Raw genomic sequence first — 51909 nt, 5'->3', positions numbered from 1 at the left:
CGTGAATAGCGATAGAATATTAAATATATAAAACTATGGTAAAAACAATTATCTTCGTGTGAAATTAATAGTCGATAATAGTTAGATAATTTGATAGTTTTGACTTTATTAACTATCAATTTCACATATAACTGCATGTGAGTTTCTCCTAAAAGTATCCACGTTTGTATGATCGGATAAATAGTTCATAATATGGATCAAATTACTTAGCATTTATGTTGTTACTTTGCTGGGTGGGAAGGTGAGGTGTACGGAGAGTGGTTATTGCTCAGATAACGGTGTGACAGTGGTTATAACAGACGAAGGGTCAAGTGATAACACTGATTTCATTCTCACCGAACATGCCTTTGATCGTATGGCTCAGACCACTGATGCAGCAGCTTATCTCTTAGCCCTTGGCGTTCTTGATATTCAGTATACACGGTAACATAACAATTAAGATACAAGTTTAATTTCATGATGATGATATTCTAGCCCTTAATAATTAACATTTTTGCTTAATTAGATCCTTATATATGCACACACGCAAGATTGAAGTATTTATAGTTTTCTGTATCTGTGTGTGCAGGGTTGCATGCAATTATCCACATGAGAACATAACATTCAAGATAGATGAGAGTAGCAGTAACCCTAATTACTTGGCATTTGTGATTTGGTATCAACAGGGAATTAGAGACATAACTGCTGTCCAGCTTTGTGAGGTATACTATATATATACACATACATTCTCCTGCTTCCAAATTATTCTGCTGAATCAAGTAATTAACGTCAAGAGTAGTTGAAATTTGAGTCTTCAACATCTTACACTAATGCTACTATCCTATGTAATGAAACAGTGGTTATTGTTGTGACTAAAAAAATTATTTTTCATCATATTGCGTTGGAAATTCTTTATTGTGTTACATATATGTAAGTAAGAATTAAGTTCCTAGTATATAGCTAATATGTATAAAACTTTATTGAGCAATTAGTCAGTAATATTTAAAAGTGTTGGTTAAAAATATAGTATTAAAACTGTTAACTAAAAGTGTTAGCTAATATAAATTAAAATTGCTGAGTCCTAAACTTTTTTCATTGTGGATGGTACTAGCAGCTAGTATTATTGATCATACATATAACTAACTATTATGCAGAGTGAGAACTTTGAGTGCAAGCTGCTAGATCGGAGCCATGGTGCAGTGTGGACTAGCACCTCTCCTCCAAGTGGACCATTGTCTATAAGGATGTTGTTTAGTGATGAAGATGAACAAAATGAAGAATGGATTGTTCCTCCTAATAACTTACCCGCAGATTGGAAGCCTGGTCAAATATATGACTCTGGGATACAAGTTAGCTTTTAAGGAACAAAAACAATATAACGATTCATTAAGTAGTTAAAGTTGTTTTTCTTTTTTTCTCTCTTTGTAATAATTGGTGAGGCATGTTGTGGAGTGTGGACAATCATACCAAGCATGTCACCAAACTCGATTTGTTAATTAATTCGTTTTTATTTCTAATAATGATAGTGTTGAAAGTTGAAACATCTTCATAATTGGGGCCACTTATTCTTTTCCATCTTCAACTGATTATGAGACTGGAATCATATCATAAATATAAATAACGAATTAACGATCGCAATATAACTAAGACTAAACAGATTAGTATTAATAGTAGCTTCAGATCAGAATTAAACTCCACAGCCATTGACCTTGACAGGTTGCGAAGTTTCCTGATTAAGGGTAAAAATATATATGCATCAGGTACTAAGGAGGTCTACTCTCTAGTATGTGTATAATAAATATATCAGACACGAAATCATTTAATTCAGATGGTTTTTTTTCCTTATTAGTTTGTGAATTTGTCATATCACTAAATGCTATAAAAAATTGCATAGGCTTTCAACAAACTATGATCAAGAATATGAGTTTCTCAATGTTTATGTTTCAGTTTTCAAACAAAATGAATAATATAATAATGAATACTAATTAATTAAACAACCAACCGCATTAGTACTAGCTCCGCCACTGGCTTTGACTAATTTTTTCTCATATAATGCTGCTATTCAAATTCTAAAAAACTAAAGAAACTTTACAGATCTGAGGGAAGTACATCACAAAACAAATAGCATGAAGCAGAAAGATACAAAACTTCAAGGCCAGGCACATTCAGCAAGCACATCCACCCTCCTGGGTTTGAGAATCAGCTCCACCACCAGATTTAAGGTTCACATCAACCATATCTTCTTGTTTTGAAGAAGATAGTGTTTCCATTCCAGGTAATGCAGCGGCAATTTTCCGAAAGAGGGCCTAAATTCAGGTTTCACAAAGCAACACACTAAAGTCAGAACCAGTAGTTAACAAAAGTGTTGAGTTATATGCAAGCAGATGAAGCAATTTTTTAAAACAACCAAAATAGTTCATATGGATGAGATATGAAATCCCATATTTGAAAAACATTTCCAATATTTTGCCCAACAGAATGATATAAGAAAATTTTATTTGCATACTCTTGCAAGTTTGATTCTGAAAGGATAATAAGTTCACCAGGTAACAAAAGTATAGATTTGTCCAGGTTATTGCATATTTATTGCAAAACTAGTTGGAGGCTTACCTTAATATTAAAGCCAGCTTTGGCACTAGCTTCAATAAACATGACATTTAGCTCGCGAGACTTAGCTTCCCCTTCCTCTGTCGAGACTTGCCTGTAGACTCACATGAAAGATATTGCTTGTAAGGAAAATAACACCAAAATGAGCAACTGAATGGAAATTTAAACAAAGATTCATACAAGGCATAAACAATGGTGCAAAATGCACATGGTACATCTCAAGGGCCAAGATAATTCAAGCATCTATTGAGTAGGAGCAGAAATATATATCTCAGTCGATAATCACATGATATAGCCTATAGGGCTCTAATGCTCTGCTAATTCTATATTACCAAAACTTCGTGCTGTATTGGAAATTTTTAAAGGTCAGCAACATTATCAGTGCAATAGTTTGGACTTTGGAGAATGAAGCATTTTCCTACTTCCCCAAGTCAGAAATAAAATTTATCTAAGTTTTTCATCCAATTTTCACAATGATACTTAGAAATCCATTAATGATAGTTTATGAATATCAGCTTTTGCAGTCCCTCGTTCCTTTTTTCTCCATGCCCAATTCTTTCATGTGTGCACGTAGCTGATAAAAAATGTTAAAGCACCATGCAGAGTATAGATACCCCAAAGAAAATGTTTAGTAATTAGCCAAAATTTAAGAGATCACTGGATGATAGAAAACAAAACAGCCATGCCATGAGCAGATATGAGCTGCTATGGAATTGTTCTACCATTGATTAGATTTACCTCTTATCCACAAGGTCAGTTTTGTTCCCAACAAGAACAATAATAACATCACTGCCTCTCTCACTGCGCACCTCTTCAATCCACTTTGATGTATTTAGGAAAGTCTGACGGCCTATATCATAAGAATACTGAATAATTAGAATGCAACCATCATCAAAGTTTGCTCATACAAAATGCCAAAGCAATTCTGTGAGAATTGAAATCATTCAAAGAGATCCAAGAAAGTGACAATCAACAATAGGCAGTGTGACAATGTTTCAGCTTAATCACTCACTCACACACACGTGCAAGAACACATACATATAGGAATTACTAATATAAGGTTAAAATATTAGAAAAGCTATATGCCACATACATATTCCATTCAGAAACTCTTACTATATTTGCAAAGGAAACAAAAACAGAGAAAATAATGAAAGGAAAATGTATTTAAATGGCATACTTGCAACATCGTAAACAATGACAGCAACAGATGAGTCCCTTATGTAGCTCGGAATAAGACTTCTAAATCTTTCCTGTCCAGCTGTATCCCTGTTGGCACGTTTCAAACATTGATGAAAAAGAATTTTTTTTGTGGGGAGAAAAAGGACTGAAAAAAATAATTGTTAAGTGACAAAGAAATTGAGTAATGTTAATATAAAGCGACTAAAAGTTGCCAATAAATAAAAACACATCAAATTTGGAACCTCTCCCGATTAACCAACACACAACATACAAATAGTCAATCAATGTAAGGAAGCTACTACAGCCTTACATTTTCTTCTCTATAACTATTCTTTTCCCTTCCAAATAATATTCCAAAACCGATCACATGAGTATATAACATCTTACCACAATTGCAGCCGAACAGTTCGATCTTCAAGATACATAGTTTTTGATAGAAAATCAATACCAATTGTAGCCTGTTGCAGAAAAACAAGCAGAGTACAACTAACCATTAAAATATATAATCTATTAAAAAAAGGAAAATTCATATGGTGCAGGAACTTGCACACACATAATAGCTGAACGATAACTTTATATACTATATACTGTAGATATGTCAATGCACCAATGAGGAAATAAAGAATGCTGTAACAGGAAAGATGGTGATCATTTAAACAACCAGGTTCATGTATGGAGTATGGACAACAAAGACAATATGTATACTACAATCAAGTTGAATAAATGGATCACTCTGGCAAATAATATGTTCACTGTAAAATGCTAATCGTCGGAAGAGATGATTTTCTTCTACCAAAAATATCACATTTTCGACTGATTTCAACACCCTTAGAACCCATAATGGAAATGCCATCGTTGTCTCCCTAAAACATTCCAACAACTCACCATTCTGCCCTGATCCTCCGTCACACTCTCCCCTGATATTCCCTTTATACAACATGCAATTGCTACATATTTGGCATTGCTGAGAACATTACCCAATTATGTAAAAAACAACGTTTGATCCTGACCTACAATCTAAAAATTAGCAGAATTCATCATAAATAAACACAAGCTGGAAGCTTCACCCATGATCCCGCAGTAAAACCCGTGATCTGTCTAACCAGCTCCTTAAAAAAGCAAAACGCATACATGAATCTAAGAAATCAAACAACACAGATCAATCATAACAAAAAGAATTTACACAATTCAGTGACGTGCAAACATTTATTGTGATCAATTTTTCCTAGATCAAAGGCATTGAAGAAAAAGGGATCTAACGAATGAATGGAATGATTACCTGATAAGTGTTATCGAATTTATCGTACATGAAGCGAGTGATGATGCTGGTTTTGCCAACAGACTGATCACCCAAGAAAACCAGCTTGTACTTTGCAAGAGCTGACACTGGCGCCATTTCTCCACCAATCTCAACTCCAACCCTCCTTCTGATTCAGATTTCCCTTTTTATCTTCGTTACTACTGTTTTCTTTATCAATCCAAAAAAGAAAAAAAAATGTAGCCACTTTTTATTTCATCGGTGAGTTACAAGAATTCCATATTATATAGGTGGAATTTCTTGTCTCCTGAGATATTGTCAGAAAAAAAATATAGGTGGAATTTTTCTTTTTTACCTTTTGGAAATCGTAGGTGGATTTCAATTTTTATTTATAGTGGGACTTTTTTTTAACAAAATAAATAAGGATGAGCTGTCACTGGACCTTTTAGATTCACTATATCAATATTTGATGCGATCATAGCTTGTCGGTCTCAAGTTACAAAATTCATCAATTACCACGCCGTCATTGGTCATTTTAATTGGAGTATATACAATGTTAAGTAAATCAACAATCTTATTCCTATATCAATTACTAAAATCAGACATCAATACATTTGAATATAAATATATCTGTAATTTAATTTATTATCAATATGTATTTATATTTTAATATATATTTTATATTGATGGCTAATTTTAGTGTATACGTAATATAATCGTAAGTAAATAATATAGAGAAAGTATGAGGAGCCAATGAAATATTTATACAATATGTATAATGGAGGTTTATGGAGTATTACATACTATCGGTATCTCCTAATCTGACAAACCAAAAATTAATTTGTCGTAGATCAGAATTTCATTTAACAATCTACCACTGGCCAATGAATTGCGGACGAATGTGGATTGACTTACTGTCTAAACTCCAATTTTTATATTGGAGCTCAACTCAGATGACTGAAAATAAGGAAACGGAGACAGAAAATACTTCACAAAAATTTTTAGAACAATAAAAATTTATTAATCAAAGTATTTGATCTAAAATTTTATGAAAACCGATTTTGAATGATTATTCTTTTATCTTTTTGAGTAATGGCTTGGGCTCTGCCGGCCATTGATTTTTGAAGCCTCAACGTCAAGTATATTTTAAAATATTATGTGGACTATACATGGATGGAAAGTTTTGAATTTGACAGGAGGGAGGGACAGGGATAATCATGGTAGGTAGAGTGTTCTGAATAAATTCATGCATAAACATGGTCAATCCAAACGAACATACAAAATTTTAAATTTATCACACGTTTTATAGGGTACAATACAATGAACAATTCAATATTAAGTTGGCCAACTTTCACTACATTAGTACATTGTTGAAGGCATAACCAGCTAACAACATATTTCTGCTAGATACTAGATGAAACTTCTTTCAACCCTAACCCGCCCGACTTTTATATCCTTACTCTTTTCAAACAATGCTGTAAAAGACTAAAGAACCCTGCATAAAACAAAAAGCATGACACAGAAAAAGTGCAAGCACAAGATAAAGCACATTCAGCAAGCACATCCACTTGACTGGGGTTGGGACTGAGGATTGGCTGTTGAGGATTTCAAGTTAACATCAACCATGTCTTCTTGTTTTGCAGCAGATAGTGTTTCCATCCCAGGTAATGCTGCAGCAATTTTTCGAAATAGGGCCTATACATGTGTCCAATAAATAAAGGTATGGTGAGTGGGAAGCAAGAAATGTATTTGAATGAAATTCAGATATCGAAAGTTGTTTCCAGGAAAGAGATATGTAAGATGATACAGAGGAATTGGTAAAGAAAAATTGATCAATGCCTAGCTATTTGAATGTTTCGAATGGACCATAACCTAAAATGATTCAAACTGTAACGAGTAGATCACAGATACTTAGGCCCAAACTTATGCAAGACACAGCAGTTTAATTAGTTGCAACATATCATAAATGGAGAAACAACATAAACCTCATTACAGCTGTCCTCTAAGATGATGCTACAGAGAATACGATGCATAATGAAGAACTTTAATTCACCCGTTCTTCCAATGTTAATTATAAAACATGCACAAAGCCAGAGTCTCTACATCATAACTTTGTGCAATTCATTTTACTCAGGCAAGATGCATGAGATTTACTTAAGATGTATGGAAAGAAACCAGAGGAGAAGTTAGGCCACCTTTATATTAAACCCAGCTTTTGCACTAGTTTCAATAAACATAACATTGAGTTCGCGTGCTTTTGCTTCTCCTTCCTCTATTGAGACTTGCCTGCAAACTCACATAACAAAGACAGTTAGTACAACAATACAGAATGGATTTTTAAGACAGAAACTAAGCACAAGAAGAGCAAACCCAAGTTGCTAAAGCCTTTATTTGGAAGAAAGTTGTGGTCTATTTTTTGTATAACTGAAGCAGATAAAAAATTTTACTAATAGCCAAGACTTAGATTAACCTGAATGCAGGACATCTTTAACTAGTAAGCAATATCCTGATTCCTTGGCATGCTTTCTATGATAGCCAACTAAGGCATAATTGGTTAAGGATGGAAAGTCTTTATCCAATAAATGAAAAAAACCATGTAAAATGGAATATATGGAAAGATGGAGAACTCTGCACCTTGACTGTCACTAAAGCATTCCAATAGCTAGTAGAAAAAGCAAAGTTAAAAATAAAAAAACACCTCGGCGGTAATCAATTGACTCTATTTGACCAACAACTTCTCTCTCAACAACTTTATGTGCAAAGTTGCAAGTACTTAATCCAAATAATGAGTAATTGGATAATGCAGGAAGAAAATAATGGGGAAGTAATGAGCCAACAAAACATAAGCCAGTATAACGCATTTGTTATAAGAATCCTCAGCCAATACCTAAAAAGTAAACCTTTTTGAATTTTGGACCAACTAGCTAAACAAGTGTTGTTAGATCAGTATATGTGGCTTGGTTAATATTAGTTTGCCTATAGTTTCAAATCTTTTATGTTCCCATAAAATCATTCTCATATTCATTGTCCATTACCTCTTTTCAACAAGATCAGTCTTGTTACCAACAAGAACAATAATGACATCACTGCCTCTCTCTGTTCGCACCTCTTCAATCCACTTTGCTGTGTTTAGGAAAGTCTGCCGGCCTATAAAACAAAGAGCATCAAGTGTATCAGAAAGCAATCATAACAGAGCTCATAGCTTCAACTCCAATACTACCAAGAAGCAGAAACTGCATTCAGTGGCATAAAACAGTGCATAACAACAACAAAAGAATGAGAGAAAATAAATCCCGAAATGACATACTTGCAACATCATATACAATAACAGCAACAGATGAGTCCCTAATGTAGCTTGGAATAAGACTTCTGAATCTCTCCTGTCCGGCTGTATCCCTGTCAAATACACAATGAAATGGATTAAGAGCTTGATTTGTCAATCAAATGGAAGGAAGGAACACCAAAACTGAAAATAAATATCACCAACTAAACACTTTTTAACTTCAGCAAAAGCCAAAAATTCAAAAATCTATATGCTCAATATATTCAATATTCTTTTCGAAAAATAAACACATTTCCCTTCCACTATACAAAATGAGAATGTCGAACCAATATCTTACCATAGCTGCAGTCGTACAGTTCGATCTTCAAGATACATTGTTTTTGATAGAAAATCAATACCAATTGTAGCCTGTTGAAAGAAATGAAATAAAATAAATCAACGAAATCATAATATGATTTTGCTCAGCTAAAAAACAACGAAACTAAGATCAATTTGATGACATGGAACCGAATAAGCTACGTGCCTATTGTGCTCCGAAGCTAATCCTAAATCTCAAGGTACATTTTACTTAGCTGAATTAAAATCACACCATTACCGAGCAAATATGCATGAAATAACTAAATCTAACATATGATTTGATTAATCAGGAAATCAACGCATTGAACAGGAAGAGATCAAATCAAACACTGAAATTGGAGAGTGGAAATGGATCTGAGAGATGGAACCTGATAGGTGTTGTCGAACTTGTCGTACATGAAGCGAGTGATGATGCTGGTTTTGCCGACGGACTGGTCTCCCAAGAAGACGAGCTTGTACTTCGCAAGAGCTGAAACCGGCGCCATTTTTTGAAGTCAACAGAGCAACACAGTGAGATTTGACTGTGAAATCGGAACGAGACCTGATTCAAAGGAGAGAAACCCCACACACACAGACACGGTCGAGATTGATCTCCGGTTCTGGTTGCGACGAAGAAAAGAGGAAGAAGATCCAAAGACCTTCTCAATTGGAATTATTCTGTTATTTAAGTAATTTGCATGAGCCTGCCTGCCCAAAAATTAAAATAAAAAAAAAAACAACATATTTGTCTTTACTCAATCAACTTATAAATTTCCAAGAAAAAGATGCACCAAATGAAAAAAAATTGAAATTGATTTATAGATACATGAGAAAAAGACTATTTAGTAAGTCTCTAAATATTGTAATATTAGATTTATAGGATTCTAGTAAAACATCTCCAATGTGATAATTTGTCAGAAATTTATATATTTAGTCTAATAATTTATTAGAGATTTATTTGATATATTTTTATTTAGAAATTTAAAAATTTATTTAAAATTAAATACGTCAGTAAATCTCTCAAATATTAGAGCATTTTTATAGGTTTTTATTTTTTTTAGTAAAAGGTTTCATTTGGCTAAACAACTTAATTAAACTTTTTTTAAAAAAATAGTTTAAATAATAAATAAATATATTAAAAGTAGATTATAAATAAGTTATTTTATGTTTGGATTTTTAGTTTTAAAAATATTTATTTTATAAAAATATAGTAAAAAATAATAATATTATGAAAAAAATCATTTTTTTTAACTTCTCTATAAACTCCTAAATAACTTCTTAAAAAGTTGCAATTTAATTTTAAAAATTAAACTAAACATTAATATTACTACTTTTTATAAGGCAAAAACTCAAAAAAATTACTTTTAAAATTTTTTAAACGGGCTCTTAATGCGATAACTTTTTAGAAATTTATAAATTTAGTCTTGTAATTTATTAGAGATTTATTTAGATACATTTTTACTTAGAGATCTAGAAGTTTACTGTAAAATTAGACAATTTAGTAAGTCTCTCAAATAACAGTATAGCATTAGATTTATAGGTCTCTACTAAAACATGTCTAAGGTGACAATGTTTCAAATTTTTACATTTGTGTTAGTAATTTTGTAAAGACTTATTTTATACATTTTTACTTAAAGATCTAGAAGTTTATTATCATCCTTTAATAATTTACTCAATATTTTATTATTATTAAAAAATTATACATCTATTTTATAATTCTTAAGAAATCTTTTTGTTTTTTCAAAGATATGTAATTACATTGTTTTATAAAAAAAATACAGTCTATTATAGAGATAAAAAAAATTCACTTTGATAAATATCAAATACTAACAAAAAAAAATTAACAGAAGAGATTAGGATTCATAAAAACTGATATTTTATAATTTGAGTCATTTTTTGTTAGAATTTTTCTTGTTATTTCTATAATTATTGTTGCTGCTAAATTTTCACCTTTAAAAATCTCCAAATTTCTCGCCTTCCACATCGTTCAACACAAAGCTACAAGAAGGGTTATAGAAAATTGTCATCTTCCAATACCTTTACTTGCCGTTTGTCAGAAGACTGCAAATTTTATAGTTCCATTTTACACTATAGTATTTACAAAAGAAGAGGAAGACCAAATCTCAGGAACGGAACCACATTGCACCAAAGTGTGAAGGATTGTTTCGCTGCCATTTCTGCATTTTGGACACATTGTTAAAGTATCTGAAAATATCTGGTTGATCAAATTGAGTACAAGTAATTTTTATAGGCTGCTTTTCACATAAATTTTTTTACTTTGAATGGTAATTTTAACCTCTAAATTGATTTTCAAAGCGTTGAATTCGTCATTACCATTGAAAAGTGCTCAACTGATACCTAAAAAAAATCATAAATTACCCAATATCCCGATGCCACATTGTACTGCTTCCTCTTGTTCCAGACCCATTCAATCTTGTTCTTGTCATCGTCGTTCAAAGAGAGAATTCGTGAGTTGAGCTCAGAAAAAAAAAATGCTTCAACTAGCTCTTTATTCTATCTTCCATCCACTGTAAGTAGATTATGTACTCAATTGATGTCTATTACTGGATTATTGTTGTTACTAACCCTGAGTCCTCTCAGATACGAACTTTTGTGCCCGATCTTATATTCCATCTCAAACCATTTTTTATCATTTTTCTTTTCTCTAGTAAACTTTGTCAATCTTAGGAAGGTTAATTTTCTTTATCTGCCAAAAGTAAATTAGTATATTTATAGTATTTTTCTTTGAGTATATGTGTAAATAGCGATTAGGCTTAGTAGTAATTCTCCAAAATTGTTTACCCAACAAAATTAGGTTCTTGATTCTCAGATTCTTAAATCCCATTTCTCTTTTTTTTTGGGCTTGATCATACAATTCCAATTAACCTAAATCATCTTTTTTTCTATTTTCTTTTAATCCTACCAAAATTATTTTAAAATGATGTGTATTTCTTTTACTAGAGAATTTAAAAATTTAAAATATAAAAGTATATATATTAAAATAATTCTTTTGATAAGTCTAATTAAAATATGTATACTACCTGCTGATAACATTTTTTTTTCAAGTATAAACTCTTTTAAGATTTTTTTTTTATCTCTTCATAACCAAAAAAGTTAATTGGTTGTCTATTTCATCTCTCAACCTAATTCAAACGAATTAAAACTTAAGAGTTCTTTAATAAAGAGGGTTATAATATACAATTTTTTAAATTTTTTATTTAACAAATTATTGAAGATTCTAGTTTATCCTCTTGTTATAAATAAAAAGTTTTAAACTTTTATTTTATGTAATATTTAAAATTATAAATATCTATATTTAAATTTTATTCAATTAAATATTAAAAATATAAAAATATTAATTATGAATTTTATTCGTTACTCAATTGAATTGAAAAATTATAAAATGTTTGTAGTGTTTGTTGAACGAACAGAGTTTTTTTTAAGGATAATTTACTAATTTACATTATTAAAACAAATAGGTTTTATTATTATTCACGTACAACTTTTGCAAAAAAATTATATTTTGGTCCTCTTTTATTTTTATGTAATTTATTGGAGGATTTTACGAATTACACATTTTAATATAATTTAGACTACTAAAAATTATCAAGTGTAGTTGAGGATAAACATAAATTGCATTGCCACAAAATACGTGTATTAAGAAACTACAAATTATATGTAATTGGAGAAAAATTATCCGATGAAGGTTACAATAATATTATACATCTAAATTTATTTGATAACTAAATTAAATTAAGTTCGTATAAATTTAACAAAAAAAAACAATTTTATTATTAAAAATATATTTATACACTAATTTTTTAATCATTTATTTTGTTTTCTTCTTTTTTTTTTCATTCTTAATAAAAATGTGGGTCGTAGTTAAAAAAAACGAAAAAAAAAAGAAAAAAAAATAATAATAATAACGAAAAAGATGATGATGAGATGATAAGAATGAAGGGAAAAAAAATTAAATAGTAAAAAATTTATTAAAAAATAACATTGAAATTTTTGTTTTTTTTTTCTCTTATTTATGTGTTATTGCAGTTATTTATTTTTTTGTTTGATTTTTTTAATTTTATTTCTGTTAAAATAATAAAATAAAAAAATTATAATAAATAAAATAAGAAGAAAAATATGAAAAAGAATAATCAGTAAAAGATGAGGAGTGATAATTTTGAATTATGAAAATTTATCAGAAAAAATAACATTAAAATTTTTTAACAATAATACAAAATTTCTTAATTTTGACACCAAAATTTTGCTACAAAAATACAAAATTATTTTTTTAATGCTACATTTTTTTCTTCTTTTTATTTTTTTTCTTTATTTTTTCTGTTACTCTTACTTTTTTTTAAGAACCTTGCTTCTCATATAAAGATTATTTTTCGGTGTTGTATATTTTGTTGTGATTATTTTAATATATGATTTTGTGGTTGATATTATTGGTTCTTATTCTATATAAACAGGTACACAAATAATATTGAATCATGAACAAAAATACACCCAAATTAATTTTGGATCAGTTAACGTTATCAATATGCTTAAATGACACCAGAACTACTAAATTTACTAAATTTACATTCAATGACCTAATTATACAAAATCTAAGTGAACGATACTAAATGCACTTCAATTAATTCATAAATGCACCGAAAACCAACTCATAAATGTACTGAAATTATTTAATGATTGTAAAACATAAATTCATATCGAAAACAATAAGATTGAATCATGAAAAAAACACATATAAATCAATTTTGGATCAAATAACGTCATATGGTAAAAATTCGACGATAACGATAACAATAACAACAATACGTATTAAAAGATGACGATGACGATAACGATGATGATCATGATGATGATGATAGAAGAGGAGGAGAAGAAATTCAAGTGAAAAAAAAGGTGGAAGAGTTGGTAGTACAATGGTGATATTGATAATGATGATAACGAAATAGAAAGATAACGAAAAAGAAGGAAAATAAAAAGAGAAGAAGAAAGCGCAGTATTAAAGGTGAGAAGAAGAAGAAATAGTTTACGTTAAAAGCGAGAAATTATTTACATTTAAAAATCAATTACGTATAAGTAGCGTACAAATATAGAGAAAGTTATAATGAACATGATTGAATAATTCACTTGTTGTAAAGCATTATTGTAAAAGCTACATTATATTATAAGCAAGTACATTATTAATTAAAGTTAAACAATCCTAAAATTTTAACTCAAATTAACTAAAGTTAATAACTATATTATAAATTTGATTTTAGTTAATAATATATTAAATTTTTTCAGTTAATAATGTATTTTGTTTTATTTAATTTAAATATGGGTAAAGTATATTTTTTGTTTATGAAGTTTGACAAAAATTTTAAAAATATTTTTAAATTTTATTTTGTTTTAATTTTATCCCAAAAATTTTTTATTTGTATCAAATATACCCTCAACGTCTAATTTTTTAAAAAATTTAAGACCAATTTAATAATAATGCATGAAAATTATACTTAATTTGTTTGTGTCAATGGTTATTCTTATGAAATTGTTATTGAATTGGTGCTAAATTTTTTGAAAAATTAGTCGTAAGGGATATATTTCATGCAAATCGAAAATTTTTTTGACAAAATTAAAACAAAATAAAATTTATGGATATTTTTAAAACTTTTGTCAAATTTTGAAGACAAAAAATATATTTTATTTTTTAAATATTTTTTAATTTTATAAGCATTATTTAATTTTTTTAGTTAATAATGTATTTTTTCATAATTTCTATAGTCTCCAACGAATTATCTTTGTCAATTGTACATAATTTACCGTTGTTTTCCACAGTTTAATCCATAGTAGTCTCCTATTATCTATATTCAATTGAATAGATGTGGTAATTCGTGACTGTTTCTACGGATGAAAATAGGTTAGGTCAGGCCAGTCTTTATTCTTAATAGATTTAGTCTGTTATGTATTTTATTGATCTGAGTTTGTTCTACTGCTATAAACTCTTTATAAAGTATTAGGTCTGATTTGTTATTCAGTTTAATCTGGCTTAAAATCTATTAAAAAGTCTGATAATTTTTTTTATAAAAATAAAAATATTATTTAAAAAAATAATTTTTTAATAAAAATATTTATATGTAATATGTCATATTTAATATTTATAAAAATTTTTAATCTTTTAAACTATTTAAGATATACAAAAATATTTATAATAAAAAATAATAAATTTAAAATATTTCATAATTTTATTAATAATAAAAAATTATTTATATATTTAATTATATTTTAACAGGTTCAGGCAGGCCTGACAGGTCAATAAAACTAATTAGTGAGTCTAGTCTTAGCCTATTAATAAATTAAGACTTTTAAAAAAGTTTGTGCCTATTTTATAATAAGCTAAGTTAAATCAGACCAAACACAAATCAGACTGCAGGTCGTTTGACCTTTTTTCACCTCTAACAATCTCTCACAAATTATATTAAAATATAAAATTTATAGAAGCTTCCAATGAATTATATATATATATATATATATATATATATATATATATATATATATATATATATATATATATATCGTTTGACTTTTTTTTTACCTCTAACAATCTTTCACAAATTATATTAAAATATAAAATTTATTGAAGCTTCCAATGAATTATATATATATATATATATATATATATATATATATATATATATATATATATATATATATATATATATATATATATATCGTCTGACTTTTTTTTCACCTCTAACAACCTTTTACAAATTATATTAAAATATAAAATTTATAGAAGCTTCCAATGAATTATATATATATATATATATATATATATATAAGGACCAAAATTTATTTTTTATATAAATTATAATTGGTTAATATTAAAGTCTATTTATTTTAATAATGCAAATTATATTTTTAGGAATAAAATGCTTTTTTTATTATAATTGGTTGAACTTACTATTATCCTGGAGGTTGCTGCATCATTTTCAGTTACAGAGACAGAAGTATGGGTTATTTTTATGGGTCTGAGTTTAGCAGCATAAAAGTATTTTTTGGAAATAAAAGTGAAAGGGAATAATATTAAAGTAATACAAACTCTGAAAGCTACACTAATTTTTACGGGTCTCAGCGGCACTATCATAATAAACTGTAAAATCTTTTTGAATAATTTTAAGTTTTACAACTTTACACGTATAAAAAGAAGTAAAAATTAGTAGCACACATATTTGCTAATTTAGCTCATACCAAGTTAAATTTAATATAGTTGGAAAAAACTCCTATAATTATTTATAATTTGGTCTATTTTGATATTACGGGTCTCCCTTCTTAATATAAATTTTTCTTTAAAAAAAAAATTCATCACATGATTAAGCATTACATGTAGTAAAAAAAAATAAGAAAAAAGCATTACATACAATTATCCTTCATATTAGTATTGATAAGAGTTAAATTTTAAAGTGATCTATAAAATTAGTATCGTGTATTAAAATTGTCTTTAAATTTTTAATCATACAAATTACGTCTTTGATATTAATAAAAGTATATTAAATTAATCTTAACCTATTTTTTTCATTAACGGAGTAATGACGTGATTTGATAATGTGGACTATTAATAATATGTGTTAATAATTTGGCCACATATAAATGATATATTGACTAGTGATACGTGACATACTGACGTAGACGGTTGTACCACATATTACAATGCTATTATTTGATTACATATTAGTTTGTATCATGTGTCGCAATAATATTTGTTTATGTATTATCTACTATGTTATCCTTGTAGATTTGCCAAATTGATATGTAATTTTATATTAAATTATTAATTTTAAAAACTAAAATGAGTCATTTAATATAAAATTAAAGACTAATTTAATACATCTACACTAATAACTTAACAGATAACACATAAAACTGGCATATAACCAGAAAATATTGTAATATATGAAAAAATTATTTATGTTAGCATGCCACGTATTACAGATTAGTATATTATTATATTATTACATGTAACCAATTATTAAGAGATTTATGTCACCAATAATTTACGTTATTAAATTTTGTCATCATACCGTCAATAAAAAATGAGTTAACAACTAATATATATAATGCATTTTTATTTATTTTAGAAGCCTAATTAATACAATTAAAATTTTATAAATAATTTTAATACACGACCCTAATCTCATAAACCATCTAACTCGTCCTTTATGACTACCATGATACTATACTATTTAGTATTTCTTCTTAACTATCATTTTAGGTGCGTATAAAAAGAGAAAGTTTAGAAAATTAATAGTTTTATTAAAATTTGGTCCGTATTTAATTAATAAAAAAGATTAATTTTATACTATTAAAAATATGAGTAAAATATATTTTTTGTTCTTGAAATTTGATAAAAATTTTAAAAATATCTCTAAGTTTTATTTTGTTTCAATTTTATCCCAAAAGTTTTGGATTTGCATTAAATATATCCTTGACGGCTAATTTTTCAAAAAATTTAAGACCAATTCAACAACAATTTCATAAGAAGAACCTTCAACACAAACAAATCAAGCATAATTTTTATGCATTATTGTTAGATTGGTCTTAAATATTTTGAAAATTTAGCCGTCGAAAATATATTTGATGCAAATAAAAAAATTTTAGAACAAAATTAAAACAAAATAAAACTTAGGAGTATTTTTAAAACTTTTACCAAATTTTAAAAACAAAAAATATACTTTACCCTAAAAATATTAATAATAACTAATTAATAATTACAAATCATAAAAATTATTAACTCTAGTATTTCTCTAAAAAAATTCTCGAGCCCATTTCTCTATTCCTTATTTTGATTAATCGACAAAGTTAACTAATTTGCGCTGATGATATAAGTATTTTGATCTTAAGTTCACATTTTAATAAAATATAAGAATATATTATGCTCTTAAATATAAACAGCAGTATTAACTATTAAAGGATTAATATATTTTATAATTTATAATTATTAATTAGTCATTATTAATATTTTTAATAATATAAAAATATATTTAATAATATAAGATAGTAAGATTATACAATTTTTTAATAATTAAATACTGATTAATTTTAATAAAAATACTAATTTTTAAAATTTTTTTAAATATAATTTTAAATAATAAACAAATTAAATAAGTCCTAGCCCATTAATTTATTGGATCGGATCCAGGAAATTCAACTATTCATAGTATTTTTTATTGCCAAAAAATGCTTTGTTATATTTTTTTTTAAATTATATTAGTTAATTAATAATTTTTTAAATAATATGAATAATTATTAATAAAATAAAAATACGTTATATTTTTAAATTATTTTTCTAAATTTTAATATTAAAATAACTATCTACATAATTAATAAAATAAAAATCTGATAGATTTATTATTTATATTATTTAATATTTTATTATTTATCTACTGATAGGACAATATAACACTAATGATTATATCTCTAATATTTTCTAAACTTCCATTGTATGTATTATACGCTTAAATCATTGGCTCTCTATACTTTCCCTATATATATATATTATATTATAAGAATAATGGCTTATTTGTACAATGTGTACAATAAATTATATGAGTTACAAAATGAACATCTCCTAAACTATCTAGAATAATTTGGATTCACCAAGAATCGAGGATCTAAAACTCTAATATTATGTTATAATACTACTCATCCCAAAATTTTAACTAATAAAAAAAATAACACTAATAATTATATCTCTAATATTTTCTAAACTTTTATTATACATATTATACAAATATTCCATGATATCTTTGTACTTTCTCTTTTTTTTTTTATACTATCTAGTATCTTTTTCCAAAGGAAGTGAGAAGGAGTAAAAAAAGAGACGTTGATGTGCTTCAGAACGGTGACAGCTGTTACGCCGAAAGCTAGGTGTCTTGCAGCGTGGCGTTACTATACTTACTCTATCAATGTTGAACGTATCGGTTTTATATAGTTTGTGACTAGAAAAAACAAAGAAAAACAAACGCAGTTGCAAACAACAATAAAGAATCGTTAATGTCGACGGCAGGAACACCGTTGGATCCGCATGATAAGATGAGGGCTAGGGACGTGAGCAAAGTGGCGCGTGGCGAGCAAGCTCCGAGGCCTCCTCATGAATTCGGCACCGTTTCTCCACCTCCTCCTCCTTCTTCCACGGATTATATCGATGCTAAGAAAAGCAACCAGGTAACTACATTTCAATGCGCTATATATATATATATATATATATATATATATATAATCTTACCTGCCTTATTACGATGAATTAGTTTTCATGGCAAGACTCATGAAAACCTGAGTTTCTATTAATTAACCTTGCCCACTGATTTTGATGCCCTAATGAAACAGGATGAAAATGGTGCCAAAGTAGCAACCACGGATTATCAAACGCGGCACTGTTACGTGAAGTACGTGGAATATCACAGGTAAGTGGAGATGATAATTATTATTTAAGAAAATTTCATTTTTTTTTAGAGATGATAAAAATGAATTTTTTTTCTTTATTTGTAAAATATATAATTTTTTATAATTTAAAAAAATTTCTCTTTAATTTATTTTATATTTTTGTATTGATTAATATTAATTTTATTTATTTAAAAAAATTATTTTTTATAAAAATATTTTTTAACAAAAAATTTATTTTTTATTAAATTTTGTTTATCATCACAATATTTTTAATAATTTTTTATTGATTAAATTATATTTTTATCAATATTTTTAAAAAATTAATAATTAAATTATTTTTTAAAATATTCTTCAATAATTTTTTAAATTATTAAATTATAATTTTATCAAAATTTTCATTCACAATTATTTTTATATTTTGTTATTAGTTTTTTGATATTAATATATATTATTTTAATATTAAATAAAAAAATTTACCACTATTAATGGATAACAATTAATATATATTGATATCAAAAAATAATTTAATCAAAATTATTTTATTTAATATTAAAATAATTATTATAATTATTAATAAAAATTTTGATAAAATTATAATTTAATAATTAAAAAATTATTGAAGGGTATTTTAAAAAAAAATTAATTATTTTGGAGACAATGCGATCGAATAAAGTATCGTATTGTCTCCAATGTTTAGGATTATGAAAAGTTACAAAGTTGTCCTTAACGTTTCAATTGTCCTATTTAAGTTTTTAACATTTTAAAATTGGGTTAATGTTGTCCTGTCGTTAGATCCGTTAATAAAATTGACGGCGGGACAAAATTTAGACAATTTTGAATGTTGGGGACTTAGACAGAACGAAAACGTTTGGAATAAAAATGATACATAAAAATAAATTTTAAATTTATCTTTTGATAATATCAATTTTTTACTGTTTTACTGTACATAGTATTCAATCATTCTTTAATCACATCTAACTAAATTACACTTAATCACATTATTTTCATCTTAAATAAATTTATTTTTTTTATAATTTTACACCTAAAAATTTTTAGTCATCATGAAATATTTATAGAATGATTAGTACATAAATTTGTAGAAAAAATTATATATACACAATAAAGTATAAATTGTACATTTTTTCTCTAATGTATTCAAAAATTTTTAATATTTAATTTAGTTAAATTTTATTTTTTATTTTATTTTTCAATAATATCAATTTTTATGGTAAATAATTATTCAATTATTTTTTTAATTTTATTCTTAATCATATTAATTTTTTTAAGTGAATTTATTTTTTATTAAGAATAAAATTAAAAAAAATTTAATAAAAAATAAATTAAATAATTATTTGTCGTAAACATTTGAAATCTCATATATTTTACATATACTATATAATTAAATAAGATAAAATTTAATTTATATAATATTTTATTAAATTTTAAATTTAGAATTTGATCAATATTTTATCAGTTGAATTAAATCTATCACTTTAATATTTTTCACTAACTATAAGAAGTATGTAAGTTATAACATTATAATACAATATAATAACCAAATCATAATAATTACACGATGTAATTTAATTAGTTGTTATTATTACCATAATTATTTTTTCAAGTTTATTAAAAATTAAAATTATTGAAATTATTTAATTTTAATCTTAATTAAAAATAAATTCACTTAAAAAAATAATGTGATTAAAAATAAAATTTAAACAATAATTAAATAATTTTTTATTGTAAAAATTTGATATTATTAAAAAATAAAATTAAAAATAAAGTTTAACTAAATTAAATATTAAATAATTTTGATACATTATTATTAGAGACAAAAAGTATTATATATATATATATATATATATATATATATATATATATTTATTGTAAGTTTATGTACTAATCATTCTACAAACATTTTATAATAATTAAATCATAAAAAAATTAGTTTATTTAAAATGAAAGTAATACGATTAGTTTATTTAAAATGAAAGTAATACGACTAAGTGTAATTTATTTAGATGTGTTTAAAAAATAATTGAATACTATGTACAGTAAAAAATTGATATTATTGAATGAGAAAATTAAAATTTATTTCTATATATCGTTTTTGTCTCCAATGTTTTAGTCTTATTTAAGTTCCTAACGTTTTAAAATTGTTTCAATTTTGTTTCGCCGTTAATTTTGAAAGGGACTTAAATAGGACGATTAAATAGGACGATTGAAACATTAAAGACAACTTTGGAACTTATTCCAAATATTGGAAACAAAAACGATACTTTACTCATTATTTTTTTTTAAATATTTTGGTAAAAATATAATTTAATCAATAAAAAAACAAAATTTAATAGAAAAAAAATTTACTAAAGAATATTTTTGTAAAAAAAAAATTTTTAATAGATAAAATTAATTTTTAGTTAACACAAAAAATTTTAAATAAATTAAAAAGAATTTTTTTAAAAATATATATATATATATTACAAATAAAAAAAATTAAAAAATATCATTTTAGTATCTTTTACAGGAGAAAAAATATATTTTTTCTCTATTATTATAAAGTATTTAGCTTTTTTTTTTTGGGGGGGGGGGGGTTAAAAACGAAGGGCGAAGGGGGAAGTAATTAAAAGTTTTCTTTCTTATTAATTCTCCTTTTCATTATGATTAAGTGATTTTATTTTTCTTCAAATTAACTAAAAGAGTAAATGGGTAATTGGACACAGAAAGATTTTTGTGCACACAATAAAATTAAAATTCCAATTTAAATATTAAAGATGTGTAACCACAGACAAAATTAATCTGTTGTTTTCGTTAAAGTTTTATTATATACGTGATGATTAAAATGAGTTAGCATTTTTTATCATTATCATTGTACAGGGTATCTTACGTGAAAAATAACAATTTTATTTATTTTGAAATCAACACATTATTATAATTAAAAAATAGACTATCATTTTTTTTAAAGATAGAGTATCATTTTTTTAGTAAAATTTCAAAAAATTATTTTTATCTATAATTTAATTATTAATTTTTAAAGTCACTAATTTCAACTCTCGTCTTCGTGTTTAAGTTCAACGTCAATTTCATAGTTATATCATCTGAATCCATCTCCTGACTCAAAACAACATTTTGTCTTTCAGAAAATAAATTTTACAATAAATTAGCATCCAAAATTGTTTTATCTCTGTATTTATTTTCGACTCATCTAATCAAATGAAATACTCGCATGTCAATTCAGTTTTTTTTTTTTTTTTCATTGAAGATGAACAGAACTAAGACATAAATAATATAAAAAAAACTTTCAATAAATACAGTTTAAAACCAAATTCCAAACGCATATCTTATACAAAGGTCGATTTTTAAGTGTTCATGATTTTAACAAAACCACCCGATTTTTTACTGTTAATGATTTTAACAATACCACCTCAATGTTATGGTAGTGTTTGTCATTATTGAAAGTTTTTTTTTTAATTCTGATGCAATTTCGAAGGTAAAACACATTAATGAACTATTTTAATTTTAAAATTATGCTAAGGTCTTATTTTGATTTTTGTTACAAGTATGTTTTAAATAATTTTATGTAAATCGAATCAATTGAATTCAATTTAGTATATATATATATATATATATATATATATATATATATATATATATATATATATATATATATATTGATTCTATTTACAATATATGCTATATTAATTAATTTGATTTATTATTGAACCGTACATATATAGTAAATTGAATCAATTTGATTCGATTTATCACTTATAATATATTAATGACATTTGTTTTAAAGTTAATATAGAATAAATAAATAAAAATATTCAATTTAGTTTCTAAAGTTATACTCGAATCTTAATTTAGTCCTTAAAGTTTTAATTGTCTCAATTGATGGAAACCACCTAGAGACTAACATGATTAAAATTTGAAAAGTTTAATGACTAAATTGAAGTAATTAAAATCTTAAAGAATTAAATTGAGGCTCGAATGTAACTTTAGGGACCAAACTAAATATTTTCTCAATAAATAATAAGTCGTAAAATCGAATCAATATGTACTATTTAGTATTGATTTGATTTACATATATATGTTGTATTAGTAGTAAATTCAATTACAACATATACATGTTTTACATTGAAAGAGTTTACATGAAATCATTTAAGACGTGCTTTTAAAAAAAATTAAAATAAAACATTGACGTAATTTTAAGACTAAAATAATTTTATATCCATCAATGTCATTTAAGCTATTTTGGCGGGAATACTCTTTTAATTGTTACATCTAGACATATTTTCAATTTCTCACCTAGTTGCTTCAGAAAAAAATTTGTAAAACTAGAGTTTAATTAATTTAGGGCTAAAAAATGGTACTATTTTTAATAATATTTTTATTTTAAAATAGATAAAATTATTATTTTTCACTTCAGATATCCTAAATAGTGATAAAAAGTGCTAATTCACCGTTTTAATGGCTACGTATTCATTAAATTTAATGAAACTAGTCCTTCTAATAATGATAAATTAGTTTTATTCATTATTAGTCATTTTTAGTGTGTATATTGAAATTTTGATATTATCGTATGTATTTTTGTAACTTCAAATATTTTTTTTATATATATTTGTGTTTATTTATTCCAACTAAAATAATTGTTTTGTAACCGAATTTTTTTTATAAATAATTGTATTTTTCTTTTTTATTTTTAACTTAATCAGATGCATTAAGCAAAAGGGCGAAAAGACATTTGAATGCAATAAACTTGGCAATTCTCTTAGCTCCTCATGCCCAACTGAATTGGTGAGCCACAAATTACAATGGTGCAAACTTAGGTGCAATCGATTTCACGTGAAATTGATAGTTAAGACTTCACGTCAAATCATCTAACGATTATTAGTTGTGAACTTCACGTAAAGTCGACTGTAATTGAGTTTTCACCGATTTTCATTCAAGTTTTTCTTCAAGTCTTTTAATTTTTCCTCTTTTACAAATCGCATAAGGGAATTTGTAACGAATTTAAACACAATGTCATATAAATTTTTATTTTTAGTCCTTTTTCTGTTTTTTATTTATTTATTTGTTTATTTACAGATTGCAGAATGGGATAAGGAGAGAAGAGAAGGACAGTTTCCTGATGCGTTATAGGCTTGATTGTATCATCTTTTATTTTGAAAAAAATTGGTAAGAATAACACGTGTGAAATTAGACTTTGTATACCTTCTTAAAAAAAGATTGTCAGAACAATTTCTTTTATGTAACCAACAAAAGGCGTAGCTAACTTTAGTCAATTTCTTTTAGGATGCATTCTAAGGTCTGAGAGAAAAAATATATTCATAATATATAAAAAAAAATTAAATTATATGAAAAAAATTAAATTACATCGTGAATTTTTTTTTTTTGTAATTAGATGTTAATAAATAATGTGATAATCGGTATGTTTTCTCCTTGATACAAACTTTCATATATACATTCTAATCACAGCAAATTTTTTTCTAATATATACATTCTAATCACAGCAAATTTTTTTCTAATATAACCGTTTGATTTGTTATCCTAATTTATTCTTACAAAAAATATATATGACAGATTGTTATATACGTAAATAATCAAACCTTCTAATTGACATTTTTATATATAACTTATGTTGACCGTTGTTACTCCTCTCAAGTTGGTGCCTGTAAATTTTGAATGTCCAATTTGACTAAGAGTTTTTTAAACTATTTCGTCCCAAGAGCCTTGGTGAAAATATCAGTTAGTTGGAGATGAGTAGGAACGTAAGAAGGTAATAGTCAATTGTGTATGATTTCATAAAATGATAGTCGACTTTAATGTGCTTGGTATGTTCGTGGAAGACTGGATTTTTAGCAATGTGAAACACCACTTGACTGTCGCAGTGCAAGCGAATGAGAGCAGGATGCGACACGTGCAGCGAGGACAATATATTCTTTATCCATATTAATTTCTTAGTTGTCTTGGCCATTGAGCAGTACTCCACGAGATAGGGGTGGTACCGAATTGAATGAACCATCCTGTAAGAGATCGGCGCGTTAGCGAACAGCCAGCCCAATCAGAATCACACCAGCCATAGAGTTGCAAATCATTTTCTTTAGGTAGAAGTATGTCCTGCCCCGAATGTCCCTTCAGATACCGAACAACCCGTAAAGCGGCGTGCCAATATTCAGTACGTGGGTTCTGCATAAACTGGGACAAAACATGAACATTATAGGCGAGGTCAGGTCTGGTGAAGCACAAATATATGAGTCTTCCAACGAGGCGGCGATACATGCTAGGATCAGAGATAACAGGGCCAGCAGCGGATGCCAACCGGTGATTTTCCTCACACGGAGTAGCTGCGGGCTTAGCAGTCAGCAAACCTGCTTCAGTGATGATGTCCAAGGCGTATTTTCGCTGGCACAGAAAAATTCCCTTGGAAGATTGGACAACTTCAACCGCCAAAAAATATTTCTTCAACTTCAACCGCCAAAAAATATTTCAGGCGCCCTAAGTCTTTCATGTGAAAGCACTTGTGCAAGTACTGTTTGAATTTGTTAATTGCATCACCATTATTTCCTGCAATCATAATGTCATCAACATACACCAAAACAACTAGGTGGACATCATTTTTACAGAGACTAAACAAGGTTGGTCTTTTTGTGACTGTTGGAATCCAAATCGAGTAAAGGCAGAGGATAATTTTGCAAACCAACAACGTGGAGCTTGTCGCAAGCCATAGATGGATTTTTGAAGTTTACACACTAAGCTTGGCTAAGACACTTGGAACCCGGGTGGGAGCTTCATGTACACATCTTCATCAAGGTCGCCATGCAGAAAGGCATTATGGACATCTATTTGGTGAAGTTTCCAATCCCGGGTTGCTGCAACGGCAAGAGTTGTTCGAATGATCACCATCTTTGCTACCAAAGAGAACGTTTCTTTGTAATCTAGTCTTTCCACTTGTTGGTTTCCTAAGATGACTAACCGTGCTTTGAATCGCTCGACTGACCCATCAGAATTGAATTTAATTCGATAAACCCACTTACAACCATAAGTTTTATTTCCTGGAGGAAGAGATGTGAGCTTTCACGTGTTGTTAACTTCCAATGCTTGAATTTCTTTGGACATGGCATCTCGCCATCGCGAATCTGTGAGAGCTTAGGAGAAGGACCGAGGTTTTTGCTCGGCTTGTAATGAAGCAAGAAAAATGCGGTGTTGGCCAGAGAAATTGTTACAATTCACAAAGTTTTGTATATGATAGGACACACCTGAGGAAATTGATGAAGTCGGATTCTGGATTGAGGGGCTCTTTTGGACAGTGGCGGTGGTGACAAAGTTGCGCACCTTGATGGAGGACATTTTCACATAGTGTCCACGGTTAAGGGGGCTTCGGTTGCGGCTGGTAGCAAATCGGATATTGACACTGTTTCCTCGGCGCTGATTTTGGAGGGATGACGACGTCCGGAGCTCATGTTCCCCTGTCTTGGATGTAAGGAGCAGTGGGTGAATGTTCTAGAGTCTCATTTTGATTTGGAGGAATGGGCTCAACTGTGGGAGAAGTGAAAATTGACCTAATTGGAGTGTCCTCTTAAAAAACATGCTCCAGCATTGGGGGCTCAATTTGGTCAAATCGTGAGTTTGCTCTTTGGGCTTCACGAAAGGGAAACATACTTTCAATGAAATAGACATCACGAGAGACAAGAAAAACTTTCTTTTCCAAATCAAACAGCTTCCATCCTTTTTGCCCAAATGGATACCTGACAAACACACATTTCCTACTTCGACTGTCAAATTTGTCATTTTTCCTACTTTGGTTATGAGCATAACACAAAGAACCAAAAATTCACAGGTGTTCATAACTGGGAACTCTTCCATGAATAATTTCATATGGGAATTTTCCTTTCAACACTAAAGATGGTGTGAGATTGATTAGTTGTCCGGCAGCTAAAACGCATTCTCCCCAAAACTCAATAGGGAGATTACCTTGGAATCGCAAGGGCCGGGCGACATTTAGAATATGCCTGTGCTTGCGCTCTACTCTTCCATTTTGTTATGGAGTTTCGACACACAAAGTTTGATGAATCACTCTGATGAGCGGATAATTTATACGCTTTTTGGCATTGTTTTTAGTATGTTTTTATTATATTTTTATTAGTTTTTATTTAAAATTAACTTTTCTGGACTTTACTATGAGTTTGTGTGTTTTTCTATGATTTCAGGTATTTTCTGGCTGAAATTGAGGGACCTGAGCAAAAATCTGATTCAGAGGCTGAAAAGGGCTGCAGATGCTGTTGGATTCTGACCTCCCTGCACTCTAAGTGGATTTTCTGGAGTTACAGAAGCCCAATTGGCGCACTCTCAATTGGGTTGGAAAATAGACATCCAGGGCTTTCCAGCAATATATAATAGTCCATACTTTTCCTGAGATTTGATGGCCCAAAAAGGCGCTCCAAGTCAGCTTCAGAATTCCCGGCGTTAAACGCCGGAACTGGCACAAAAGTGAGAGTTAAACGCCCAAACTGGCACAAAAGCTGGCGTTTAACTCCAAGAAAAGTCTCTACACATGGAAGCTTCAATGCTCAGCCCAAGCACACACCAAGTGGGCCCGGAATTGGATTTTTATGTCATTTACTCATTTTTGTAAATCCTAGGCTACTAGTTCTCTATAAATAGGACCTTTTGCTATTGTATTTGGAGGAATCTTTCAATCTTCAGATCATCTTTTGATCATGTTTTTATGATTGAACCCTCTTTGGGAGGCTGGCCATTCGGCCATGCCTAGACCTTGTTCTTATGTATTTTCAACGGTAGAGTTTCTACACACCATAGATTAAGGTGTGGAGCTCTGCTGTACCTCGAGTATTAATGCAATTACTATTGTTCTTCTATTCAATTCAGCTTATTCTTGTTCTAAGATATCACTTGTTCCTCAACTTGATGAATGTGATGATCTGTGACACTCATCATTCTCACCTATGAACGTGTGCCTGACAACCACCTCCATTCTACCTTAGATTGAGTGGATATCTCTTGGATTCCTTAATTAGAATCTTCGTGGTATAAGCTAAAATCCATTGGCGGCCATTCTTGAGAATCTGGAAGGTCTAAACCTTGTCTGTGGTATTCTGAGTAGGATTCAGAGATTGAATGACTGTGATGAGCTTCAAACTCGCGATTATGGGGCGTTAGTGACAGACACAAAAGAATCACTGGATTCTATTCCGACATGATCGAGAACCGACAGATGAATAGCCGTACTGTGACAGAGCGCGTTGAACATTTTCACTGAGAGGACGGGACTGTAGCCATTGACAACGGTGATGCCCAACATACAGCTTGCCATGGAAAGGAGTAAGAAGGATTGAATGAAGACAGTAGGAAAGCAGAGAGACGGAAGGGACAAAGCATCTCCATACGCTTATCTGAAATTCTCACCAATGAATTACATAAGTATCTCTATCTTTATTTTATGTTTTATTTATCTTTTAATCATTAATCCTCCATAACCATTTGAATCCGCCTGACTGTGATTTACAAGATGACCATAGCTTGCTTCATACCAACAATCTCCGTGGGATCGACCCTTACTCGCGTAAGGTTTATTACTTGGACGACCCAGTGCACTTGCTGGTTAGTTGTGCGAAGTTGTGATAAAGAGTTGAGATTGCAATTGAGCATACCATGTTGATGGCGCCATTGATGATCACAATTTCGTGCACCACACTCCTTGTTGCATAAAGTACTGCTTTAAACACATGAACTCTGTTCCATTATCGGATCGCACCATTTTGACGCATTTATTGTATTATTTTTCAACCAAAACAAAGAAATTTTTCAATGTAATAGACACTTCCGTCTTTTCTTTTAACAAATATATCCAAACAGTCCGTGAGCAATCATCCACAATGGTTAAGAAATATGAGGCTCCAGATGACGACGGAGTTTTATAAGGCCCCCACAAGTCACAATGAATCAAATAAAAAAGACTCAAAGCATGACTATCACTTAATGAAAACTTATCTCTTGGTTGTTTGGATTTTTCACAAATTTCACAAATTTTATTCACCTCTTCGCTAGTACATTTGTCACTCATATTGGGGATCATTTGCACAATTTTAAATGATGGATGTCTCAATCTCTTATGCCACATAGTCAATTTATTTTCAGCTTTGACATGACTTGCTTGAGCCTTGTGCACACCACGAGACCAATAAAGCCCATCCTTCTATTCACCTACTCCAATCATCTTCCTCGAAGTGCGTCTTATGCTATACAAAATTTTGTGAATTGTAACAATTTCTCTGACCAACACCGCATTTTTCTTGCTTCATTACAAGCTGAGCAAGAACCTCGGTCCTTCTCCCAAGCTGTCACAGATTCACGATGGCGAGATGCCATGTCCAAAGAAATTCAAGCACTGAAAGTTAACACGTGGAAGCTCACATCTCTTCCTCCAGGAAAGAAAGCTTATGGTTGTGAATGGGTTTATCAAATTAAATACAATTCTGATGGGTCAGTCGAGCGATTCAAAGCACGATTGGTCATCTTAGGAAATCAACAAATGGAAGGACTAGATTACAATAAAACATTCTCTCCGGTGGCAAAGATGGTGACCATAGGCCATATGAGGATCTACACCATTCAAATTTTTCTGTGTTGATTAGTTTTGTCATGGCATCTGCTAGGTTATCTTTGGTGTGAATCTTCTGCATATCAACACTTTCTTCTTCTACTACTTCCCGAACAAAGTGATATTGTATTCCAATGTGTTTTGTTCTTGAATGAAAGGCAGGATTTCCTACAATATGCAAGGCATTTTGACTATCACAATACACATAAATCTTCTGTTGTTTGTGCCTGAGTTCTTCTATCAACCTTTGGATCCAAATAGCTTCCTTGCATGCTTGTGTAGCTGCCATATATTCAACTTCTGTAGTAGATAAAGCTACAACAGTTTGTAATTTATATAGCCAGCTCACAGCTCCTCCTGCAAGCATGAACACATATCCTGTAGTAGATTTTCGTTTATCAAGATCACCTGCAAAATCTTAGTCGTCATATCCATTGACAATGAATTCCGATCCTCCAAAACATAATTCAACATTCGAGGTCCCTTTGATGTATCTCAAGATCCTCTTAACAATATTCCAATGCTCTTTACCCGGATCTGCCATAAATCGACTTATCGCCGCAACTGCTTGAGCAATATCTGGCCTTGTACAGATCATGGCATACATAAGGCTTCCCACTGCTGATGCATACGGTACTCGAGACATTTCCATCCTCTCTGCTTCACTACTAGGGCACATACTTGAGGATAATTAAAAATTAATAGGAAGTGGGGTTGAAATTGGCTTGCATTCTTGCATGTTGAAGCGTTGCAAGATCTTCTTCAAATAATTCTTTTGCGATAGCCAAATCTTCCTATCCTTTTTGTCTCGGTGAATTTGCATCCCTAAAATCTTATTTGCTGGTCCCAAGTCTTTCATATCAAACTTCCTAGCCAACTATGCCTTCAATTCTTGGATTTTATCTTTGTTGGGACCTACCACCAACATGTAATTGGTGCGGAATTTACAACTACAAACTAACCGGTAAGTGCACCGGGTCATACCAAGTAGTACCTCAAGTGAATGAGGGTCGATCCCACGAGGATTGATGGACTAAGCAACAATGGTTAAGTGATTTATTTAGTTAGACAAACAGAAAATGGTGTTTGAGAGTTCAAAAAGTATTAAATAGTAAACTCAGAATATCAGAAGACAGACAGTAGATAAGTTGAGAATAATATAAGGAAAAACTGTTAAGACTTCAGAGTTATCTATTTTCCTGATTGACTTTTCTTATTAACTATTTTAATCATGCAAGATTTAATTCATGGCAAACCATATGTGACTAAACCCTGATTCCTTAGACCTTTTTAGTCTCCTCTAACTCTCATCAACCGCCAATTCCTTGGTCAATTAATTCCAATTAGAGGGTGAAGTTCAATTCTAGTTATATGCCACAGAAATCCTAATTACCCAAATATAAGAGGATTATATGTCACGTATCCCGTTAAATACAGATAATTAGAAATTTAGGAGAATATTTTTTCAAGCTGTTGTTCAAGTAAAGAGCTTTCTCAAATTATACAAGAACTCAATTAGAAAGAGGGTCATACTTCCGTTCCACCCGATTTTATAAAATAAAGAACGAAAACAATTCTTGAATTATATGAATCAGTACATGGATTAAAATAGAAAAACAATAGAATCAATTCATACAATAGACAGAGCTCCTAACCTTAAACTGTAAATTTTGGAATGAGCTAGTAGAGAAGAGAAGTTTCTTTTCCCTTTTATATCTAATCCTAATTAATTTAAAATCTATTTTTTAAAACTAAAATAATATCTTTTCCTATTTTAAAATAAAATAAAGTTTAAATCAGAATTAATTAAATCTTCGAACACTCCTAATTCGGACGTTGGGACCACCAATCATGAGCCTTACTTGGTGAACTTCTGCGCTTAACTTGAGTTGTTGTTGTGCATTGCGCGTGCTTGTTAGTGTCTTGCGCCTAACTTGAGAAATCTCAAGTTAGGCACAGCCTAGTCAGTGCTCTAGGGAGTGTTATTTGTGAAACTGGCGCCTAACTTGCAAACTTGGGCGCCTAACTTGAGTTGTGGCCCTTTGCTTTGTGCGTGCTTAAATTTGTTTTGCACCTAACTTGAGAAATCTCAGGTTAGGCGCAGTCTTGGCAGTGTAGCTGGAGAAGAAGTGTGCACTATTATATATCGTTAGAAAGCTCTGAAAGTTAGCTTTTCAATGCCACTAGAATCACGTCCATTGGACCTCTGTAATTCAAGTTATTCAGGTTTGAGTGCAAAGAGGTCAGGGTTGACAACATCATTCGCCTTCTTTTCTTTTTCTGCATAAACTCCATCAAATCCATCCGAATGCTTCCTAAAATAAATAGAATTGCACACAACTCAAAGTAGCATCCATAGTGACTAAAAGATAATTAATTATTTATTAAACTCAACAAATTAAATGCAAATTTACTAGGAAAAGATAGGAAAGATGCTCATGCATCAGTCATCCACATACAACAGCAAAATGATGAAATCATTATCACCAGATCTATTGTAATAGGTACAATGATCTGAACTAATTCTGTTGTATCCAAGGCTAATAATGAAAGAATCAAATCTCTTGTACCAATACCTTGGTGCCTGCTTTAGACCGTACAGAGATTTAGTTAACCTGCAAACCAAGTTTTCTTTTCCTTATTCTTCAAAACCTTCTGGTTGGAGCATATATATCTCTTCTTCAAGTTCTCCATGAAGAAAAGCAGTCTTTAAATCTAATTGCTCTAGATGTAAATCAAATACAGCACACATAGCCAAAACTACTCTAATAGTCGTTAGTCCCGCCACTAGAGAAAATATTTCATTGAAGTCAACATCTTCTTTCTGAGCATATCCCTTGACAACCAATCTTGCACGATATCGTTCCACCTGATCATTACTATCTCGTTTGATCTTGTAAACCCATTTGTTACCAATGGCTTTCTGACGTGCTGGAAGTTCAACAAGTTTCCAGTTATGGTTCCTATGTAATGCCTCAATTTCTTCTTGCATTGCTGTCATCCACATAGAAGCGTCTGGATTGCGCATAGCCTCCAAAAAAGTTGTTGGCTCTCCATCTTCTGTCAAAAGACAATATGCATCATGGTTTGTTAAAACATAATTTGAGTGCCATGATGGTGTTCTTCTTTGTCGAGTGGATTGACGAACTTCTATGTCATTGGCCTCTGCTTCTTGTTCTTCGTGCTGTGGTTCTACTTCAAAAAGATCATCTTCTTTGAATTTTTCATCTATTTGAACAGTGGTTATCTCTTTAACAGTGCTATCATTTTCTTGTTTCTTTTGCAATTCATCTTCTGCAAATATTACATCTCTACTGACAACTACCTTGCGAGCAGTGGGATCCCACAGGCAATACCCCTTAATTCCGTCAGCATAATCGAAGAATATACATTTTCTAGACTTTGGGTCCAGCTTTGTTTTTTCCTGGAATTGTACATCACGTACACAGGACAACCAAATATATGTAAAGAAGAATAATTAGGTGGCTTACCTTTCCACATCTCCATTGGTGTCTTCAACCCAATTGCAGTTGATGGTGACCGATTTATCACATAACAAGCGGTTTTAACAGCTTCTTCCCAAAAAGACTTAGCTAAACTTGCAGTTTGCAATATAGCTCATGCTCTTTCTAGGAGAGTCCTATTCATTCGCTCTGCTACACCATTTTGCTGAGGCGTATATGCAACTGTGAATTGCCGTTGAATACCTGCTTGCTTGCAAAATGTTAGAAAATCACCATCGACATATTCTCCATTATCTGTCCTTAAACACTTGATCTTCTTTCCAGATTCAAGTTCTAACTTTGCTTTGAACTCTTTGAACATCGCAAACACGTCTGACTTCTTCTTGATCGGGTACACTCATAGCCTCTTAGAGTAATCATCAATAAATGATACAAGATATTTACTCCTCCTAGGGACATCTCTGGCGATTTCCACACATCAGAATGAATCAACTCCAATATATGCTTGCTCCGAGAAGTTGATCTACCAAACGTCAATCTATGTTGTTTGCTTGTAACGCAGTGCTTACAAAACGGTAAGTTTACCGATTTGAGCTTGGGAATGAGATTACGTTCTACAAGAATCTTCAAGCCTCGTTCTGACATGTGGTCTAGTTTGCAATGACATATCATTGTCATTTCTTCTTGACTTGTTGAAGCAACTGATGCCTCTGCCTCTTGCAAAGTATCTCCCACAAGCATATATAGATTTGCTGCAATTTTTTCTGCTTTTATTACCGCAAGAGTGTGAAAATTAGTAAAGCTAATTTTAGAAAATAAATAAATAAATAAAAACTAAATAAAATGAAAGGTAATAAACAATCCTAGTTTATAACCATAGGATTTTAATGGTTGAAAAAGAGAAGAATTATATACCTCTAATTGACGGATGGTTCATATTAAAGAGACTCACCTATAAATTGAGGTTTTCTTTAATTCATTTCAATCAAGTCATCCAGATAGAATAATATAATATTTCTTTGAGTAGTTTTCTTCTATATGTAGAGAGAAGTGTGTTCTCTTTTTGTCAAGAGAGAGTGTTATTGTGGTCTCCTTGTGATAGAGAGAAGTTGTAATTCTCAAAGAAAGTTATTCAATTGTTTCCATATTTTATACAAATTTCTAATTTTTCATATCTATATTTTGCTGTGTCATTTGTCTGGTACCTAACAGTGGTATCAAAGCCAAAGGTTGCTGATTAATATATTTTTTTTTTCGCTACGAGTTACCCTCTAAAAAAATGGCCGCAAAGTATGAAATTCCAAAATTTAGTGGGAGTAATTTTTCCATATGAAAATTGAAGATAAAAGCCATTATGAGAAAAGACAATTGCGTGACAGCAATTGAAGGTAGACCCACTGGAATTACAAATGAAAAATGGAAGGAGATGGACAACAATGTTGTTGCAAACTTACACTTGGCACTAGCTGACTCAGTTTTATCAAGTGTAGCAGAGAAAAAGACAACAAACGAAATTTAGGATGCTCTCACCAAATTATATGAAGTCAAGTCACTTCACAACAAGATATTCTTGAAAAGAAGACTTTATACTCTTCAAATGAGTGAGTCCACGTCGGCAACGGATCACCTCAACAATCTAAATACACTATTTCCCCACCTCTCATCGTTGGAATATACCATAGCGGAAAACGAACGTACAGAGCTCTTACTTCAAAGTCTACCAGATTCATATGATCAGCTTATCATTAACTTAACTAATAATGTTTTGACTGATTATGTTTCTTTTGATGACATGGCTGTTGCGGTTCTTGAAGAAGAATCTAGGCGCAAGAATAAGGAAGATAGATTAGAGAGCTCAAAACAAGCAGATGCTTTGTTGATGACAAGAGGGAGATCAATGAAGCGTGGTTCCAGTGGGAGTCAAAGTAGACCAAAGTCATAAAGTAAGAAGCAGGTCAAATGCTACAATTGTGGTAAGAGAAGGCATTTCAAAAAAGATTGTTGGAATAAGAAGAGTATAGAGAAGGTTCCAGAAGGATTAATTTCTCAAGGATGTGTTGCGAGCACCTCTGATAATGGAAAAATCCTGTATGGCGAAGCAACAATTGGTTCTAAAGGCAGCAAACAGCTCACTGATGTTTGGATTGTTGATTCAGGAGCAACATGGCACATGACTCCTCATCGTGATTGATTTTGTACATATGAACCTGTCTTGGAAGGATCGGTGTTTATGAAAAATGATCATGCCTTAGAAATTGTTGGAATGGGTACTGTCAAAATAAAAATGTTTGATGGTTCTATTCGTTCACTTAAAGGGGTAAAACACGTGAAATGCTTGAAGAAGAATTTGTTGTCGATTGGGCAATTGGATGAACTTGGCTGCAAGATCCATATTGAAGGTGGGATCTTGAAAGTTGTAAAGGAGCTCTTGTGGTAATAAAAACAGAAAAGATTATAGCAAATTTATACATGCTTGTGGGAGATACTTTACAAGAGGCAGAGGCATCAGTTGCTTCAACAAGACAAAAAAAATGACGATGATATGACATTACAAACTAGGCCATATGTCAGAACGAGACTTGAAGATTTTTATAAAGATTTGAACTAAATAATGGTAATCGGTCTGTTTTCTCTTTGATACAAACTTTCATATATATATATATCAACAAATCACAACAAATCTTTTCCTAATATAACCGCTTGATTTGTTATCCTAATTTATTCCTACCAAAAATATATATGACAGATTGTTATATACATAAATAACCAAACCTTCTAATTGACATTTTTATATATAACTTATGTTGACCGTTGTTAAATATTTTTTTCTTTGAAGGAACATTTGTATCTAATTTCTAATATATTTTTACTAAGAGATAAAAAAACATTTATAATATATAAAAAATTTAAATTATATAAAAAAATATTTAAATTACATTAAAAAATTCAAAAGGTTGCGGTTTTTTTTGTAATTGGATATTTTTATGTATTTTAAATTTCAATTTATTTTTTACTAAGGGACAAAAAGATCTATAATATTAAAAAATATCTGAAGTAGATACTAAATCGGTATCCGAAAGATTCTGACGCTGATCAAATGGTATTTGACTTTTACTATTGACAAAATAGTTCCTAAAAAATTAAAAAATTTGACAAGCGTATCTCCGAACTCGCTGGAGCAAATTTTTGGCAAACACAATGCTGACGTGGCTATCGTATTCTAGTAAGAGTGGCAAAGCGGGTCGGCCCGTCCCAACCCGTCCCGTCCCGTCTAGGCCCATCCAATAAATGGGGTGGACCGGCCCGCCCCGCCAATTAAGATGGGTTCAAAATGCTAGCCTGTCCCACTTTATGGCGAATTGGCGGGTCGGCGGGTTAACCCGCTTGACTTTTTTTGTTTAAATAAAATTCATTAAAAATAATTAAAAGATAATAATTAAAAAATTAAAGACAAATAAAAAATAGTCAAATTATAATATAATATTTTTATTATTTTTTTAATTTTTAACTTCAATAAAATTATTGAAAATAATATTTATCAATAAAACCATCTTTATTTTAAAAAACAAGTCACATAATTTGAACAAATATACGAAATTGTAAAATAAAATAAATAAAATTAATAACTAAAAGAAGAATAAAAACAAAAACAAAAAAAGTGTTTGAAAATTCTATAATTATTAATATTATAATAGCAATCACTCTTTTATTTAATAAAAAATAAAAAATAAAAATTTTCGCCCCGACGGACTGGCCTGTCCTGCCCCGCCAAAACCCGCCAATTTGACGGTGCGGGTTGGCGGGCTCCAAATCCTAACTCGACCCGCCTTTTTTTAGCGGGTTTAGCGGGTCGGTCCAATGGATTCAACCTGTTTTGCCACCTCTATATTCTAGTGACCTGACAAACCATCCCTCAAACCCTAATTTCTTCTTCCCAACGCAAACTCCTCCCCCATCTCCCTTCCTATCACATCCCTCTTCCTCCCCATCGCAGCCTCCCTCCTTCTCCCTCCCATCACAGCCCCATCTCCAACGCACACTCCCCCCTCCCTCAACACCACAACTCGCATAAATAATCACCTCAACAGCAACAACAACCCCAACACACACTTTCCTCTCTCTCCCAATCGCAGTAACAACTTCAACAACAACAGCAACCTCAACTGCAAGAACACCATCAAGGACTACCGTCATCACCATCGGAGCTACAACAAGGCCTGGAATAGCCGCATCTCCTCAGCTTCCCAACTTTTCTCTCTTTCTCTCTTTATATTTATATATGCATGTTACGTGTTTGTGTAAATGTGTGTATGTGTGTGTGTGAATGGATATTGTTATTATTATTGTTATGGTCCTTCGTGAAGAGAAAGAAGGAAAGAGAAAAAAGAGAGAAGGAGGAACAAGCAAGGTTAGGTTCTAAATGTGCAGGTTCTTCTGTTAGTTCTATTTGGAATTTCGATGATGTTGTTTCTACTGTTATTGCTGCTTTTACTACTACAATTAGGGAGGCAGAAGTAAAGGAGAGTGTGTGTTGGGGAAGAAGCTGCGATGGGGAGGGAGTGTGCATTAGGTAGGGTAACGGCTGCGATGGAGAGAAGGAGGGGGAGTGTGCGTTAGGAAGGGAGAGGGCAGCGATGGGTAGGGGGAGGGCTGCGATGGGGAGGGAGATGGAGGGGGAGTCTGCGTTGGGAGGAAGGGATTAGGGTTTGGGAAACGGTTTGCCAGGTCACCAGAATGCGGTGGCCATGTCAGCATTATGCTTGCTCGAGCTTTGCTCCGGCGAGTTCGGAGACACGCTTGTCAAATTTTAAACTCTTTTATGGACTATTTTGTCAATAACAAAAGTCAAGTACCATTTTATCACCGCCAGAATCTTTCGAGTACTGATTTGGTATTTACTTAAAAAATATCTAAATCATTTGAAAAAATATCTAAATTACATGAAAAAAACATTCAAATTACATAAAAAATGAGAGTGCGGCGAAAGGGAAGACGGCGACGCGATGGAGAAGTGATTAGCAACGGTGCCACGATAGGAAGCATGAGATAGATGAAGGAGTGCGACACGACATGGTGAACGGCGACGCACGATGATCACGGCGTTACGACACGTCGAACGACGATGTAGCAATAGCAGCTTTAGGGGAGAGCGATTGCGTCACTCACGCAAAAACTCATTGTAGCGATGATGTGAGGACGTGAAGGAACGCATGCAGAACTCGTGCGAGAAGCCCCTTCAGCGACAACCGCATGGTGCACTGCGGTGCAAGAGATGCAACGGCAGCAAAATTTCTGTGTGATAGAATGTTGACGTGATGAAAGAGTTCCTGTCCACACAGCGATTACTGGATTTAAAGGAGGTTACATTGCCTAATCTTAATTATTCAAAATCTGATTAATCTTAATTATTTAAAACTTAATTTAAAAAAAAATAAAATTAACTTTTAAATAAATTGTTTAAGTTGGCTGAGTGTGTTGATCCCCAATATTTTCTCTTGTCAAATTACATATATATCTATCTCTTATTTAACATTGAGAAAAAAAAAGTATGTGCTATATTTTTTTTTACTTTTAAAATAAAATGGGACATACCATTATTATTATATCATTAAGCTATATATTTTTTGTTTAACATTTTGATTTAATTTTTTAATTTAATTTTATGGTAAAACTGTCTTACAGATGATACTATTATTCAAAAGTAATTTACATCCTTACAAGATAAGAAGTTGTATTCTAAAAAATTGTAGAGACGAAATGCGAGTCATAAAGTAGTTACAGAATTTTTTTGAGGTTTTAATATAGATATTAAAATTTTTTATCTAAAAACTAAAATTTTAGTTATAATCTCTAGTTAATAAATATAATTCTGAATCTTAACCATGCTACTTAATTGTCTGAGATTTGAGCCTTCATGTTTGATCTTCATTATTCCAACTTTTAACGAGCAAATTTATTTGATCATTGTCCATGTTTACTTAGATTGTATGGTAAAAAACGTAATTAAATCAGTTGAAAAAGAAAATATTAGGTTTAATCGTCCATAGTAAATATTTCAATTTACACGTAAATATGCAGTAAATCGACTCACACTCATTCGATTTACATACAAATTCCTATATATAGAATTTGAATTATACTGCACTAAACAAAATTGTTGAATTTTTTTTTTAAATAATAATATTACTAGTTATGTGTTAAAAAAATTAATTGAAATACATTATGCTAAGCTATTATTTTAAAAATTATATCATATTTCTTTACAAAGAATTAACCTTATGATATTAATTAACACAATAGTGTATATAATTATATACTGTGTATACAAAATTACCTATTAATATTCAATAAATGATATAGTTCAATATGAGCAAATAAGATATCATAAATATGAATATTGTGGTGATAATTAGTATTAAATTTCTAAATTACCTCTAAATCGAACGAAATATTATTTGAATAAGGTTACCTAGTTTTAAGAAAAAACGCAAGGCCTTGAAAATAAATTTCATTTAAAAAATCAAAGATATTAGTAATAAAATTCATATTGCCTATTAATATTATGTAGTCTTTATGTATTTTTCATGTACTCTTGTCATAATTAATTATCATCAATATTAAACTAATAAATAATTAATAAATATGTGAGTTGAGAAAAAAAATTACAAAATGATTAATAAATAATTTTTTTATATTTGTTTTATTTTATTTTTTAAGATTTTTTGTTGTTTGAAATAATTAATAAATACGTGGTTTGAGAAAGAATAAATTACAAAATGAATTTTTTTTAATGATTTTTATAAATTACAAAAAGAATTATACCATACCTAGTTATAGTTGGTTTATCAAAATTTAGATTAAATAAAAAGTTAAATTTAACCATAACAAAACCAATTTAATTCAACTACTAATACTGTGGTATGTAACAAGAATAAGTTACCCTTTAAAATTGGAAGGGTATAGTAAAATTCACATATATTAAATTATGTACGTTGTGTGAGGTATCATAGCGTGTTGAAGAAGAGAGAATGGAGTACAGTAAAGACAATAAGCAGTATTAAGAGATAGAAGAACAGAGAGAATGGTGAAGAGTGCATTGTTAATTTGGAAGAAGAAATCAGAAAACAGAAAAGATATTTTTAGTTGCTGCACTAAAGTGCATATATACCGGGAGTGAAGGTGTGTATGGTGTTGCAGCTCAAGTTAGTTAGGGAGGTTTTATCTAATTTGGGGATGAGCTGGCACAACTGTCTAAGGCATAACTAATTTACAGTTATGGGAAGGTTTTAGGGGTGCACACTATACTAACATGCTCCCTCAAAACAAGGGCCTTCTAGGATTCTACATAAAAAACTATTAACAGGCTTCTAAACTTAAGGAAGGCTGCTGCTGAGAAAGGTTTGGTTGCTGGAATGTGTTTAACGAAATTTTCCTTCCTTGAGATATAGTCTTGAACAAAAGACTGGTTAAGTGCAAAGTGTTTCAACTTGTTGTGCAGAATTGGATTGGCAGATAGGAGAACTGCGTTCTGGTTGTGGTTTTACAGCCAGATAATTTCAGTTACAGCATCTGCTATTCCTCTGAAGTCGGCCTCTGTGCTGCCTTTAGAGACTGCTATTTGCTTCTTACTGGCCAGAAAACTAAATTTGACCCAAGATAGATATCATAACCATTAGTTGATTTGCGATAGTCAATGTCACTAGCTCAATCGGAGTCACAGAATTCATAGATTTTGAGACTTGTAGACCTGCTGAATCTCAGACCATACTGCGCTGTGCCTATTAGGTATCGAAGAATTCTTTTGACTGCCTTCCAATGAGATTAAAGAAGGTTATAGAGAAATTGTGCCTCTTAATTCACTGAGAAGGAGATTTCAGGTCTTGTGATTGTGGCATACTGCAAGCCACCTACAATGGACCTGTATAAAGATGGATTGCTGAATGCACCATCTCCAAAGGCGGATAGCTTCAGTGATGAACTCATGGGGGTGGGCACAGGTTTTGCATTACCCATTTAAACTCGTCTCAGGAGATCTCTGATGTACTTTGTCTGCTTCAGGGTGATTGAGTCATTTGGGGTCTTGGCTACTTCAATGCCAAGGAAGTAGTGCATCTCATTCAGCTCTTTTAGGGAGAAGGTGTTGTGAAGTTGATGAACAAGTTCCTTGATTTCCTTTTTCGAATTGCCAGTGACCAGGATATCGTTGACATACACCAAGATGTAAGTGGAGGAAGAGGAGGTGAATCTTGTGAATAAGGAGACATCAGACTAAGTACTTGTGAAGCCAAATTTTTGGAGAGCAGAGCTTAGTTTTGTAAACCAGGCTGGAGGAGCCTGCTTGAGGCCATAGAAGGACCTTTGAAGCTTGCAAACTTGATAAGGGTTTGAGGATGCGAAGCCTTCTAGTTGCTGCATGTACACGGTTTCATGGAGATCTCCATTGAGAAAGGAATTGTTGAAGTCAAACTGGAGAATTTTCCAGCCATTGGTGAGAGCCACACTAAGCATAACCCGAATAGAGGCTGGTCTGACCACAGGACTGAAGATTTGATCGTAATCAACACCTTATTTTTTATGGAAGCCCTTGGCTACAAGGCGTGCCTTGTATTTCTGGACTGTCCCATTAGTGTTCTTCTTCACCTTGAAGACCCATATGCAGCCAATAGGATTTGATTGCAGAGGGGGGGTCAACTAGCTGCCATGTGCAATTTTTAATTAGGGCCGAGTATTCCTCCTCCATGGCCTTCTTCCAGTCTGGGGTTGCTACAGCCTCAGCAACTGACGATGGTGTGCTGTAGGCAGAGCCTGGATCAGTATTTATTTTGGCACTGAAGGCTTTTGGCTTGAATACTCCACACTTGCTTCTAGTCATCATGGGATGCCTATTTTGGGGAGCTGCAGGCAGAGCAGCATTGGAAGGTTGAATGTTGGGACTAGTGACAATAGTTTCAGCAGAGCGTAGATGTTCAGTAGGCTCAGAAGATGCTGTATTGGAGAGCTGAGGTATAGTAGTAGGTAAGGCAGCACTTGAAGGCTGTACACTTGAACTAGGTGCAACCTACAAGGAAATTCTTTCAACAGAATCTGCATGTACAACAGTGTCAGGAACAGGTGAAAAATTTAATGGCATAGATACAATATTGCTATTAGTGGGAGATAAATCATGAGTGTCTATGCAACAGGGGTTAAAGATGTATGTGGTTGAAGGGATGGTGGTAGGCTGGTGAGGCTGGTTTGATTTTTTTATTGTTGAAAAGTGTTGGATAAGGAAATTCATGTTCGTAGAAGACAACATTTCTTGTGATGTATACTTTGCCTGAGGGAGATAAGCATTTGTAGCCCTTATGGTTACAGGAATACCCTAGAAAAATGCATTTTGTAGAGTGGTAGTTGAATTTATGCTTATTGTAAGGTCTAAGCCAAGGGTAACAAAGGCATCCAAAAGGTTTTAGGACAGCATAATTGGGTGTGATGTTGAATAGCACTTCTAGTGGTGTTTTGAGGTTTAGGACTGGTATGGAAGTCTGATGATTAGATAGGTTGAGGTGAGAACTGCCTCATCCCAAAAGGAAAGAGGTAGGGAAGCTTGTGAGAGAAGGGTGAGAGAGGTTTATACTAAGTGTCTGTGTTTTCTCTCAACAATCCCGTTTTGCTGATGAGTGTGAGGACAGGTAAGTCTGTGAGTTATTCCTTGGTCGGTAAGGTATTTTTTGAAGGAGTTGGATAGGTATTTGCCTCCATTATTTGTTTGGAGAGCTTTCAATTTTTGGCCGATTTTGGTTTCAATCATTGCTTTGTACTGAAGAAAGGCTTGAAAGGTTTGGCTCTTGGTTTTGAGAAGGTAAGTACAGGTATACCTACTGTATGCATCAATGAAGCATGCATAGTATCTGAAGCCAGATCTGCTGGGCTGAGGAGAGGGGCCCCAAAGGTAAGTGAAGACTAATTCTAATGGCTGGGAGTATTTGGTTTGAGAGGGAGGAAAAGGTAGCTGGTGTAGTTTGCTGGTGAGGCAGGGGTTACATGGGTTGTTGGTGGTTTAGGTAAAGGGAATGTTTAGGCTTTTGAGGATGGCTTTGGTGATATAGTGAGAGGGGTGGCCAAGCCTTTGGTGCTAAAGGTCAAGGGATACTGTGGGGTTAGATTTAGGGGCTGAATCTGTTGGGGAGGTGTTACTAATTTTGGAAGGTCTTATTGTGACTGGTTGTTTGGTAAGAGAGTGTTTTGAATTAGGATTAGTGTGATCTGGTTTTGGTGTGGTTGGTTGACTATGAGAGTGTTTTAGGTCAGAATTAGTGTGCTCTTTGGTGGCAAAGTTGGTTGTGGCCTTTATAAGGAAGGCTGGAGGTTTGTTTTGAATGGCTAAATGAGGAAGGAGAGGGAAAGTGGCAGCAGGGGGGTTGGAATTGTAAAAGTGCAAATTTTTGTAAGGATTATCAAAAAAGGGATGCTCATGATCAACAGCTGTAGTTTGGAAATTATTACAGGAATCGTCAGTTGCACAACAAGGATCATAAAGTGTACTACAGGAATTACTAATTGCACAACAAGAATCAGTAGTTGCAAAATGATCAACTTTATAGACATTGTCAATTGCATTATGCTTATTGCTGACAGTTTTGGTATGCGAAATTACACAAGAATTTCTAGCTGTAGAATCAATGCTACCAGCTTTGGAGTCAATAGTTGCCGATTGACCAAGGGATCTGCATAAGCTATTGCTCTCATTGCTATTTTTTGTTCTTTATTATTGCTGCCTATGGCTCTTTTATTTTTTGTTTTGTTTTCTGTTCTTGCAATATTTGCACATGCTTACTTTTTTTGCTCGACATCAAGTAGTTGAGCTTTATTACAATTCCACAGTGGTCTTGGTATTTGTATATCATCAAACTTATACAAACCATTGCTAAGCCTGCCCTGGAGCAGAGTCTTCTTGGTTTCCTGACATTTCACAACACATAAATGAGGTCAAAATTCAAAGAACACTTTGTTGTCTAATGCAAATTTTGAAACACTGATTAGGTTCTTAGAAATAGTGGGTACATGAAGCAGATTCTGAAGGTTAAAGAAGGTTTTTGACATAGAGGCATGCATGATTGATCTCCCAATGTTAGCAATACTCATACCTTTGCCATTACCTCCAAACACTTGCTCAGGACTTATGTACTCAGAGCTGTTGATCAGATTCATCTGATCGAATGTAATGTGGTGGGAAGCTCCCGAGTCTGGGTACCACCCTTGGTCAGCACAGGTGTTGGTGGCCAGTAAGGCTTGAGGAGGATTTTGATTGGTGTTGTTTGAGTGTTGAGCTTGCTGGTGAAAACCAAGATTTGGTGGGGCAGGGCCAGTGTTGAAGCTCTGTAGTTGTGGATTCTGGTAGTTCTGGTTGGACCGGTGAAAGCACTCCCAGACAGTGTGCCCAACTCTGTCACATAGCTGGCATTGAGGTCTGTTTCCTTGCCACCCTGACCTTCCTCCTCGAAAGCCTCTTCCCCTGCTCCTTATGCTAGATTGCCCTCTACTATAATTGTTGTAGATCTGATAGGATTCCTCTAGTGAAGACTCGTTTCCAGCTCTGCTTGTGCTGGATTCCTTATGAGCCAGATTTGCGTGCACCAGTGTCAGATCTGTCTTTCGAAATCTCTCATTTACCTCTTCTTAGGAGAGAAGCTGGGATTCAAACTCGCTAACAGTCATGTGATCAATTTTGGAGTTCACCATAGTTATGAAGGCACTGAAGTCCTCACCCAAACCTTGCAGCGCTGCTTCAATGTGTTCCTCATTTGACAATGGTGCTCCAAGAGCAGATAGAGAGTTTGCAACCTTGTTGATCTTGGAGATGTATTCAATTGCAGAGGCACCTTGTTTCTTGATCATCTTTAGCTGCACTTTTAACATTCGAATCTTTGATTTTTGCCTAGCAGCAAAGTACTCCTCCAACACTTCCCAGATCTCGTGTGCGTATCCAAATTCTACAACCTTGTTGACAAAGGGTTTGTTCATGGCAGAGAGCATCCAGGCTACCAAACATTCATCAGGTGACACTTTTCCGACAATTTTGTCTTTATCTGAATTGAATCTTCTTGGGATTGATAAAGCAGTAATGTGACTTTGAAGTTTGTTGGCCTTAACGCACGCCAGTGCTTGTTGCTTCCAAGCTTTGAAGTTGTCCTCATCCAACTTGATCGTTGCTAGAAAATTCGCTATGGACGCCATTGAAGCTGCTGGTTGCAGCTGTGAAGCTCTAGTTTCTTGATTCTGTGAAGCGGAAGACATTGAGTTTTCCATGGATCTGAACCGTGCAGCTCTGATACCATGTGAGGTATTAGTAGCATGTTGAAGAAGAGAGAATCAGAGTATAGTAACGACAATAAGCAGTAGTAAGAGAGAGAAGAACATAGAGAATGGTGAAGAGTGCATTGTTGATTTAGAAAAAGAAAACAGAATTACAGAAAATATATTTTTGGTTGCTGCACTGAAGTGCATATATACAGAGAGTGAAGGTGTGTATGTGTGTATGGTGTTGCAGCTCAAGTTAGTTAGGGAGGTTTTAACTAATTTGGGGATGAGCTGGCACAACTGCCTAAGGCATAACTAATTTACAGTTACTGGAAGGTTCTATGGGTGCACACTACACTAACACGTTGAATGTGGAAGATCCGATGAGGAACCATGTGCTCATGAGAACTTTTCTAAGGGTAAGGGTAGACGTGGATATTCTCAAGCCTTTACCCACAGTTTCTATATGGCAAGGAAAAACCTTCCCAATATCTCGGTTCATTTTAAATATGAGCACCTTCAAGATTGTTACTGTATGAACTGTGGGTCATAATACACAGCAAAAAAGAATGCAACAAAGAGATGGCCATGGCGGCGTAGAATCCAGACGTACCCAAATATACTCATGGGTTAGGGGTAGACCTAGCCGAATCTCTGAATAAGGGAGAGGGAAGAAGATGGAAGCAGAGCAAATCACAAGAAGGGGATGAAGAGACGGAGGCGTGTGACATCCAGGACAACTATGAGAGAGTGGAGGAACAATAGAAATCTGCAACCAGCGGAGTAGGTAGAAATCTAGAAGAGGGAAGGAAGAAAAAAGGAAAAAAAAGTAGCACCAGAAAATCAGGAGCAGTTAGGACAAATGAATCTCAGAGCTGCAGAGCAGGTAGAAGAAATCCCTCGTAATCAGGAGGATAACTTAAATGCGATCAAAACTAGAAGAGGAGTGAATACTAATGGGCCGGCCCAAAAAATGAGGGAATAGAAGTTGGGTACTGGATGAAAAAACAACAGGGAGAATAGAAAAGCATTAACCAAGAAGTAGTAAGTCCAAACAATTTGGACCATACAAGCCTCATGGAAGTGGACCAAAAAGATACAAAAAAAGGGTTGTAGAAGGCAGGACAACAATACGGAGGATGAATTGGGCCTAAAAACAATAAAGGAGATTCTTAAGGCCAGTTTTGGTGCTAAAAATACAACAAATGCAGCAGGAGAAACGGTACAACAATACAAAGGAAATTATTTAAAATCTAATGAGGACATCAGGGAAATTGGGGCACTCAGGAGAAGGAGAAAGAGAAAGATGGCATGGCAAAAGAGAAGAATTTAATTATACAGAGAGCAGGAGGAGGAGGCACATATTTTGTGGAGCTAGCTGAGGAAGAGGATGAAGATAAAAGTGGGAGAATAGAGACACAAGCTATGTATGATGAGTGGGAAAAGAGGCTCACAATGGAGATCATAAGCAAATTTAATATCAAGAGGAAGAGGGCTGAACATGACACTTTGATGATTAAAGTTGCAGGGGAAGAAGAAGAATAATAATTGCTTCAAGACAACACCAAGACCAAAAGGACTAGGAAGGAAGAGGTAACAGAGAGAGACAGAGTTGTAGAGGAAATGCAAACTATTCTCAGCAGTACAATGGCTGAAGAGGCGGGCCTATTGGTGGACGAAATTGTGATAAAAGAGTTTCAGGCATTGTTAGAGAAGCTCACAACTCCGTTCAACTAACCAGCAAGTGTACTGGGTCGTCCAAGTAATAAACCTTACGTGAGTAAGGGTCGATCCCACAGAGATTGTTGGTATGAAGCAAGCTATGGTCACCTTGCAAATCTCAGTTAGGCAGATTAAAATGGTTTATGGGTTTTCGAAAATATAAATAAGAAAATAGAAATAATAAACGAGATAGAAGACTTATGCAGATTCATTGATGAGAATTTCAGATAAGCGAATGGAGATGCTGCATGGCTCAAGGACGCCTGCTCTCCTACTGGTTCTACTCAATCCTTCTTACTCCTTTCCATGGCAAGCTTTGTATAGGGGTTCACCATCAGCTGTGGCTACTTTCAATCCTCTCGGGAAAATGATCCTATGCGGCTGTCACTCGCACGGCTAATCGTCTGGAGGCATCACCCATGGTTGATGGCTACATCCCATCCTCGCAGTGAAAACTAATGCTCACGCACTCTGTCACAGTACGGCTAATCACTGGTTGGTTCCCGCTCCTACTGGAATAGAATCCCTTGATTCTTTTGCGTCTGTCACTAACGCCCAGCACTTGCAAGTTTGAAGCACGTCACAGTCATTCATTACCGGAATCCTACTCGGAATACCACAGACAAGGTTAGACTTTCCGGATTCCCAGGATCCTACTCGGAATACCACAGACAAGGTGAGACTTTCCGGATCCTCATAAATGCCGCCATCTATCTAGCTTATACCACGAAGATTCTGTTGGGGAATCTAAGAGATACGCATTCAAGCTCTGTTGCATGTAGAACGGAAGTGGTTGTCAATCACGCGCGTTTCATAAGTGAGAATGATAATGAGGGTTACTTATCATCACATTCATCATGTTCTTGGGTACGAATGAATATCTTGGAATAAGAATAAGAGAGATTTGGATAAAAGAAAATAGAACTTCATTAATACTTGAGGTACAGCAGAGCTCCACACCCTTAATCTATGGTGTGCAGAAACTCCACCGTTGAAAATACATAAGCAAAAGGTTCAGGCATGGCCGAATGGCCAGCCCCCCCTAACGTGATCAATAGTCTCTTAGGATGAAGAATAAAACAAAACTGAGACCAAAGATGTCTAATACAATAGTTAAATGTCCTATTTATACTAGACTAGCTACTAGGGTTTACATGAGTAAGTAATTGATGCATAAATCCACTTCCGGGGTCCACTTGGTGTATGTTTGGGCTGAGCTTGATCAATCCACGAGCTGAGACTTCTCTTGGAGTTGAACTTCGAGTTATGACGTGTTTTGGGCGTTCAACTCCGAATCATGACGTTTTTCTGGCGTTTAACTCCAGACAGCAGCATGAACTTGGCGTTCAACGCCAAGTTACGTCGTCATTCTTCGAATAAAGTATGGACTATTATATATTGCTGGAAAGCTCTGGATGTCTACTTTCCAACGCCGTTGAGAGCGCGCCAATTGGAGTTCTGTAGCTCCAGAAAATCCATTTCGAGTGCAGGGAGGTCAGATTCCAACAGCATCAGCAGTCCTTTTGTCAGCCTTCTTCAGAGTTTTGCTCAAATCCCTCAATTTCAGTCAGAATTTACCTGAAATCACAGAAAAATATACAAACTCATAGTAAAGTCCAGAAATGTGAATTTAACATAAAAACTAATGAAAACATCCCTAAAAGTAGCTTAAACTTACTAAAAACTACCTAAAAACAATGCCAAAAAGCGTATAAATTATCCGCTCATCACAACACCAAACTTAAATTGTTGCTTGTCCCCAAGCAACTGAAAATCAAATAGGATAAAAAGAAGAGAATATACTATAAATTTCAGAATATCAATGAATATTAATTTAATTAGATGAGCGGGACTTGTAGCTTTTTGCTTCTGAACAGTTTTGGCATCTCACTTTTTCCTTTGAAGTTTAGAGTGATTGGCGTCTTCTAGGAACTTAGAATTTCGGATAGTGTTATTGACTCTCCTAGTTAAGCATGTTGATTCTTGAACACAGCTACTTATGAGTCTTGGCCGTGGCCCTAAGCACTTTGTTTTCCAGTATTACCACCGGATACATAAACGCCACAGACACATGACTGGGTGAACCTTTTCAGATTGTGACTCAGCTTTGCTAGAGTCCCCAGTTAGTGGTGTCCAGAGCTCTTAAGCACACTCTTTTTTGCTTTGGATTACGACTTTAACCACTCAGTCTCAAGCTTTTCACTTGGACCTTCATGACACAAGCACATGGTTAGGGACAGCTTGATTTAGCCGCTTAGGCCTGGATTTAATTTCCTTGGGCCCTCCTATCCATTGATGCTCAAAGCCTTGGATCCTTTTTACCCTTGCCTTTTGGTTTTAAGGGCTATTGGCTTTTTCTACTGCTCCTTCTTTTTCTTTCTCAATTTTTCGCCATTTTTTTTCACAAGTTTTTGCTTTTTCACTGCTTTTTCTTGCTTCAAGAATCAATTTCATGATTTTTTTCAGATCATCAATAACATTTCTCTTTGTTCATCATTCTTTCAAGAGCCAACAATTTTAACACTCATAAACAACAAGATCAAAAATATGCACTGTTCAAGCATTCATTCAGAAAACAAAAAGTATTGCCACCACATCAATATAATTAAATTAAATTCAAGGATAAATTCAAAATTCATGTACTTCTTGTTCTTTTGAATTAAAACATTTTTCATTTAAGAGAGGTGAAAGACTAATGGGTTTTATTCATAGCTTTAAGGCATGGTTACATACTAATGATCATGAAACAAAGACACAAAACATAGATAAACATAATACTAAAAACCGAAAACAGAAAGAAATAAAGAACAAGGAATGAATCCACCTCTAGTGGCGTCTTCTTCTTGAAGGACCAATAATGTCCTTAAGCTCTTCTATGTCCCTTCCTTGCCTTTGTTGCTCCTCCCTCATTGCTCTTTGATCTTCTCTTATTTCTTGGAGAATGATGGAGTGTTCATGATGTTCCACCCTTAATTGTTCAACATTATGGCTCAAATCTTCTAAAGAGGTATTGAGTTGCTCCCAATAGTTTTTGGGAGGAAAGTGCATTCCTTGAGGCATTTGTTGATGATGAACTTCCTCATGTTCCTCTTGAGGGCCGTGAGGAACTTCTCTTGTTTGCTCCATCCTTTTCTTGGTGATGGGCTTGTCTTCTTCAATGGAGACATCTCCATCTATGATAACTCCAGCTGAGTAACATAGATGGCATATAAGGTGAGGGAAGGCTAGCCGTGCCATGGGTGAGGACTTGTCGGCTATTTTGTAGAGTTCATTGGAAATGACCTCATGAACCTCTACTTCCTCTCCAATCATGATGCTATGGATCATGATGGCCCGATCCACAGTAACTTCAGATCGGTTGCTAGTAGGAATGATGGATCTTTGGATGAACTCCAACCATCCTCTAGCCACAGGCTTGAGATCCAGTCTTCTTAGTTGAACTGGCTTGCCTTTTGAGTCTATTCTCCATTGAGCTCCTTCCACACATATGTCCATAAGGACTTGGTCCAACCTTTGATTAAAGTTGACCCTTCTAGTGTAGGGGCGTTCATCTCCTTGCATCATAGGTAAATGAAACGCCAACCTCACATTTTCCGGACTAAAATCTAAGTATTTCCCCCGAACCATTGTGAGATAGTTCTTTGGATTCGGGTTCATACTTTGATCATGGTTCCTAGTGATCCATGCATTGGCATAGAACTCTTGAACCATCAATATTCCGACTTGTTGCATGGGGTTGGTTATGACTTCCCACCCTCTTCTTTGGATCTCATGTCGGATTTCCGGATACTCATTCTTTTTGAGCTTGAAAGGGACCTCGGGGATCACCTTCTTCTTTGCCACAACATCATAGAAGTGGTCTTGATGGCTCTTGGAGATGAATCTCTCCTTTTCCCATGACTCGGAGGTGGAAGCTTTTGTCTTCCCTTTCCCTTTTCTAGAGGATACTCCGGCCTTAGGTGCCATTGATGGTAATGGAAAAACAAAAAGCTTATGCTTTTACCACACCAAACTTAAAATTTTGCTCGCCCTCGAGCAAGAAAGAAAAGAAAAGTAGAAGAAGAAGAAGAGAATAGGGAAGAGAGGGAGAAGAGTTGGTTCGGCTATGTGGGAGAATGTGGGTTTGTGATGTGTGAAAATTGAAGTAGAAGGGAAGGGTATTTATAGGGAGAGGGGAGGGTATAGGTTCGGCCAATTTGGGTGGGAATGGGTGGGAAAATGAATTTGAATTTTATGAAGGTAGGTGGGGTTTATGGGGAAGAGGAGGTTGATGTGAATGGTGAATAGGGTAATTGGGAAGAGGAATTGAGGTGATTGGTGAAGGTTTTTGGGAAGTGTGACATGGAAAAGAGTGAAAATGAGATTTGGATTAGGAGAGTGTGATTAGGATTAAAGAAAAGGTGGGAATGTGGTAGGTGGGGATCCTGTGGGGTCCACAGATCCTGAGGTAGGGATCCTGTGGGGTCCACAGATCTTGAGGTGAAAAGAAATACCATTCCTTCACCATATAGGCATGTAAAATGCCTTCATGCATCATTCTGGCGTTTAAACGCCCCATTGGTGCACGTTCTGGGCGTTCAACGCCCATGTAATGCATGTCTCTGGCGTTGAACGCCGGTTTCATGCTTGTATCTGGCGTTCAGCGCCAATTTGTCCTCTGTGTGCACATTCCTGGCGTTAAACGCCAGGTTGTTGCTTGTTTCTGGCATTCAGCGCCAGAATGGTGCTCTGTTCTGGCGTTGAACGCCAG

At 32.7% G+C, this 51909-nt stretch overlaps 5 protein-coding genes across 6 annotated transcripts in view; 2 read left to right on the top strand and 3 right to left on the bottom strand.

Annotated features, from left to right (window-relative positions):
• The window catches only part of LOC112804091 (expansin-like B1), a 2522-nt gene extending 1000 nt beyond the window's left edge, over positions 1-1522 (top strand). The window contains exons 3-5 of the mRNA XM_025847515.3: positions 242-423; positions 569-701; positions 1134-1522. Coding sequence (XP_025703300.1) covers positions 242-423; positions 569-701; positions 1134-1340 — 522 coding nt within the window. The 3' untranslated portion in view covers positions 1341-1522. The remainder of the gene's footprint in view (positions 1-241; positions 424-568; positions 702-1133) is intronic.
• Positions 1523-1888: 366 nt separating this feature from the next.
• LOC112800404 (ras-related protein RABH1b-like) lies at positions 1889-5457 on the bottom strand. Its single transcript, XM_025842663.3, has 6 exons — positions 5048-5457; positions 4156-4226; positions 3767-3855; positions 3325-3436; positions 2590-2680; positions 1889-2285 (listed from the first exon to the last, which is right to left on the bottom strand). The coding sequence occupies exons 1-6, from the start codon at positions 5162-5164 to the stop codon at positions 2145-2147; spliced, it is 621 nt and encodes a 206-aa protein (XP_025698448.1). The 5' UTR covers positions 5165-5457; the 3' UTR covers positions 1889-2144.
• A 799-nt stretch (positions 5458-6256) lies between these two features.
• Positions 6257-9492, bottom strand: LOC112800403 (ras-related protein RABH1b). Its single transcript, XM_025842662.2, has 6 exons — positions 9035-9492; positions 8647-8717; positions 8334-8422; positions 8062-8173; positions 7222-7312; positions 6257-6721 (listed from the first exon to the last, which is right to left on the bottom strand). The coding sequence occupies exons 1-6, from the start codon at positions 9149-9151 to the stop codon at positions 6578-6580; spliced, it is 624 nt and encodes a 207-aa protein (XP_025698447.1). The 5' UTR covers positions 9152-9492; the 3' UTR covers positions 6257-6577.
• Positions 9493-18608: 9116 nt separating this feature from the next.
• On the top strand, positions 18609-24358 carry LOC112800402 (putative cytochrome c oxidase subunit 6b-like). Of its 2 annotated transcripts, XM_025842659.3 has the most exons (4): positions 18610-18857; positions 19020-19096; positions 23789-23870; positions 24162-24358. In XM_025842659.3, the coding sequence occupies exons 1-4, from the start codon at positions 18687-18689 to the stop codon at positions 24213-24215; spliced, it is 384 nt and encodes a 127-aa protein (XP_025698444.1). In that variant the 5' UTR covers positions 18610-18686; the 3' UTR covers positions 24216-24358. The 2 variants fall into 2 exon arrangements, with proteins under 2 accessions (XP_025698445.1, XP_025698444.1); XM_025842660.3 differs by lacking the exon at positions 23789-23870 and having other exon boundaries at positions 18609-18857.
• A 17423-nt stretch (positions 24359-41781) lies between these two features.
• LOC140184787 (uncharacterized) lies at positions 41782-45446 on the bottom strand. The gene is made up of 5 exons (XM_072237959.1): positions 44850-45446; positions 44202-44750; positions 43975-44099; positions 43621-43864; positions 41782-42216 (listed from the first exon to the last, which is right to left on the bottom strand). Exons 1-5 carry the CDS (start codon positions 45444-45446, stop codon positions 41782-41784), a joined length of 1950 nt encoding a protein of 649 aa, XP_072094060.1.
• Positions 45447-51909: the final 6463 nt, after the last annotated feature.

The sequence above is a fragment of the Arachis hypogaea genome, chromosome 5 (genome assembly GCF_003086295.3).
Source record: "Arachis hypogaea cultivar Tifrunner chromosome 5, arahy.Tifrunner.gnm2.J5K5, whole genome shotgun sequence".
Lineage (NCBI taxonomy): Eukaryota > Viridiplantae > Streptophyta > Magnoliopsida > Fabales > Fabaceae > Arachis > Arachis hypogaea.
The sequence above is the reverse complement of the archived record's forward strand: the minus strand, read 5'-3'. Positions and strand labels throughout refer to the sequence as shown.

Excerpts from the sequence above, each read along its gene's own strand:
- LOC112800403 (XM_025842662.2), bottom strand. The coding sequence starts at position 9,151 with ATGGCGCCGGTTTCAGCTCTTGCGAAGTACAAGCTCGTCTTCTTGGGA. Across the intron at positions 7,313-8,061 it reads ACTGATCTTGTTGAAAAGAG|GCAAGTCTCAATAGAGGAAG; the intron begins GTAATGGACAAT and ends GTGAGTTTGCAG. Across the intron at positions 6,722-7,221 it reads AAGCTGGGTTTAATATAAAG|GCCCTATTTCGAAAAATTGC; the intron begins GTGGCCTAACTT and ends ACACATGTATAG.
- LOC140184787 (XM_072237959.1), bottom strand. The coding sequence starts at position 45,446 with ATGGAAAACTCAATGTCTTCCGCTTCACAGAATCAAGAAACTAGAGCT. Across the intron at positions 43,865-43,974 it reads CTTGATGTCGAGCAAAAAAA|ATCCCTTGGTCAATCGGCAA; the intron begins GTAAGCATGTGC and ends TAGCTTATGCAG. Across the intron at positions 42,217-43,620 it reads ATAATTTCCAAACTACAGCT|GTTGCACCTAGTTCAAGTGT; the intron begins GTTGATCATGAG and ends ATTTCCTTGTAG.
- LOC112800404 (XM_025842663.3), bottom strand. The coding sequence starts at position 5,164 with ATGGCGCCAGTGTCAGCTCTTGCAAAGTACAAGCTGGTTTTCTTGGGT. Across the intron at positions 3,437-3,766 it reads CATTGTTTACGATGTTGCAA|GCCGTCAGACTTTCCTAAAT; the intron begins GTATGCCATTTA and ends CTTATGATATAG. Across the intron at positions 2,286-2,589 it reads AAGCTGGCTTTAATATTAAG|GCCCTCTTTCGGAAAATTGC; the intron begins GTAAGCCTCCAA and ends ACCTGAATTTAG.
- LOC112800402 (XM_025842659.3), top strand. The coding sequence starts at position 18,687 with ATGTCGACGGCAGGAACACCGTTGGATCCGCATGATAAGATGAGGGCT. Across the intron at positions 18,858-19,019 it reads ATGCTAAGAAAAGCAACCAG|GATGAAAATGGTGCCAAAGT; the intron begins GTAACTACATTT and ends CTAATGAAACAG. Across the intron at positions 23,871-24,161 it reads CCTCATGCCCAACTGAATTG|ATTGCAGAATGGGATAAGGA; the intron begins GTGAGCCACAAA and ends GTTTATTTACAG.